General features: G+C 43.1%; 1 protein-coding gene across 9 annotated transcripts; it reads right to left on the reverse strand.

Annotated features, from left to right (window-relative positions):
- Positions 1 to 9,111: 9,111 nt before the first annotated feature.
- Positions 9,112 to 55,337, reverse strand: RELB (RELB proto-oncogene, NF-kB subunit). Of its 9 annotated transcripts, none has more exons than XM_029571115.1 (13): positions 54,979 to 55,331; positions 42,176 to 42,626; positions 38,066 to 38,119; positions 37,346 to 37,351; positions 36,364 to 36,866; positions 29,196 to 29,353; positions 26,999 to 27,090; positions 20,854 to 20,985; positions 20,540 to 20,644; positions 18,476 to 18,691; positions 15,940 to 16,008; positions 15,412 to 15,489; positions 9,112 to 11,038 (listed from the first exon to the last, which is right to left on the reverse strand). In XM_029571115.1, the coding sequence occupies exons 3-13, from the start codon at positions 38,100 to 38,102 to the stop codon at positions 10,653 to 10,655; spliced, it is 1,782 nt and encodes a 593-aa protein (XP_029426975.1). In that variant the 5' UTR covers positions 38,103 to 38,119; positions 42,176 to 42,626; positions 54,979 to 55,331; the 3' UTR covers positions 9,112 to 10,652. The 9 variants fall into 9 exon arrangements, with proteins under 9 accessions (XP_029426975.1, XP_029426973.1, XP_029426972.1 ...); XM_029571113.1 differs by having other exon boundaries at positions 37,346 to 37,354; XM_029571112.1 differs by lacking the exon at positions 42,176 to 42,626 and adding an exon at positions 54,240 to 54,369 and having other exon boundaries at positions 37,346 to 37,354.
- Between the last annotated feature and the right edge of the window lie 15,876 nt (positions 55,338 to 71,213).

Here is a 71,213-nt window from a genome sequence, read left to right on the forward strand (position 1 = left end):
CTTGAAGCAGCCAGGTCAGTGTTTTTTATTCAAATTACACTGGAGAGATAGGAAAACGAAAGAATGATGTAAGGCTACATTTTAGTAGTGACCTGGAAGGTTTGCCAGACCAAAGCTTTGTTGAAGGTTTCTCTGGGCCTCTGTGCTGCAGATGTGCATACCCTGCTGCATGTTCCTAACAGCAGGAACTACGAAATAAGCTTTAAAACAGCAGATCCTTTAGACTTATTCTGTAATAAGCCTGAATCGAAACATTTTCAGTCGATTTAAGACTCTCATCCAGAAATGGTGACTATGAATGTAATATCTGACAAGGAGACTGGAGTGGTAGAGGATATTTGTCTCTGGCTTTGGCATCAGTGTGATATTCTGGATGGCCCAGTCTGCTATTGTGACTCAGAAGGCTTTTGGGTGGTGGATATCACTTTAAAGTAAAACTTCTCCACATAAACCATGTCCCTATACACTCACCAAACTCTTCAGACTGGGAAAGACCATGGGGGAGATGCTTTTATAGAGAACAGCCCAAGAAGTGTTTAAAATGTGGCTCTGTAAGGCATACTAGCTCAGCATGAATTAAGTAAAATGCAGCATCACACTTCTACATGTCAACAAGGCATTGTGTGCAACCCGTGTTCTGAGACTGGACACTGTCTTACTGACTGCCCAGAAGCTGACCATAACCAACAAAATGATTTGAAGGCAGATAAAATGGGACAAACAGACAAAGGAAAGAATGGGACCAAGTCCCAGACAAGGAAAATGCTGCCCCCAGGAAGAAGAGTGGCTGAATTTACCTTCCGTGGCAAAGCTTATAATATCATTTCTAAATACTGGTGATTCACCTATGGAGATTCAGCCATCAAAATCTGGTCCTGATTCCGGAGAGGAGCCTCTGGAGGGAACAAGACTTGAGATCAGAGAGCCAGAGCTTGTCACCACAAGAGAGTAAAGCGCCATCGGGTTTATCTCCCAGTAGAGGAATGTCGAGACACAGGAAGAGTGGACCTGACCCCGCTGTTACAAATGGGGCCAATGAGGAAGATGGCTCTCAGGATCCACACAAGACGTGACCCTGCTGAGAAAAGTGAAACTCTCTTGCCGACAGGAACAGTGAATGGCAAAACAGAATGGGATAGGATGCTGACATTAAATTTAAAAAGTAGAGTGAGCCGCCTTCTTCAAGTGACCCTGAAAGTCTTAATAGGCTAACATTAGAAAACAGATTTGACTCGTTATCCGATGAATACTGGGCTAATATGATGGAACAATCAGATCTGGATCACTTCCAGCTCTCTAGCGAAGTGGTGATAACCCCAGACCTGCCCATAGATGTGGAAGTGTGTACACCATTTAATAAGAGAGCTTTATTTACCCTTAGTGTTACAGAAAGAAAATAAAAGTGTAAACCGAAGTAACATACAATACGAAGGTGTTACACACCTACTGATACCCCATGCCTCTCTCACCTGGGAGCGGCAACTCTTAACGTGAATGGCATTAAGTGAAAAAGAGCAAGAAAAGAAGCTTTTCTGGTTTTAAAAGATGTTCCAGGAGAAGCTTTTTTCTTGGAAGAAACCAGGTTTAATACATTGAATGATGTGTTATGTCAACTAGAGTGAAATTCTTGTCATCACTCTGGAAACTCCCCACATAGATTCAGATGGAAGTCAAGCTTTAAGCCCACTGACAGCTGTATCAGAGGTGCAGGAAGCTATTAAATCTTTGGGTAGAAAGACATCATCAGGGTCTGATGAGCTTACATCTGTATTTTCTTTTCAGATATGAGTCCAGTTCTAGCCAATGTATGCAATGCAATAATAAGTGGAGTGGGGCTCTCTCTTTCACAGTGCCCATCACTAACATTATTGTTACCTGAAATATTAAGAACAGACGACCTATAGCCTTGCTTAATACAGATTATAAAACAGTAGCTAAAATTCTGTGTTACTAGTTAGGATGTGTAGCAAAAGATATTATTGATAAACGTTCAATCCTGTGGACTAATGGGCAGAGACATTGGTCCTTCCCTAATTTGATCAGAGAAATATTTGGCAAGAAAAGAAGGGCTCATTGTCTGGCTATGTGGTTACTTTAGACAAGAGAAAACTTTTGATAGGATGAATCGTAACTATCCTTTTAGTGTATTACTAAAGTACAGTATTCTGGAGCAATTTGTTAACTGAATAAAGTTTTTTGTTTTTGTTTTTTTAACCAGAAAGCAGGGGGAGCCCTAGGGCAAATGGCACCCTGGGCAAAAATTGTTGATGGGCCCCACAACACCTTCTCTCCCCCTCCATCCTCCCTTTTTCCACCATCTATTCTCTCTCTTCAGGCACTTCTCTCCCTTCTTCCAATCATCCACCCCTTCTGTCCATTCTCACTCTTCTCACCCTCCAGCTAGGCATTTTTGCCCCCCCCCCCCCTCTCTTCCCTCCAGGCCTGGCTGCCCAGTTCCTCCTCCAGTCCAGGATCCAGGGCTGCTTTAGCCACTTATTGTGAAATTTAATTAATGCTTTGATGCTATTACAATTTGGTTTTTGAAGCATAAAAGTGAATCCCCAGAAGAATGAAGCCATCTGGTTCTCAAGCCAGAGGGAGAATATTTAGTTAGCCCCTGAACGAAAGGGGCTCACAAGGTCATTCATTAAAATGCGTTAGGATGTTATCGCGGGCGTTAGGGTCTTAATGCCTGCGATAGCACATGCATTATTTTTCACATCTCGCGATGCAAGGGCAAATTTTAAAAATTTAGTCAAAGGGGAGGAGTTTGGGCAGGGTTTATGAAAATGAGGGGTGTTTAACCTTGCGTGTGATAGTGTAACGCATATTATTGCATGTTTTAACGCCGGAAATCACTACATCTTTTTTCCTGGCGTCAAGCCATATGATATGCCCAAAACGGGATTCGTGATAACTATAGCACTCAGGTAGAGAGTACATCCAGCTAGGGTGAGAGTACATTGTAGAGATCTCATCTTTGTGTATCTTTCCTCACTCGAAATCACATCAAATCTTCACTGATGTGTACTGTGCTGTTCGTACGATTGACTGTGCATGTAAAATTGGCCCCCAAACCCTAGACCATCACCAAAGCCTCACCTTGAATTACTAGATGAACCTCCTATAGTTGTATAAATAGTTGACTAATATGAGAGCCTTATAAAGAGCCTCTCTCTCTCATGCCTGTCTGGGCACTTCACAAGCTGCGAAGCATATAGCAAAACGATGAATCTAGGCCTAAGTTAGCTGAACAAGAGCACATCTCAGGAAGTACAACAAGAAATCCATCTGCAAAACCATTCAGGGGTTGGAGTTGTTAGGGTTAATTTTAAATTATCCAAAATACTATCCTATTGGAATTTATAGAAACTCTGCTAGGCAAAACTCAGATTTTTGGAGGGCATAAATAAGCACGTGGATAAAGGTAAGACAGTTGATATGTGTACCCGGATTTCCAGAAGGCATTTGATAAAGTCCCTCATGAGCGACTGTCCTATTGTGAATTGGGAACTGGTTAAAAGATAGAAAACAGAGAGTAGGGCTAAATGGAAAATTTTCCCACTGGAGAATGGTGAATAGTGGAGTGCCAGAGATCTGATCTAGGACTACTACTTTTTAATATATTTATAAATAACTTGGAAATGGGGAGAACGAGTGAGGTGATCAAATTTGCCGATGACATCAAATTATTCAAAATTGTTAAATCACAAGAGGATTGTGAGAAATTGCATGTGCACGTCGCAAAACTGGGAGACTGGGCGTACAAATGGCAAATTAAATTTAATATGGAAAAGTGCAAAGTGATGCACCTCGGGAAGAGTAACTCAAATTATATCTACACAATGCAAGGTCCCACATTAGGAGTCACCACTTAGGAAAAGGATCTAGGCATTATCGTTGATAATACGTTAAATCTTCTGTTCAGCGTGCAGCAGCCAAGAAAGCAAATAATGCTAGTAATTAGCAGGTAAGAAGTAGAAAATAAAACAGACTATAATAATGCCTCTGTATCACTCCAAGGGGTGACCTCATCTTGAGAGTATTGTGTGCATTTCTGGTCACCACATCTTAAAAAAGAGATAGCAAAATTAGAAAAGGTACAGAGAAGGGCAACCAAAATGATAAAGGGAATGGAATGATTTCCCTATGAGTAAAAGCTGAAGAGGTTAAGATTCTTCAGCCTGGAGAAAGGAGATATGAAAAAGGTCTATAAATGAGTAGACTGGAATGAGTAAATATTAATTGGTTGTTTACTGTTTCAAAGAGTACAAAGACTAGGGCACACACAATGAGGTTACTAGTTGATCCATTTAAAACTAATAAGAGAAAATATTTTTTTTTTACGCAATGCATAATTAAGCTCTGGAATTCATTGCCAGAGGATGTGGTGAAAGCTATTAGTGTAGCTGTATTTAAAAAAGATTTGGATAAGTTCCTGGAGGAAAAGTCTATAAACTGTTATTATGGTAGAGTTGCAGAAATTCACTGCTTATTCTTGGGATAAGCAACTTGGAATCAATCTACCCCTTGGGCTTAATGGACCTTTTGTCTGACCCAGTATAACAAGTCTTATATGTACTTAGTTACTTAAGTTACCGCTAGAAAATGCAGTCACAGTGTTAGGCATTCAATTGAATTAATCTCTATATCTACCATTATGCACCATTTTGATGTGTAGAAAGACAGTCAATCAAATAAAATTACCATTATGGAGCTCTGAGCTAATTTTAGTGAAGGGGCCCCTTTTATATTTTCCAGATTGATCCTCTTACCCCCTCCCCCCACACACATTTATTTATTTGATATATATTCTACATATATACACAGTCAGCCCCATCTCACACTACCACTAATACTCCCAGTCAATCTAACACTCTGCATCCATTCGCCGAGTCCCCCCACCACTTCTTGCTTGGTCTCCACTTCCACCATTCCCAAGTTTCACCTCTCCCCCACTCCCAATCCCTGAATCCTTGCACACACCCTTCTTCCCTACCATAAGAGCATGCCATACTGGGTCAGACCAAGGGTCCATCAAGCCCAGCATCCTGTTTCCAACAGTGGCCAATCCAGGCCATAAGAACCTGGCAAGTACCCAAAAACTAAGTCTATTTCATGTTACTGTTGCTAGTAATAGCAGTGGCTATTTTCTAAGTCAACTTAATTAATAGCAGGTAATGGACTTCTCCTCCAAGAACTCATCCAAGCCATCCAAGAACTGTTGTCCCTCCACAGTCCCCTGCTGCCCCCTCCCATCTCTACTCTCCCCCACCCCACTTAGAGCTTCAAGCAAGCCTCTCTCCATAAAAATCCCAAAAGGAAGTTGAATTTTAATATTTTCTTCCCTTTCATGAAGAAATCTCTTTTAAAGAATTTATCTCACTTGGGAAATCTGTATGACTGAGGTCACGTTGGAAGTGGTTTGTTTGGCTAATCTTTGCAGATAGCTGGACAACCCTCCAAGATTTAACACATTTCTCTTGTTCCCTACTATGTTTTATCTGGGCAAATTGTTGCCTGGACATTTACCTGCACAAAAAAAAGGCATTGCTGGGAGTGTTGCTGGGACACAGTTTCACTTTGTCCAGGTAGTGCTCCCCGCATAAAGTTATTTGAGTTGTGTACATAGATACACAACAGAGCAAACCAAAACACCTTTGCAGCTAATTTGGACCCGGCAGTATATCCAGGGGCTATCTTCCCACCTGCTGCGTAACAAGCTTATGTATAGGCATAGGTGATAGCCAGGTATAATAATGGGCTCCACACTACCTACAGCAGGCAACAGTTTGGAAGACACCACCCCACTTCTGTGACCTGGCCGTCACTTTGAATGCAGCTGCTCCTTCCTCTGTGGTACCTGCACATCTTCTCTTTGTTCTGCAGCTGCTCTGCCAGTAAAGATAAGCATCCACGGCCGCCTTTTTAAAAGTGCGGAGGCGTGTACGCCAGTGGCAATTTCAATGCTGCCAATGTGGGATCATCTGTTCCTTTAAGGGGACAGACTCTCTGCAGCTAGCATTTGCCTGAGTTGCCTCTCCTGCACTAGGTTCACATCACTACCGCTGCCTGTCCAGACTAATGGGAGATTCCACAGGTGCCCCTTGACTCCCAGTGCCCTGGCCGAAAGTCAACCAATAGTTAATGGTTGGATGGGGATTTAGTCCTCTGGTGTATACATTTTCAACTGACCTCTTCTTTATATTCAAAGTTGGCATATACAGATGATGTCTGCTTATTTGGCCTCTGAAGAATCATGCTTCAATGTGTTTAGAGTATCTTATAAAATCACTAAAGTTCCTAATTCGCTATTGAACTACAAGAAATGCAAAACATTTTGCTTTGGATCAATAAATTGCAAATTCAGTTCTTCTGTCTTCAGAGTGTTTTATATGTTTTTCTTATTGCACTGCCACCCTGTGTCCTGTTGTAATATATTTTAGCTTAGATTTTCTGCAGGACATAAGATCTTTGCTCTGATATGTCATTATAGCTGCAGTTTGATTGTTTTGAACTTCCTGATTGGATGGCACCTGTTCTGTCTTTTCTCTGTGTGTTTCTCCCTTTTTAATTGGTCCCTTTGACCCAAAGCAACCTTATTGCTTGAGGAGGGGAGAAAAAAAAGAAATTCAACAAGCTAGCTGCTCCTTTATCCCCAAACTCCAGAGAAAGCCATAGTTTCTTACCATTTGCAGTTTGAACTCCAGCTTCTATCACAATTGCAGTTTGCTTCATGTAAACTCAACTAAAATATCAGAGAAACTCATCAGAGCTGTGACAGTTTCATAATGTGTGTATAGACTCCAGTTCTGCACAGTGTCTGGTAATTCATTGTTCTAACTAACCTTTTGGAAGTTAAGTACTGAGTCTGATTACCTGAAGCTGGATCAAAGGGTTAACTGGCTGAGGATGAAATCAAAATCTTAGGTGTAAAACTGAATAGTTTAGATTCTAATCTATTTAAATTGGGAAGAAAAAATAGAGATTTGTAAAAATATATTCTTGAGGCGGAAGAACTGGAAATTCTCTTTAGAAAAGAGTCAAGGTTATAAAAACACTTAATTCATATATTTGTATGCCTACATCAGTTGTTTTTCCTCAACCAGAGAAAGTCAGACCCTCACTAAAAAAAATTTTCAGTCATATGCTATTGCTCCATTTCTTTCTAAAATTGTTAACCATTCTCTGCAATCTGGTTATGTTCCTGATTGCCTTAAAAAAGCAGTTATTAAACCCCTTCTCAAAAAACCTAATCTGGATCCGACCGATTCTTCTCACTACCATCCAGTTTCATCTTTGCCATTCTTATCCAAAATTCTTGTCTCCTCTGTGCTCCGTCAACTCACCACCTCTATAGATGATAACGATATTCTAGACCCTCACCAATTTGGATTTAGACATTCAATGAACGCTGAATTATTGTTAGTATCTCTTGTAGACTCTATCAGAAGAGGTCTAGCCTCTGGCCAACAATTCCTCTTGGTCTCATTAGACATTTCATCAGCATTAGATACCATTGACCATGAAATTCTCTGCTTTCGATTATGTGAATGCAGCATTTCTGGAAATGTATTCAAATGTTTTTTTTACCTAACAACTGGGTGCAACAAGTTAAATATCATAATCAAATATCAGCACAGCATCATTTAAAATCTGGAGTTCCACAAGCATCTGCCTCGTCAGTAGTTCTTTTTAACATTTATTTAGCTTCAATAACTAAACTACTTGCCACAATCACTGATGGATACAAAATTTACGCAGACGATATTCAGTTTTACATTCGTCTGCAATCAAGTTGGGACAAAACCATACAACATCTTCATCTTTGTCTGTCCTCAATTAAAAAATGGCTCCATCAAAACAAATTTTCTTTCAATATTTCTAAGACTGAATTCCTTCTAGTTCATCGACCGCATTCTAACTATGGCCTAGATTTTCTAAGCTACTGCGGCTTCCTGATTCGCGCGGTACAGGGGGGCGGGCCTGTGATTGCTGCCGGCTTTCGCACCCAATAGCGCCATCATAAAAGGTGGTGCTATTGGGAGCGAAATCGGTAGTGAAAAGGGTTCTTACCTTTTCGCTGTCCGCCATGTCTTCGCGGTGTCCGCCCCGGTGCCACCCCAACTCCTCCTGTTCTGGTCTTGACGACGCCTCTTTTTAGTGATCGCGTGCGATCACTTTGAAAAAATGACCCCCTATGTTTGTCAAACCATTTCTTTTGAAAATATAACCTTTTCCAATGATGCACCAATCAAAAGTCTAGGTGTCTGGCTCGACTCTACTTTTTCATTCCGTCCACATATTAAATATTTCATTAAAAGCGGCTTCTACAAACTTCATCTTCTAGCTGGTTTATGTCATCTTCTGCACTATCACAACTTCCTTACAATTGTACGTGCAATCATTTCCCCACACATCGACTACTGTAATAGCCTTTTACTTGGTCTTTCATCTAATTCATTTCATGCTCTACAACTTCTGCTCAGTTCTGCTGCTAGACTCGTTACAGATACCAAACGGTATGAACATATCTCTCCCATTCTCGAAAAACTAAATTGGCTTCCAATTGGCCAAAGAATTCATTATAAAATTCTTATGACAATATTCAAACTGCTAAATTCACACTCTTATTTATGGTCCAACGCTTTATTAAAAATTTACAAACCTTCTAGAGAATTGAGATCTTCCCAACAAGGTTTCCTTGATGTTCCATCTCCTCGTCATGCCCGTTTGGCCATTACACGTGAGTTGGCCATTTCCATTGCTGTACCAACCCTCTGGAACACCCTACCAATTGATCTATGGTTAGAAGACCCCCTTAAAAAATTTAGAACTTTAAAAAATTATTTGCTGAAGCAAGCCTTCCTTTGATTTACATAGACTTCCTTAATGCAGTTGTTGTCTGTGATCTAAAAAGGTTTTGTTTGTTTTAACTGTATTTTATGTTTTTACTTTGTGAATGTTATAGCTGGAAATCGCTTAGACCGAATGTGTGTTAAGCGATTAATACATTTTAATAAAATGAAAATGTAAAAATGAAATGATTCAGTTAAATTTGGTAAGGCGAAATACAGAATTATTCTTTAAACTAATTTCTGTGACCTTTAATTTTTCTAAAGATTTTCTTCATGATAGCGTAGTATGGAGTACTTTTTTTTTTTTGTAACAAAATGGCTCATCCCAATATTCTCCAAATGGATGGATGGAGGCTACATTGGAAGAATAGGATTAATTTTTTATCATCCTACACCCTGCAGACTGCTAATATAATCACAAAATGTTTTTTTTCCAAAATAGAACAGAAATTTAAAGGAGAGAACTGTATTTCATTCTTTTAGGGAGGAAATATTCAAGCAGTGTGCAGAAAGTGATAAGGAAGAAGTTTGTTAAGGCCCCTCCAGGAGCCCTGACTACCATCTATAGCCAGAGATGGCACCAGCTTAGCATTTCATGGAAACCTTTGTGTGAGACAGAATTTAAAGTACACGTATACTGATGATGGAGACTGAGACCGAGGTATACCCGAGTTACAGAAACTATGGAGCATTTCATGATTGAATGTCCACTTCAGTTGGATTATGGGGAGACAAGGCCTATCTTCTAAAAGTTCCTGTAATTAAAAAAATAAAATTTAGACTTATGCTCAGGTAGGATAGGGCCTGTTCAATTTAACATGTCAGAACACTTTGATTATGTTATTACAGTTTATCATTTATGGAATGCGAGATTTCATGTCTCTAAAAAAATGTGAAATATCAGAACATAAAATTGCAATGCAAATAACAGGAGACAAAGTAATTTATAACAAAGAAACAAACAAAGGGAGAAAGTTATGGTAAGGAATTGTGGTCTTATGAAAATGCTTTTGTTTTTCTGTTCTAATTATATATATATATATATATATATATATATATATATGATTTTGTTTAATTTATGTACAAACATTCATATCAGTGATATTTCTATTTATCTATTTTGTATTTTTTTTTTGTCTTAAATTCAATTCCTCAATCACACACAGGAGCGCCACAGAACAGGTACAGCACAGGCAGCAGCACTGCAACGTCTCTCCTTCATACACACACTGGACCAGCACAGAACAGGTACAGTGCAAGCTTCCCCCTCCCCCCATACTCTCTCTCTCACATACTGCGCTACCACAGAACAAAGACAGTATGGGCGGTGGCAGTGCAAGTTACCCTCATCTACTGGTCCCCCCGAGCTTCCAATGCTTGAAGTGCCGGGTTCGGTATCCCTCTAACAAATCTCATTGTCCACTCAGATCCCTTGATAGGATCCTATCTCCAAGAGAAACCTTTACTTGGCAGAGTCCTTTACTGTCCATTTAGCACTCTGTAACAGCTACAGATGTCCAAAGGCTCTGGGCAGTTCATCTTGAGCTTCTAATCACAGGGAGGGGGCGGTGCCTCCAGACAATTCTCATTGCTTCATTGCTGGGGGGGCCAAGAAGCACTGTCTCGCCAGCACTCCTCATTGTGGAGGGTTAGGGTAGGCAGGAAAGGGCTTAAGTTTTCTCATTGCAGGGGGACAGGGCTGTGTCTCCAGGTGCTTCTCATTGCGGGGGAGGGGGGCTATATCTCACTTGAGAGTGAGTGGGGAGGAGGAAGCAAGCTGTCTTGCAGGCTGGGTTATGTTTGCTTCAGGTTACCTTCCTGCTCCAGCTGAGGCAGAAAGCCAGAAACTTCTTCACTTGCAAACAAGCTACTCTCCACCAACTGGGCAATGTTTGAGGGGTCGGTGGCACTTGAGCTCGGACAGTTCTCCTGCTCAGGCCCACAGTATCCGTACTCTTCCTGCATCCGGAAGTACCCCAGCTCCAAGTCCTCAGCCTGGGCACCATTTAGAGCTGGCACATTCATCTCTGGGGCGTGAGTGTCCATGAAAGGGGCATCAGAAAAGGAGTCATAACTTAGGAAAGAATTCTCACTCTGGGGAAGAGGAATGCCAGTTGCAGCGAGGAACTCCCAGGTGGCCTGGTATTCTGGGGTGAACAGCTGTGGGAAGTTTGGCACGACTGCATCCAGTTGGAGCAAAAAAAAAAAACCAAAAACAAGAAATGGACATGAACATCTGCTCTTCTGCGTTAATACACAGTAACATAGAACATTACAGCAAGAAAAGACTAGTTAGCCCAGTTATTCCTGTCCACACTGCAAAAATACATCCCAGCTGACAGCCATATAGCATGACCACCTGTAGGATAACCCTCCATATCCAGGACAGAGAGGCAATGAGGAAAATCCCCAAAAATCATCAACCTGGATAGAGCTGCATCCCATACCTAATCCAACCCCCAACCCCCTGCACCCCTTTCCCCCAACACACACGCAAACTTTGCAATAATAAAAACAACCCCCAAAATTAGTAATGAGGCTGTTGCCAGAACATCTGGCCTGCTAGATTCCCCTGGCCTTGCTGTCTACCACCAACCTGCTGGCACCGATACAGTGAGTTTCTATGGAGTTGTAGCCTGGTTACCTCATGATCTGCAATATCACTAGGTCTGGCTTCCTATCTCTGCCCTTTGCTCTATCCTTATCTTTCCCCTTGCGTTTGCTCTTGAGGAAGGGTGGTTTTCTCTCAATAACATAGCCTCTCAGCTCACTGCTGTAGAACATGACAGCAGATGAGGAGCATGCGATTCATCCAGTGCGCCAAATTTCCCTCCAGGTACGCTGCCATAGACTATCTGATCTCTAGCTTTCCCTTCATTTCTTCACTGCTAGGGATCCTCAATGCCTACCCCAAACTGTTTTGCATTATCTTATTGTTTTTGTCTCTGTCACTTCCACAGGTTAATTCCATATGTTCAACAATCTTTTTTGGATGTTGTTCCTAAGTCTACCCCCTAGAGCCTAATCCCAGAGCTTTCTCTCCCCTAAAAAAGGTTTACTTCTTGTACCTAATTTATACCTTTCAGCAACTGAATGTCTATCATATTTATTTATTATTTAATACTTTTATATTCTGCAAAATCATTCAACATATCTTATCTAGTCTCTCCTCTATATTTCCCTCACCAAAGCCCTTAAAAAAAAATCGACTTATCTGACACTGACTCCGCCCTCCTCACATGGAATAACATTACCAAAGACATCGCAGACAAAATATGCCCACTTACTACTAAAACTATAAACCCCTGGTATTCACCAGATTTGAAGAAACTCAAACGCGACTTAAGAAATAAAGAAAAGAAATGGCATAAAGACCCATCTCCCTCAACTCTTTCATCATATAAATCCACCCTACATGCCTATAGAACCTCTATCTTGAAGTCCAAACGCGACTTCTACGCACACAAAATTCATGACCTTCAATTTAACGCCAAAGCTCTCTTCTCTTTCGTATCTGAACTCACTAATACCTTCCCCTCTCCCCCTTCTCACGTTGAATCCAAAAACAGATGTGACGACCTAGCCCACTTTTTCACGAACAAAATATCAAAACTTATCTCAAACTTTCTCCCATATACCCCTCACCCTAACTCCCACGCTATACTCTCCTGTGCCCGCCTGGACCACCTTGAGACCACTTCATCATCAGAAATAGAATCCCTACTGAAAAAAAACTCAAACCTTCCTCATACCCAGACAATGCCATACCCACTAAATTCTTATTAACCATTCCGAACTTAATAGCCAAACCCTTAACTGACATCATTAACTGCTCCCTATCCTTTGGCAAAGTCCCCTCCATATTAAAACAAGCCATTGTTAAACCCATCCTCAAGAAAGCGAACCTCGACCCCTCCGAACTCTCTAACTTTCGACCGATATCTAACCTGCCTTTTTAGCCTAAATCATGGAAAAGGTAGTCAATATCAGTCTCTCTGAACACCTAGAGAAACACAAAATTCTTTACCCTTCTCAATTTGGCTTCTGTAAACACTTCAACACTGAAACACTTCTAATCTCACTCACAGACACCCTTCTCACAGGCATGGATAAAGGGAATTCTTACATCCTAGCTATGCTCGACATCTCATCTGCATTTGACACTATCAGCCACAAAATTATGTTAAACCAACTCTCCAACATTGGCATAACCGGTACCGCTTTATGCTGGCTCAAATCATACCTTGACAACAGACAATTCAAGATCAAGCTTAGAAACAGTGAATCTGATTCATTCAACTCACCTCGAGGCGTACCCCAAGGCTCCTCGCTATCCTCCACTCTATTCAACATCTATATGTTGCCTCTATGCCAACTCCTAACGGATCTAGGCCTCACTCATTTCATTTATGCGGACGATGTCCAAATTCTTATACCCATTACTGACTCACTATCAAACTCCTTAAAAATCTGGAACAACTGCCTCACATCCGTTAATACCCTCCTTACGAATCTAAACCTTGCCCTCAATACGGCCAAGACTGAACTCCTCATCATCTCACACAATCCTACCTCCAATACCCTCTCTTACACTGCCCCTACATCTCACCCAATCCCCTTCTCTCAGAGTGCTCGAAATCTGGGAGTTATCAGACAATCAGCTGAACTTAAAAAATTTCATAAACACTACCACTAAGGAATGCTTCTATAAACTCCATGTCCTAAAGAAAGTCAGACCACTTCTGCAGCTCAATGACTTCCGTACTGTTCTTCAGGCCCTCATTTCTCAAAAACTGATTACTGTAACTCCCTATTACTAGGCCTTCCCAACTCGACCATCAAACCCCTTCAAATATTACAGAACGCTGCCGCCAGAATCCTCACAAACACAGGTAAAATGGATCACATCACCCCCATCCTAAGAGACCTCCACTGGCTTCCCATCTCTTTCAGAATCCTCTACAAGAGTCTCTCAATTATTCACAAGACCTTACACAACCAGAATTTTCACTGGCTAAAAGATTCTCTCCACTCACTCATTGAACAGACCCATCAGATCTGCATACAAAGGAACTCTATACACACCCTCACCTAAAGCCACACACTTTACCTCCACAAGAGATCGTGCATTTTCCTTGGCTGGTCCCGCAATTTGGAACTCAATGCCCCCTGCTTTACGTATGGAATCATGCTCACAGAAGTTCAAAAAAAAATAAATTTAAAACCTGGCTTTTCCAACAGGCATTTAATTAATTGCTCTCCCCCTTGCCCTAACTGTTCCCTCCTCGCCCCCTCACCTGCCCCCTATCCTACTCCCCGCTCCCCACCCCCCCTCACCCTCTACCCCCTTTCATATACATAGTTATCGCATGCCGACCCTCTTTAACTTGTAAAATTTATTTATTTATTTAACAGTTTTTTATACCGACCTTCATAGTAAATAACCATATCAGATCGGTTTACATTTAACAAGGGTATAACTGGAGTAACAATTCAAGTGAACGAAAGCTAAACAATAGGTAGGAATAAGTCAAAGTTACAATCAACAGGGAAAGAGAACTCGGAAGCTTGCAACAAGCTGGAAAGAAGATAAGGCAGGAGATAAATATACAGTGTTACCATAGAGCGTACGGGTTGAAGCTTAAAAGGTGCTTTAACCTGGAAGTGTCTGAGTCCATTGTTCATGAGTATAAATGCCAGACCGGGTTAGGGTGAAGGACGACTAGTGATTGTCTGGTAAGGTAAAATTGTCTGGTAAGGTAAAATTCTTTACCTTACCCCATAGAAATACCATTTGCCTACGTTTTTATGCTCCTACATCTGTTCTTTAAGTTGTTACAATCTGCTTCATCTAAGCCCGCTGTTTTTATTTCCTTGTTATATATAAACCCATGTGATGTACCTACAAACGTCGGTATAAAAAAATACAAAAAAAAAACCAACCCAACTTTAAATAAATAAATAAATGCATACATACATATTTAGGTCCTTAAACCTCATCTCCTATGGCTTTTAGTGCAGATCTTGCATCATTTTTGTAATCTTTCTTTGGGCTGCATCCAGCCTCTCTATATCCTAAATGCATTTTCTCTTCGGAGTTTGCAAAATACAAACCTCAACCTCCTGCTGTTTCCCTCACCTCCTCCAATACCATATCTGGCCTGATCCCTCCTGCTCCAGCATCTTGTCCAACCTGATTCTTCTCTCACTTGTTCCTGGTTAGCTGTTCAGAGCTTTGATACGAAAAAAGTCTGTATAGGTAGTGTACTGCACTGGACTTGGTTATGAGCCATTTGTATAAGCAGGCCATGGCTCTGGGCTTGGTCATGAAGGAGGCTATAGGCAGTATACTACCTTGGGCCTGATCATGGAAAGTTGTGTAAGCAGCACACTGCTCTGGATTTGGTTATAGAGGACAATATACGCAGCATACTGCCCTGGGCCTGGTCAAGTAAGGCTTGGCTATGAGTAGTCTGTATAGGCAGTGTATTGCTCTGGATCATAGGTGTGGGGGGGGGGGGGGGGAGAATGTATAAGGAGTATATTACACTACCTGAAGCTGAGTCAGGGCTTAAGTGGTCTTTGTAATTCGGCTTCTTCATCCTCCTCTTGGCTTCAATGCCATGTGGATCTGAGAGTAAAAGGGATCACAGCATATTTCACAGCCACATGCACAGAATCCCTCAAATCTATTACTGTTTCCCCCCCTTAACGCCAGCATAAGAAGCACCTTGCATCATCAAAACAGGAAGGCTGAATACCAGAAGTACAGGGATGGGAAAACAAAATTAACAGCAACATTAAAATGGCATTAGTGAGCTTACCATTTCTATTTTTCCCCATGTCGACACTATGAACAAAATGCATATACATAAACAAGTACTAACATGGGCTGGCTCTCTCTTTACCGCTCTTGGTTATGCTAACCAGAGTCTGCTCAACTCTTGGGTCTAATACCTTCAATGGATTGTTTTCCTGCTCCAGCTGCCCCTCTCCCTCTTAATCCATCACTGAATCCGATATTAAACTTTTCCATGCTTTGTCCCCAGCGCTCCTTGCTGGGGTCCTCAAGGATACCCACCTGGGCCAGACAGCTCACCCATGACGTCAGGAAAACCTCGCTTCCGCTTCTGATCCACACCATATGTATCTGCAGGGCCGGGGAGGAGGGGGACAGAGAAAGAGAGAGAGAGTTATTGATGCTTTCAGAAAAAGTGCTGTCCTCAGACTGTAAACAGTGAGCACTGCTAAAGGCAAATTGCTTTTTCTTCAGACTGACTTTACAGAAGACCCACAAAATTAGACGGGATTCCAGGTCATCAAAGACTGGCTGAACCAGTTATGGCTTAACCCCGGTGCATCTATGGACTTAATTTGACACTTCTCTCTCAGTGATTACATATCCCATAAGGACAGATATAAACCAGCAGTCCAATAAGGGTTACAACATAAATCAAATATTAATCCCCAACCCACAATACAATGTAAAATCCAAATAAAGAAATAAAACATTATAATCTACAGCACAGACGATAATAACTACATTAAACATCGAAATAAAACAAAAAGATGGATAATCACCAGCACAGACATTGAACGCACGGTGATGATTCCACCTAAAAGAGATGAACTTCTTAGTCTCCAAACAAACTATCCCAACCTACCCCCCAAAAAGCCTTTATAGCTGCTCAAAGTATGGTTGTGAGCTTTTTGACAAATAATTAAGCTCGCATCTGAGTTCTGCCAGAATTTGATTCCGCATTTATGGAATTATTTATTCCTAATATCTGCTAATTTCAGCTACTTAACTGATGGGACTGCCAAGTTGGCACATTGGCTTGAACACAGCCGCTGACCACACAAGTCTCTCCTTAAAATAACCTGCACCTGCGCCCCTAATGGCTCGAAACGTCAAGCTCAAAATTTTCAACTAGATACGCAGTTTTACTAGTAACCAATCTAGTGTAATCAGCAAAAGGGTCACCCTGCCCCATCGTCTGCGGCCTATAACTATTTTTGCAGGCACATACAGAGTTATTTGCAGCTGTAACACCACTTTCTTGGGTACTAGGCTGGGGACTACAAGTTCCCTAGCTTTTACGTCCACAATGGGCTAGATGTTCTGTTTCATTTTTTGTAAGTGAAGGTGTGTTTTAATCATATATTGCTAGCTATGAATTTCATGTAACTCACCTACAGCACTGTAGTGCTTAGAAGAGAAAACCATATTTGACTTATATTTGCTTTTTGGCCCTTCAAAGCAGATTACATTCAGGTACTGTAGGTGTTTATCCCCAGAGGGCTTATGATCTAAGGGCCTCATTTTTCCCCTAGACACAGAGGGGAGAAAGCCTTTGTAAAATCAGGCCCTAAGTTTGTACCCGAGGCAACAGAGGCTAAAGCATCTTGCCCAAGGTCACGAGAAGCGGCAATGGAATTTGAACCTTGGCCTCCTTGGTTCATAGCCTGCTGCTCCTCCTCAACCCTACATGGGACAGAACACCACTTGCATTACAACCCTAAGGTCGGCCTTGCAAAAGTAAGTATGGTCTAATTTGCTTGACTAGCCTCAAGTTAAGGGAATTTTTTTTTTTTAAAGCTACAGCCAAAACTTGGGGTACCAGGGTCAGCAAGGAGTCCAGGATTACCTCTAAACTCCTGATCTGCTGTTGCAGGGTAATTAACACTCCCTGCAATGACTTGAATGTGGACACAAGAGAGGATGCCGCCCACAGCAGCTGTTATATTAGCAAGAAATTTTAATCTGCTGGCCTATACCCAGCTGCCTACCACCAGGAAAGATTGTTCCAGTAGTTAAGTGCACCCCAGCGAGTCCTCAATCGGCAAGAAAATCTGAATGTCAGCTGCATAAATACAGGGTGGCCCATGGAAAAGAAGCCCGCCTCCAATACCAGTGCCATGCAGGCAGGCTACTTTCCCATGGGCCACCCTGTATAAATATTTGAGGAACTACCTATCCCCTGCATGCACCGAGGGTAAAACCAGATCTGAATCAGCCTGCACCAGAATAAAGTAAACTACCCAGAAATGAGCATATTTGGGGAATCTCATTAAGATCTTCTGCCCATTATGTAATATGGGATCCTCCTGGGTAGCCTTCTCACCCCAGTTCAACTGAATAGGCGGATCCAGTCCTGATTTGCGAGTACTTCCCTAAGAAAATTAAAGAACTACAAATCTATGCATGCAATGGAGCAAAACCAGGACTAGATCAGCCTGTCTGCTTGTCCTGGAGGGGGGAGGAAATTCTAGATCCTACCCTTGCCAGTCCTAGTGCATTTCAGGATCCTCTCCTGCACTCCTAGTGGGTCTGTGGAGCCTCCCTTTGCCACTCCTCATTGTTCGCTGGATCCTTCTTTCCCCTGTCCCCCCTTGTACGGCTAGACATTTCCCCTGCCTCCCCTCATGTGCTGCTGGATCCATGCCTCCCCTCATCCTGGGCGATCCCCCCCTTGCCTTCCCCCTGTGCACTGGATCCTCCCTTCCTTCATCTGTGCCCCAGGATCATCCCACTGCCCCCCCCCCCTTTGTATCCTTCTTATCCTCTCCTTCCCTCAATGCAAACCCCAGGTGGAGGAAGGGCCGTGCCACATTACCATGGTCCTTGGGCAGGTAGGTGAAGACGCACGGCTCGCTGCAAACACTGTCTGTGAGTCGCTGCAGGTATACGCTCACCATCACCGGCTCCTCAATATCCAGGTCCTGGTACGGGGGGGTCTTGAAGACTATGGCAATCTGCCGGTGCACGTCTGCCTGCGAAAAATCCGCCCGAGCTTCCCAACACTCCCGGCTGAAGACCACAGCGATATCCTCTAGCAGGACAAATGAGAAAGGTGGAAAAGCAGAGCAGGGGAGAAGGAAGGAAATACAAGTGAGGAGTAATAGCGAAAGGGGTGGGAAGGGAGAAGAATGGCAGCAGGAAAGAGAGGGGGAGTGGAGGTCGAGGAGAGAGATTTGGAGGGAGGGTGGGAATAGGACGGGGGGGGGGGGGAATGAAGAGTCCAAGAGATATAGAGGGAGGTAGAGAGAAGTGAGTAGCAAGGCAGGAGAAAGCAGAGGAGAAAAAAAATGAGTTAAGGGGAGATCTAGCGCTGTCCCATCACCAAACACAGATATACAGCTGGCCCATCACAAAACACTTGTCACTAGATTGCCAGACCAGAGTCCAACTCCAAGTTGCTGAGAGGATAGACAACCATATTCACAGCTCACATATCTCCATCAAAAGCTCAGGCAGAGAGCACCAACACTGAGCAGCAGTTACAACCCTCAACAGAAAGCACGAGGGTAACCAGCACAGAGCAGAAAGCATGGGGTTAACCTGCTCAGAGCACAAATTACAACCCTAAACAGAAAGCACGAGAGTAACCAGCACAGAGCGGCAGTTACAATCCTAAACAGAAAGCATGGGGGTATCCGGCTCAGAGCACAAATTACAACCCTAAACCGAAAGCATGAGTGTTACAACCAGCCAGGGGTGCATTCAAGGGATCCATCTGAGCATATCTTACAGTTAATATATGGTTTAGCTACCTGGCTGTTTAACTTAACAAGGAATATATGAAATTGGGAGCGAGAGATCTGGCCATCACCTGCCTTTAAGGCTTGGCTGGATGCCCCTTACTCTTGGGGTAACATGCATAGAGAAGCAGTTACAATTCTAAACACCATGCTGGACAGACTGGATGGACCATCTTGGTCTTTATCTGCCCTCATTTACTATTTTACTACGTAACATCAGCAACTGCGAGAGTTCATCCTCCATCATGGCCCAAAGCAGATTACCCTAGCCAAAGCCCTCTGTCCGCACACCCTTCTGTAATCTCATAACACAACACACACACCCCCCATATAAACAGCACAATCATACACCATCCCTTCCAGCAAACCCCCTGTGTCTACCACTCATTCCCTTCTCTACCTCCCCCCCCCCCTCCAAATGCGCACACACAGGCCGATGCAATATCGTACGGCTCGTGTAAAACGGGTGCTCATGGTTGAGTGCCCGCTCTAACGCGCGCCCAGCCACCTCTCCTGGGCGTGCGATGCATTATTTAAATGAGGGGGTGGCACTAAAAAGGATGCGCCAAGGATAAATTGTGCATCCCTAGCGCGTCCATGGTATCGGGTGCCCAGGAGAAGTGGCCGTGTGCCGGTTAGGAAAACGGACACTCAATGAATGGGTGTCCGGTTCCCTAATCCGACTGCCGACAACATTTTTTTTTTTCATGCTGCTGATACTAAATAGGAGGAACCACAGAAAAAGCAGCATTTTGGGCTTTTTTGTGGCTTTGGTTTTTGTTTTTTAAGACTGCTTGGAGCATGCAAGACTTAACACCAGCCCTGGGGCTGGTGCTAAGTTTTCCATATTAAAACATGCGCATCGGGCTCACGGTGATTTTTTTGCATCAGGGGGTAATAGCTAATAGCCTCATCTACATGCATTTAACATGTGATGAAAGCTATTAGCTACGCCCTGGTTTGGACCCATGTTTTGCATGCATCGGATGTTAGCCTAGCTCATCCAAGACGCACGCCCAAGAGCTCGTTAGCCTGTGCGCTAAGCTCAGCGCAAGATATAGCATCGGCCTGACGGTGTCCTATCTTATCACACAGCTGATAAGCTCTCCTCCCCCACACACTGCATCGTCTCTTCTCACCTTTCTGTACCTTATCACACAGTAAGTAAACTTCCTCTCCTCCCACACATTGCCCCGTCTCCTTATTCATGCGGCAAATCTTCAGTTCTGACGTGTTGGTGGATTCTGTACACGAAGAAGGAAAATTAATTAAAAAAAAAAAAGTCAGAAGCATGCGGTAGAAACGAGGTGCACTGGCAGAGCTGTTCGTTTGCCTAGGTGATCTCGGTACTAGAATAGCAAGGGGGGCCGGCTGGAGGAGCATCGGAAGAGCAGCGTGTTCGAGTCTCACTGTAGGCTGTGCTATGTCCGTCACGTTTGCTCTGGACACTTACTTTTGTCATAGATGGGCTCCGACAGAACCGGACCCATGGTCTGAGCATTTCCGCTGGAGTCCTGGTAACACGCTTGGAAGCAGAGTCGCACCACATTCATATCCACCTCCTCGTGGTTTTTCCAGTGACCAGCTAGAAAGAAAGAGGAAAGGTTATTCCTCATACTATGCAGCGCCAGTCGTGGCCTACCTACCCGCTTCCCCTGACAAAGCCTCTCCAAAGCTCCCAAGTATTATGAAGGCAACACTGTAGGTAAATATGTCCAACAGCCTTTGGCACTGTACTCTGCCAATTTTGGTACAAAGAACTCATGGTGCACATCCTCCATGGCCGCCTCCGGTACGTTCTGTCAGAGGCTGCTGTGATGGGTGCCACGGTGCTGCAGGGAAAGGATGACTGCATGCTCCCCATTGGATGCCAAACGTTGCAGCACATCACCAAACTTTCTGTACTGTCGCTGTTAAGAGACCAGGACTGCCGGAGTGAAGAAAGCAGGCTTTTTACATCTGCCACCCTAAGGTCGTTTTCATACTTGAGACTCTCTCAGCCCTTCTGGCATCTCTGGTTTTATTTTTTCTTGTTTTGTTTTTTTTAATGGCAGGATGCATTACCAACCCTCAGCTCTTCTGCACAATCCTTGATGTATCAAATGCATAGGGCAAGATAAGCCAAAAATGAACGTGCAGTGTACATGCGTGCATACGTCTGTGCACCATACACGTCTATATTAATAGGAAAGCTGCTAGGAATCGGCGTGCACCTGGGAGCGGGAGGAAACAGGAACATACACCACGGGCAGGAGCGGCGAGAGCCACATGTCTGCTCGCTTTCGGTCTCTGCTTCCCTGATCACCGCTGGCTTGTTCTCAAGTCCCTTTGCGGACCCTTCCCTCCTTGGGAAGCGGAGGAAAAACCATCAGCTCAGGCATGGATTCCAACCACAGTGAAAGAAAAGAGAACCATGGCAGAGCAGTTAAATATCAGCTCTTCATAGCTGTCTGGGGATGACAGGGACCCAAGGAGGTGAGGGAAGACACATTTGACAGCATATCAATATCATGGGGGCAGTAATCAAAAAAAAGGTTTTCCCACAGGAAAACGCATTTACCCCATGTAAAAACAGGGTTTAATGATTGCCCCCATGAACGCAATGAATTCTGTATGTGGGATGTCACTGCAGGTACTTTAGCAGAACTGAAAGTGGGCAGCGCTGAGGCGGAGTAGGCATGGGAATTTCATTCTAAAATCCTGGTATGTACTTTCGGATGCTTACTTTGCATGGATACTTTGCACCTGTGGATGAGCGCTAGGCTTGCATTTTCAAAGGGAAAATCTGCAGCATTTAAAAGTTCACTTGCAGCCTGAGAGCATCCTCTGAAGTTCCAAAATTGCTTCTAATATAACAAGATTTCTATAATGTGTTTCCTTTTAAACCACTTAGTGAGATATTTTCAGCAGGGCACCTAACTGGCACTTTATGCACCTACTTTAGCCTGCGCAAATCCAGCTGATATTCAAACAGCAAGTTCCCACATAACTTTGTGTTTAAGTATCAACGTGTTATGCAGCAAACAAATCCAAGCATGTCTATACCATCTAAACAGCGACATCAAGATGATTCTGCTTGGCATTCACACAGCCACAAGTCAAACTCTGCCCTATCCTGCCATCAGTCAATCACAGCGTGACATGATGGAGGGAATCACAGCTGGATCGAGTCTGCGCTGAGCCCACTCAAGGCAGGGGCCAGTACGAGCAGCTCCGTGGAAAAAAAATTGGACCCCCCTCATCCCTACACCGCTGCTACGTGCACCCAGAACCTGACAGCACCTTTCCTCCTAGTCCCGCTCTGTTATTTTCTGAGGTACATCCCTCAGGGACAGCTCCCAGCATCTGCTTCTCGGTCCTTCTGGCCCCGCCTTACACTTTTGGAAGTCCAAGGAGCAGGAAGTAACTGCGGCTGATGTCAACAAAGCTGCAATAATCAGCAAAAACCAAAAGCAGCACAGAGATTCACATTCTAAACTAATAACTCCTTCTCCCAATGCCCGTCATAGCAGCGGCAGGTGCGTCCTTATTCAGGATCGATTACTACTTGGGTATTTTAAGTCCTGTTTTCCTGCTTACGTAGATGGTAGATGTCTGATTCTTTCAGCTTTCTTGGACAGACTCATTTGGTTTGAGCTTTGTGTTGTGAAAGTTTGATGTGCATCAAGTGTTCGATGCCATTTTGAAACAAAGCTGGAAAAACCTCTTGATGAAGCAGACAGGACTGAATCAATGAAGAGGGCAGTGAGAATTAGATCTAAAATTGCTCCCTCGCTCCTGAACCTATTGCTCCATAAAACTGTCATTTATTCCATCCAGGAACTTTCTTTCACTTAGCATGTCCTGATGTTACATTTACCCAGTCAATATTGGGGTAATTTAAGTCTCCCATTATTACTGCGCTACCAATTTGGTGAGCTTCCCTAATTTCTTTTAGCATTTCACTGTCCGTCTCACCATCTTGGCCAGGTGGACGGTAGTATACTTCTATTACTATACTCTTCCCTAACACACAAGGAATTTCTACCCATAAAGATTTGATTATGCATTTAGTCTCATGCAGTCGAAGACCTATGTAGCAGGGTAGAGAGTGTGCAGGCGGATTTTCTGAGCAGGCAGCTTCTGGACCCCAGAGAGTGGGAGTTGGCAGAAGAAGCATCAGGGCCATGTGGAGGAGTTCCCCAGTTTGCTTTGATGGCAAGAATCATTAGAAGGAGCAGGAATTGGAGAGTCTGGATGCCCTTTCCCGCTCATGGCCTCAAGGGCTTCTGCGTTACATCTTCCCTTCTTGGTCTGTGATAGGAAGAGTATTCAGATGCATACAGAGGCGTTGAGGAAGAGTGTGTCTGATTGCCCCGGGGTGGCCACGATGGCTGTGGTTTGCAGTTTTGGCAACTCTTGCAGTAGAAGGGCTCTTACTGTTCAGTCATGTTCCCGGTCTGTTAAGTCAGAGCCACATCTTTGTGGAACAGGTGAATCGCTGTTGTCTCATGCCTGGCTTTTGGAAAGGAGATTGAGGGTGAAGGGCTATTTGGAACATGTCCATACATCCTTGCTACAGGACAGTAAAACTTCAACTTCTCAGGCATATACGCTTATCTAGAAAGTGAGCCCTGATGCCAGGAGTCGGACGTTTTCATGCTTCAGGCCTCAATTCTGGTGATTTGGGATTTCTTGCAGAAAATTTGCAAAGGAATTTGGCCTTGGACTCTCAAGGTGCAGGTGGTAGTATTCTCTTTTTACAGAAGAAAGGCACATATTTCTTCTCTAACATCACATCCAGATATGGTAAGATTCTTACAAGGAGTTCAAAGTCTATGACCCCTTGTTTAGCAGGTAGTTCTACAGAGGAATCTTGTTGCTATTGATTGCCTTGTGTAAGTCTCCTTTTGAGCCAATCGGGAAGGCATTGGTGAAAGATCTGATGCTGGAAGCACTGTGTTCTCTTTTGGGGCTTTTAGTGCAGTGAGATATATTTCGGAATTGCAGGCTTTGTCAAGTAAGGAACTTTTTCTCCGAGTTTTGGAAGAAGGGGTTTCTATTCAAACATTTGCATCTTTTTGGCCAAAGGTGGCTTCTCCAGTCAATCATTGGACTGTCTGCGCTTCAGAAACCAAATTCTTTTTCTTTGATGCACTCTAGGGGACTTCTTGTTTGAGATGTGCATTGGACCCTTCCGAGATACGTAAAGGTCACTAATGCTTTACATAGATCAGACCATCTTTTTCTGTTTAGTATTCAGCATAAAGGCAAGATGTCATAGCATCTACTGCAGGATGGTTTAAGGAGGCCATTGCTTTGGCATACAGTTGCAAGGGTCTACAGGTTCCTGCAGGTTATAGAGCATACTCCACTCATGAGTAAGCAGCATCTTAGGCAGAGTGTCAGTTGGTGTTGGTATTTAAGTTATTGTACAAAACTTGCCGAAGAAATCCCACTTAATTAAATAAAGTGAACAGAAGGACCGTCATACTAAGCACTACCAGTCTCAGAGAAAATTGAAAAAATTTAGACTCTGAATTTTAATGGGACTGATGGGATTGCTATATGTGCCAAAAATAATACAAAGATAAGTGGACTCAATTTTATTTGCATAAAAATAACCAAAAAAATGTTTCCAATTTATTGGACTGATGATTATTTTAAAAGCAATGAAGATCAGAGACTGGTAGAGCTTAGTATGATGGTCCTTCTGTTCACTTTATTTAAGTGGGGTTTCTTTGGCATGTTTTGTGCTAGAGCGGTTTTTCCAGTGCCCTTTGTATTAATTACTTAAGTTATTGTGCCACCTGGTTGGTTTGCAGGGCGGTGACGTGGTCTTGTCGTCACATTTTTTCCAAATGTTATGTTGGTTGTCCGGGGTCCGAATGGTATTGGATTTGGGAAGGTTGCTGCCCAGTTTTGGGAAGCTTGGGTATATCCCAATCGTCTGGACTGGTCTTGAGAACGGTAAGGAAGGGAAAATTGGTTCTTACTTGCTAAGTCCCAGAGACCAGCCCAGAATCCCACCTTCTGTTTCTGTAAATGTACTCAGATTATTTTGTGTGAGAAGCATTCAAAGCCTCTCGTAGGAAGGGATTTCAAGTTCTCTTTGGTGTTTACAGCTTCTATGTTCTTTCCCCTGCTCGAAAATAGGGGATTTATGTCTTGTAGATTGGTTACAGAGTATACTGAGGAACTGCAGGTGGCACAATAACAAGTACCAACTGTACGGTAAAGTTTATCTGTCTCCATCCGCTGGTAGGAGAGAAAAAAAAACAAAACAATCGTCTGGATTGATCTGTGAGACTAAAGGAAAGAAAATTAGCAAGTAGGAACCAATTCTTCTTTTCTGCATATAAAAGGCATGCAAATCTTTGAAGATGTACCCCTTTATGTAATATTTTGGCAACACATTTACAAACTGTCATGTCAATACATTTTCCTGAATCTAATAAAAACGTTGTTATCACCGTTCACTCTACCTCTCCTTGGCTTATAAGAACATCTGTTTTATAGTGCCAGGCTGATGCTTGCTAGAGAAAATCCACTGTATTTAGAAAAAGAGAGAGATGCTCAAACCATCAGCTTCTTGAAAAGTGACTACACCCATATCCTCAGGGCTCCATATCAAATATGCTCTGATCAATGGGCCGAGTAAGAATTTTGCCATCCCTAGACACTATTGATGCTATTGCCTCATTGTGCCCCTCCCCCCTTCACAAACAAAAGACAACAAGCATAAGGCACCATCCTCTCTACTCTAGGTTCACCTCCTTCCCTTATGTCCCTGAATGACAGGAGGAAAGGGGCAGGATTATGGAGCAGAGTGACTTTTCTCGGCTCCCTGCTGTGCGCTCCTGCCTCCCCTCCCTCCTTCTAATTCCTGCACGGGGCAGGAAGGCAGGAGCTGGGATAGAGTGCAGCAGGTTTTCTTTGCTCTGTCTCTTCCAGCCTCTGCACTGGATAGGAAGGAGTTGAAGCAGGAACCGGAAGGCCTTTCTCTGCTGAGGGATAGCACATTTTCGGCTGCTCTGCTATCCCCCCACATTTTTTGACACTCTAGGCACAGGCCTAGTATACCTACTGGCAAATCCAGGCCTGACTCTAAGGTCAGGTCGCACCCCCGTCAATGACCCAGACAGGATGCGATCTAAACAAACAAACCCCACCCCCTTACCCTGGCAGGCTGGTGGCAACCACAAACCTTCACTGCCTCCTGGATCTGGCAATTTATTTTCACCAGCAAGCCAGTCAGTCCATAATAAGCTAAAATCCACAACCATTTCTTTCAGAAGACCTTTTTTTTTACCAGGCCAGGATGGGAAGGAAACCCATAGATCAAGCAGTCAGAACCTCTTGCTGCTCCTGCCTTAAACACCATTCTGTACTCGATCTTTAAGGGTATAAGAGAAGTGTCTCATCCACTTAGTGGGACTTGTGTCATTACAAGCAGAATATAAGCATTTTAAAATAAATAGCTAAAAACGTGTGCCTCATCTGAGAGAACATAGCGGCACAGCAATGTGCATCCAAATGTCAGAATAGCACTAATGCTCACTGTGCCTTTAATTCCAGGCAGATGGGAAAGTAATGGGAGTTTCCTCTTTCATACTCACCACTAAATGGATCAATCCCCAGCTTCAACTTCTTCTCCACTGCCTCCTCAATCTCTTTTTTCCGCACACACTGGATTCCCAGGTTATGAAAGCTATCAGGAAGGGGTTTAGGGGAGAGAAAAACAAAAATCAGAAGGGAAAGGTATCAGTCCCTTACAAGATGAGGCCTTCACTGGCGTCTATTTTCAAATTTTAATTTTTTCAGAATGTCTGCATTTCACTAGGCCCTATAACATTATGGCCTATAGTTCTTGTAGGATACACCCAACAATGTTGAGGCCTCCCCATGGAAGAGAAAGCATTTTTATTTCAAAATTAAATTATTAAGCCACCAGCAGTTTGTGGTGAAGAGGACAGTAGCTAAAAACCAGTATTTGGTCCCCAAATAAACTGGCTCTGAAGGATAAGGTTGGTGCAGGCCACAGGTAAGGATGTTCCATGGTTCAGTTGAGGGCATGTAATTAACACAGACCTGCAAGCTGTGAGGATATGTACTGAGTGACACCGAGGTGTATGGTATGAATGTGTGTGATGGGTGCCACTGGACTGCAAGGAGTGTGGCCTGCAATACTCAGAGGAGAACTGCAGGGAAATATAACTGGCGGAGGGGATCCCCTTTGAAGATAAGGATGCCAGGTGAAGACTCTCTCCAAGAATATGCCACACCCATGATAAAAGTCACTCTCTCATATCTCCTGGTGGCTCACAAGCACCAGTATCTTTAAGGGGGCCTATCCACCGAGGCCTGAATTGATACCCAATAGTTCAATCCACTCCTTGTAGTACTGCAGTATGAGGCAAGCAATCGGTGACACTGGAGTGTAGGGTGCGAGGGGGCATGATTAGTGGCCATGGAGTTTAGTGTGTGAAGACGTAGAATTGGTAACTCTGGAGAGTATGTAATTGGCAAGTATGGAATGGGTGAAGAAGGTGGCTAAATAAACCAGTTCCAAATGGAGAGCGACTCTCCTATGTACTCGCTGTACTGTAGCCACGCTCTCTTTTTGCACCCGACACGGCTAGCGTTTCAGGCTCAGAACTGAACTCTCTCCTCCAGCACTAACTGTGTCTCTCCAGCCTCTGAAGCAGGAGGTGCTTCCGCCGAAACGCTGGCAGTGTCGGGCGCAAAAAGAGAGCGTGGCTACAGTACAGCGAGTACATAGGAGAGTCGCTCTCCATTTGGAACTGGTTTATTTAGCCACCTTCTTCTTAAGCTCACAGAGACTGAGTAAAATCATTTGAGACATTGGATATTACAGTTTAACTAAAAGGAACTGAAGTAATCACTTGCTGGATTAAATAAAAAGACAAAAAGAATAAAATGGTGTAGTGTTAATTTAGCGAAAGTGTAACACTGCTACCGGACATATACACACACACACACCAGTGAGTTAATATAGTTCCTCTTAATATAGTGACTACGCAAGTATGGAATGGTATCTGTGGTGAAGGCTTGTGATGGGTGACACTGGAGTGCAGGGGTATGAGGATCAGCGATAGGTGAAACTCGGGGGCAGACTGATGGCGAGGTTCTTGTTCAAGGATGAGGGATCAGGGGAGGAGATATCATCCCACATCAAGGATGTGCAATACCCACAATGAAAGGGTGTTCTCCTCATCATCTGGTGGCTAGCAAGTGCCAGTGCCTTTAATGGGACCTGTCCACAGAGGCCTGACTAGTTCATCAAGATATGCTGGAATGCCCAATAGCCCAATTTGCTCCAGTAATACTGCAGTGTAGGATGGAAAGGCATGCGATTGGCAAAACTGCAGTGTAGAGCGTGAGGACACGCAACTGGCGACATTGGAATGTAGGGCATAAGGGTGTGGGATTAGTAACAATGGCATTTAGTATGTGAAAGTGTACAATGGAATACAGTGGCAATACTGTGGCCTGTATGAGGCTTGGAGGATGGGCGATTGGTGGGAATGGAATGTGGTATGTCAGAGCAGGGACTGTTGGGTAGGGTGTGAGGATGTGCGATAGGTGACTGGAGTGTGGAGTGCAAGGATATGTGATTGTTGATACCAAAAGTGTAGGGTATTAGGGCATATGTCAACTCAGTAGGACAGCTGGCACCCATTTATAGACCAGTTGTGGGTCACAGACTGATATTTTCCAAGCACCAGTAATATGTTGACGTTTTTCAATTGTATGACTTTTGTATTCAACTAGAGACCATCGCATAGGCCTCACCTGTGTGTTCTTTTCAACCTGGGCTTCATTGTGACCTCACAGATTCCATCATTGCAGTCTTTACCCACAAGGCCGTGTGGGTGCACCCGATAGGGACTGTCCTTCCACACTAGGCAGGCCAGGACCTTCACCTCCTTCAAGTTATCACAGTTCAACAACTGACAGATACACAAAAGAGTCAAAATGTCATGGAAAATAAAGAGGAAGAGACCCCTCCCCCCCCCCCAAACCCTGCTCCATTCCCCCTCTCCTGCCAGCTCCAGAAGTCTAAGGCCAGGCCTGCTCCTTTGTGACCAGTGCTGAAAGGCTTCGCTGCATTCTTTTCCTAATGCTCTCTCTGCTACCAGCAATGGCTGCTTCCCTCTCTTTTCATCTCCCCACCTCTGCCACCATCAGCTCCCGTTTAGCTTTACAAATGGCAAGGAAAACCAAGCTGGTTAGAAGGGCCAGCAGCGATTCCTTGTCTTTCTGCTACATCAGTCCAGAACGATTGGGTTTGTCCCTGTTCCAGCTGAAGGCGGCAGAGCATTAGGTTTTGTTTTTTAAATGATATCACAACTACTACTAATGTTAAGTGCGGAACAGGACAAGCTAGCATTCTCTGCCTCCAGCAGATGGAAGAACTTTTGATGGTGCAGCGGCCTTTTCTTATTTTCTTAAGAGAGGCCCATGATTTAAATATAAAGAGAACGGGAAAAGGAGATAGAGAAGCTAAAGCTCCCTTGGGCCACGCTCCTACCTGTTGATAGTGCAGAGAGCCTTAATTTATTAAGCCTCCTTCCTCATAGCAAAGATTTTGGTTGAGCCAATTTGTGTAATGAAATTTGCCTGACATAATAAAGAGGATTCCCTGAGCAATTTCCTAACTCTACTTATGAGCTGTTGCCTGTTTTTAAGCTAAAGAAAATCTTAAAAACAAAAAACAAAGCACAAAAAACAAAGCAAACACAAAAAACAAATTTTAAAGGAAAAAAAAGCCTAAAGGAGTTCATAAAATCCCTTCTCTTTTCACAGAAGATTTTTTTTTATCTTAAACTGGTGGCTACATGGAAGCTTTGATTTTAAAGCATGCATCCTCAATTAGAGCAGCTCATGTCTGAAAAGAGCTGCTGTTAAGCTGCTTGCAATAGTATTTAAAGAAAACTCCCGATAGCTGAAAATCAGAAACTGTCAAAATACACAACAATCCAGCTATGTGTAGAACTCAATGGAAACCACTTACAATGCAACCGTCATACGTAGCCGCAGTAGGATAATGGCTTATATTGTCAAGCCCTTGTGACTCTGGGCTTGAATAATCATAGGTTGCTGTAAGTGTTTAAGATGCAAACATTGTGTGAACACTACTAATGTTTGCTATCAACGCTTTCCACCAGTTTGGAAAATGATATCTTACGTCCTGAAGTGCTCGCTCCAACACAGCAGTGTTTCGGAGTGTAGACTCCTTCCTCAGGGAACTTCAGGGAGGTAGTTTACTGGTACAATTCTGTGTGGAAATACAATATATCAGAGTTCTGAAAAAATGCCAAAAGGCTATTAATATAACAAATGGCTGGGATTTGGAAGCAACCCACTAACTTACTGTGAGATGAAAATTATGGTCAGTCGTGGTGCCCTTCACTCGGTATTCATTTTACAATTTTTGCTTTTTCAAAATGGCCACCGCATGACGTCATTGCCCATATAAGGACTTTAGCTGGGCTAGTATTCCCCATACACGTCACTTAACAAATATGGGCATCGCCAAATTTGGATTCTCGTACGTCACTTCCTGCCTGCACTCATTTCAGTCGACAGGTCCCCTTTAAAACCGGCGTTTTTGCCCGCGGTTCGCTGTCATCTCAGCGGTAAGAATCTCGGCAAGGCTGCTCACTTCTGGGGCACGTAAGTTTTTTCTTTGGAATCGCATTGACAACATTCAGTAACCTTAAAATCTATTAAAGATGTGTATTTTAAACGCATAAGTCTATTTAGACGGGAGGTTTCCCTGCACTCCAATTGCGCTGTTTTTTATGTTTTTCTAGCGATTCCAGCCAGTGTTTTTCACCGCTATTTCGACTGACCATAATTTTCATCTCACAGTAAGTTAGTGGGTTGCTTCCAAATCCCAGCCATTTGTTATATTAATAGCCTTTTGGCATTTTTTCAGAACTCTGATATATTGTATTTCCACACAGAATTGTACCAGTAAACTACCTCCCTGAAGTTCCCTGAGAAAGGAGTCTACACTCTGAAACACTGCTGTGTTGGAGCAAGCACTTCAGGACGTAAGTTTACTGTACACCCCTGTTATATGTAAACCGGCATGATGTGTTTGCAACATGAATGCCGGTATATAAAAATTTTAAATAAATAAATAATAAAAATATCATTTTCCAAACTGGTGGAAAGCGTTGATAGCAAACATTAGTAGTGTTCACACAATGTTTGCATCTTAAACACTTACAGCAACCTATGATTATTCAAGCCCAGAGTCACAAGGGCTTGACAATATAAGCCATTATCCTACTGCGGCTACGTATGACGGTTGCATTGTAAGTGGTTTCCATTGAGTTCTACACATAGCTGGATTGTTGTGTATGTTAAGCTGCTTGCAGCAGCAAATGCATTTCCTCAGACACCAGCTCATGCTGCTCTGTCCCCGCGGTGACAAAAGTACATGTGAACTTGAAAAAGCTGGGCTGACTGCAAAATTAATTTCAAGAGAGACTGTTTCACGCTCCAAAACTCAAAATGCACAAATTTCAAGTTACCTAGACAATGAGGAGATGTTGAATTTGACAGCTGAAACGGGCACAGTAGCCATGGTGAAAATTAATTGAACCTTTCGTACTGCAGCAGTCACATTTGATGGAAAAAAAAAAAAAAAAGATCCTCTAACTGTATTTCCTGATCTGGGCACTCAGAGGGGAGGTTTCTAGGACTCAAATTTACCTTCCTCACATAGCTATTCTCCCAAGTTCTTTCACTTCTCCATCAAGCATTTTGTGCTTTGCAAAAGCAAAGTGATGCAGAAGGAGCCTTTATGATAAATACAAAAATGCAGTCTGATCCTTTCAGCTAAGCAAAGAAAGAAGTGAAAGATCAGACTGCAGTTTGAAAGTTCAATAATTTCTACTGATCCAGCCAACGAGGACTTTGCAGAATTCTTAAGGGGACGTAACTATGAGTCCCTGGAAAAAGGGGAAGATGACTCTATAAAATTAATCTGTTCCATATGGATGAAATTACTGTGCTAATTTCACAACTGAATACTGCACCAAGTCTTTCTGAAAATAAGATTGATTATTGGATCCCAGTCTGGGGTCTAATCCTATTTATTTATGTAAAATTATTTACATACCGTTTTTACTAAGTAATACGTAAGCCTTCAACTTCCTTTCCCCTCCATTCATAAACTGAGAATATGGTATTATCTGAATGGGAATCTCCAGAATTCAGCACATGAACATTTTCTCAAGCTTGTACCCTCTTCCACTGGATGTTCAAGAGTGCTTATTTCAAATGCCAAGAGTAGATGCATTGGTCTCTGCAGTACCAGAAAAAGGGCTATTCCAACTGAAGGCGATGCATCTCTCAAGGACCCACGGGATCAAGCATGTTTTTTGATCAAATACCATCTCTCTACAGGAGGCGGTTTGCTTAAGTTGTGTATCTAAAGCTCTGTTACACTGGATCTTTATTTAACCATCCCAATCTATAGAATTTTTGGAAGATCACTTCAAAACCAAGGAGGGATGTATATATCTAACTGATGTATAGAAAAGATTATTGTACAAGTGAAGAAATGTATCAGGTTAGAAGCCCCAAGAGCATTGGATTACCTTCAATTATTGGGTTGAATGGCAGCAGCCATAAATGTAGTGCCTTGGGCAAGAGTGCATACGAGACCTCTCTCCTATCACACTGGAGACCCAGGCAACAAAATTAAGAATATTGTTTCCTCCTCCCACTATTGGAAGAGTCTCCTTTGGTAGTCAAAGAAAACAAACCTAGAAAAAGGAGTATTACTAGATTCATCTTCATGGATAACAGTTACAACAAATGGAAGCTGAATGGGTTGGGGCCCAGGACAATGAACTCAGACTGAAGCCTCATGGTTGATCAGCGGATTAGAGACCAGAGTGATTTATTTTGCATTACCTCGCTTCTCCATTTTATGTTACAACATGGCTCTTGAGAGGACAAAATTAGATATTCTCCCTCAGCAAGTTCTGCTTTACTAAAAGGTGAGAAAACATTCAGCCGCCTTAACATACATTCGTCTGTGGCACTGTTTTGAAGTGTTTTATAAAGACACAGCAATCCTACCTTGGCGTTCATAGATATCAGATATATTAGCCTTTTTACAAAAGGGGGTTAGACAAAGGTTTAGCACATAACTCTGTAAAAGTCCAATTAGCAGCCAAATTCTGTTACAGGGGAAGAGTCAAAGGGCTATGGGTGGCATCTCATCCTGATGTTACACAACATTTAAAAGGAGTTCAGAAAATACATCCTCCCTTCAAAGCAGTCACACCTCATGGAATCTAACTTGAGTACTATCACCTCCATTTCAGCCCTTAATACATGCCACTATCAAAGATCTGCGCAAACTGAGAGCAACATTATTCCAGTTTTCACACGCGCCATAAATATTATATTAATGTAAGATACGGGCGTCAGCAAGTCAAAACACGAAAGGCATCAAAAGGTCACCAGTGGCCTTCTCAATCATGCACCCAACAGTATATTTTTCAGTCTTTTTTCATTGCAGATGTAACCCCTGGCTGCACACCGATGGGGCCGTTAGGGGCTGGATCACTCAGGCTAGCTCTTTCATACAAGTCTCTTTCCCCCAGGCTCTGGATCCTTTGTTGGTAGGGAGAAAAGAAACCTCCTTTCGGGGGCCCAGAGTGACAGGGGTGCCATTAACTTTCTTTTCCCTGGCAGAGCTAACGTTTTCTGTTCTACTGTGAGTGCCAATTAAAAACCTCAGAGGCTTTGGTTTAATGTCCAAAAATAACGTCTTGGCTGATGGCTAATCAGGTACAATAACGGCACAATTAACACAGACCTCAGCACCCCAGCAAATCTCAGGTTACAGTCTGATTTCCTCAATCTGTGCATGGGTCTCTGCTACCAGCCCTGGGGAGACACTCGCCTTCCAGGGCTTGGATTTAGTGAGGCTCCCAGCTGGGCAGGAAAACTCTTCCAACACTGATAAAAGGGTAAAACAGAGTCTAAAATCCTCTCCCCCCAGGGGCTGAAGACTCAGCGTGGGTGTCCTTTAGGTCTCAATTTGTTCTTACTCACAGTTCTCCTGAAAATCTGGATCTTCCTTTTTCCATTAGCCAAATCCCAGGATGGAAAGGGATCTAACTGGAACATGCAACTCTTGATGTTCCTTGAAAGGGCAGAAAGAGGGGGTAGAAAAAAAAAAGTCTTCCTCCCAGGTCTGCTTCCCAAACCTGAGGCAAACCCCAGAAGGTCCTGATATCGGGTCACCACCTATCCCCTGTCCTCACTGAGGTGGCAGAGGGGCAGATCTTACCTAGCCTGGATCTCCCAAAAAAAGAGGGCTCCCCATGCCCTCCCCTCAGGCAGCGCCCAGGGGTCTCATCAGGCTCCTTACAAATAAGTCTGTGCCAAAAACCCAGAAAAGCACCCGGGATGCAGTCCCTACCCATCAGGGAGTGGATGGGCAGAGCAGATCCCCTCCTGTCTCACAGACCCCCAGGCAGAGTTTGCCTGAGTCCTACAGAGAAGGCCTCAGAAATCCAGCTCAGGAAAAGCTCCAACACCTCCTATAACTTCCGGAATCAACTACACTTCCCCCAGAGCTCCCAGGAGAGAGCTGCTTATGGGGTGGCCATTCTAGCACCCTCAATGGGATGGACTGCAAATGAATGGACCCTCTCCCTAATTACTAACCTCACTGTCCCTAGTAAAGGAGTAAACCAGAGCACAAATAAAATACATCGCCCTCTTGTGATGTTCACAGTCATCTAAGCCAAACGCTGTAACTACAGAATCAACCCGTCGTCATCAGCCGATGTTTCATAAGCACAAACTGCTCCAGGGGCCACAAGTAGTAAAGGTTACTTAGCTTAAATGGTGTTTGATGCCAATGCTGGCATCTCACCCATTAAAAGACTGTTTTTAGTGTCCATCGTTTTTGCTAGACAAATATCTGAAAGTTCAGGCCTTATGTCGAGACCCGTTTTAAAAATTCAACACAGATTCAGTTAACTATTTCCTTCTTTTTTGACAAAAGTAATTTCAGCCATTCATCTAAATCAATCCATTATATTACCAGCATTTTCAAAGAAAGAATGTCCAGAGAAAGATAAATCGTTACAATTTCTAGCTGGTCACTAAATTTTAATAAAATATTTAGAAGTTACAAATGAATTTCATAAGACAGATAAGTTGTTTGTGTTATTTGGGGGACAACGCAAAGAGGAAGAAGCATCGAAAGCTACAATAACAAAGGTGGCTTAAAGAGAGAAATTCTTCAGCATATACGATGAAAGGCAAACAAGCTCCAAAAATAATCAGAGCCCACTCAGTAACGGCACAATCATCTTCCTAGGCAAAATTAATGCTGTAAACTCATTACATACATTTACAAAAAACACTATAGGTTTGATGTTCTGACAAGGAGATGATGTGTACAGAGTGAGCGTCCTAAAAATGGGTTTAACATCCTCCCATCCAGAATAGTTCCCAATTGCTCTGGACTGCTGTAGCAGAAAGACAAGGAAGAAAAAATTAAATCTCACCTAATACTTTTTCTCACTTTCCTTGATTTTTGCTACTCCAGTCCAGAAACCCCACACCGGAATCAAATAAAAAAAAAAAAAAAGTTTTATTAAAAGAGTTTGTTCAATGGACATGTTCAAAGAGAAAACGTCTTTACCAAATTGTTAAAGTTAGGCTTTTTAACCTATCCAAAGTTTTTTTTTAAATAATCTTTGTTTTAGGAAACCTGGTTTAATCTGTTCAGCATGTAACATTAGTAGTGATGTCATTAAAAAAAAAAAAAAAAAAACGCTAGTGCTCTGCCTCCATCAGCTGGAATAGGGACAAATCCAAATGTGCTTGTCTAGTGTAGCAGAAACAAAAGCAAATCATCAAGTAAGATTTCATGTTTTCCTAAGTGAATGCCTGTGAATATGTGCCTTACCTCAATAGCAGGCATTATCTTGCTCTGGTCTGTGCTGTTCTCCCCGAGGATGCTTCCGGCTGACCTTCCCTCACACTCGTACCGGAATCGCATTCCCCGCTGCTTGGGCTGCTCTGTTATCTTCAGCTCTGGTTTGGGCAGCAGCAGAGCCTCAAGTTCATCACTTCCAGGTGGGGCGTTACCAGACAGGGGTGGGTACGAGCAGCAGCCCAGTGGCTGATATGCTGGGAAGGCCGGCTTCTTGCACCATGCATCCGGCGTCAGATCGTCCTTGGGTGGTGCCACGTGGACTCCCAAGGTCACACTCTGCATCCTCTCTGAAGGGCCAGGCTCAGCCTGGCTGCAGGAAGGCAGCTCTTTGGGTTTTAGGTCGTTGAATAGGACCCTGTGTGGGGTGGGAGGCTCGGGATTTGTACTCCTGGGAACTAACTTGGGGGTCCCAGCAAGCATCTGGCTCAGTGGGTCTTCCGTTTCTTTCTCCTTAATATACTCATCTATTAATTCTGTAACATGAGGAAAGAAGGGACAACCATATTATAAGGCACACCCATCCAGCACCACCCAGTCTTCAGCTTCCTCAATACGAGTTCTTCTATCGAACCCCCTCCCCCCACCATATTAAACTTTCACTCTTTAGTATATTTCTACCCTCACTCCCTCCCCTCCCACTCCCACTTTCCTGGGTATAAGGCTCTTTGCTCTCCCTCTCCCTATTCTAAATGCCCTTACTGAGTCAGGATCTCTCTCCTAATCGGCTGGAATATTAGCTGCTGCTGATAGCCTGCTCGCACGCCCAACATCCAGGATGGCAAGGAAGAATTATGGCAGTTCCTCGTTGCGTTCCTTCCTCATCGCAGCTGAATCTTCACGACAGTCAGCAGAGCGTGAAACGTGTGGCAAGGCTGAGCAGCTGGCGACTTAGCCAGCAGGAGAGCTGGCAACGAAGACCCCCCAGAGAAACCATCTCAGAGAGTGTACTCACCTAAGTCTTCTCCAGAGGGGGCGAGAAGGGGTGCAAGGGGGGAGTGGACGAGATGAAAGAAGTGAAGATAAAGGGAGGGGAGAAAAAAAAACAGAGAAGAGAGAGAAAATGAGTCTGTCTTCCTAGAGATTATAGTTGCAGCTACAGTAGATGCACAGCTTCATGCGGACAGTACGTGCTCCGAGCTTTCCATGGCCGGCATGAACTTTGGGGCATTCATCTGAACTATGATATGCCAGCAATATCAGGACTAAAATGGGAGATAAAGGCGGTCTTTTGTCAATATTTGATGCATGTATTTTGTAATCCGCGTTTGAACACCGAGAGAACACGCAGAATATACATTTTTGATAAATAAAAATATTTCATATGAATTCCCTTAGCTTGGTGTCACCACATGATACATGAGCTTCAAAATCCCTAAAAGGTAGTGAGCATGTGGGGGGATCAAAGAGGGGAGACATTAGGCTCCTTGCAGATTGAAGATTACACAAATGGACTCAAACAGAAGTTGGTGAGCCCTCCTGGAGCCAGGTCTAAGGGTGCTAGAGAGAGGCCGAGTCGGGCCTGATTTTATCCCCATTGGTGCATGGATTTGTAGTCTCGTTTCTCTTAGGAAAATCAGAACCGCATGCAGTACAGCAAAACCAGCATGTCCTGGAAAGAGAGTCAGTTGATGACCCTCCTTCAAACCCCGGCTTGCAAGCCTGGAGCACTTACCATAGAGGCGCATCGGATCCCTCATCTCATGAGCCATGGCGGGGACATCAGCAACTGTGAAAGAGAAAGAGACACAAATCCAATGGTTTTCCAAAGGTCACACCGAGACGCTCCATTCATGCTTCACCACTCAGGAGCAGCCCACAGATTTAGCATCCATCTCCACTGCAAGCAGGATTACAGGTTGCTTCCCCTCAGGATGAGTCCACCATTCCCCCTAGGATTCAGGGCAACTCTTACCAGGCTGATCTAGTCCTGGTTTTGCCCATTGCAAAGACAGGAAACTACAAGCCCACAGATGCACCGGGCTAAACCCAGACCTCAGCCCTGCATCATGGGTGGCTTTAGGGGGCATTCTTCCCCCAGTTTCCCTCCTATGGCCCCTCCTTCCCCCTTCTCTCTAGCTTCTCGCCCACATGATGAGTTTCCTTGCAGTCGGGTCCCTGATTTGGCAACAGCATTGCCAAGGCCTTTCAGGAGCAGCAGAACGTGGGTACAGATAAGGACCTGCAGCAAAGAAACGATTATGGGGGGTATTAAAGTAGAAAGGAGACGCTTAAAAAGAGAAGTCCTCCAGTTTGTTAGATGCTTCCTTCTCCCATGACTGCAGCTGGCAAAAGGAAGAGAAGGAAGTCAGTGGATGAAAGAGCTCTCCCTTTGCCAAGGTGAACTTAACCTCGCTCCCTAAGCCTCAGGAACAGTAGAGTTCCCAACCAGACAAGTAGAGACAAAGCAAGTCAACGCTGCTTATTTGACATATAGTAAATGCAAAGTGATTTAAAAAGTAAGCGCTGCTGGTTCTTTCTGTGTGTGGCCGCCAGAACCTGATGTACTTTTGCGTTGAAAGACTTCCGCTGTGGGAGGGAGGGAAGGCAGCAGAAACATGGCAGAGAGGAGGAAGCATGTTTGAGGAAGAAAAGCATGTGCAAAAGGAAAGGAAGGAAAAAGATAGGGCAGGACAAAAGGAGAGGAGAAAAAAAAAGAAGACAGAACAGAAATAGAAAATAAAACAGCATAGAGAAAAAAAAAGGCAGAAGTGGAACAGAGGATGAAATAAAGATGAGTAAAAAACAAAAAAATACATCATTTATAGTGGGTAAAACTGAATTAACTGGAAACAATCTAAGGGAGTTCGTTCTAACAGATACATAGGTTTGTATTTTTTTTTTTTTAAATTTCCTAGGAATTTATCAGTGTTTATTATGACAAGAACAAAAACAGGAGAAAATCAGTGGAAAAATGTGGTTCGTTATTTTTCTGAGTAAATATCAGAGTTTGTTTTGGTGGACAGAAACCAGGACAATAAAATAAGTAGATTCTCCACTTACCAGCACCCCTATCTCTACCCCCTTTCCCTGCCTAGCATGTCCCTTTCTCTCCCCACTCCCTCAACAAGAATCCCTCTCTTTCCTCCATCCCCCATTGCAGTATCGTTCCTCCTTACCAGTGGTAGCACCAGGTTTCTCCTCTCTCATTCGGCAGCAGCTCACTGAGGCTCCTACACTCTGCAGCACTGCACTTCTTTCTTGCAGGGCCAGGGAGCCTGATAGGAAGAACTTCTGGTGGACCTACTCTGCTTCAAATGCTGCATTAGGGGCACCAAGCAGCAGGCACTTTGACTGGCTGGGGAGAGGGGGAGGGGGGACTTAAAACCCCAAAATCTGCAGCACTGGAGGGCTAGCATTTTCACTGGTGGGGGGCAGGACTTGAAATGCTGTGGGTGCTTGGGCCTGCATGGGCTTCCAGCATTACTGGAGGCCTTGAGACTCAGCTCGGGAACTGCTCTTTAATCAGTCTAAAATTAAAGGTGAAAATTGGTTTAGACACATTGTTGCTTTTGGAAAATTCCAGGAATTTATGGGTAAAAAATGTTTAAACTGAAAAGGAAGGACCCTACAGATACACAACTAACTTGAGACCTCTGTGACAGCAAACACTTTATTGCTATAGGACATAGTCAAGGCAACTAGAATACAGAGGTTTAAAAGAGTTTGGACAAGTTCCTGGAGGAAAAGTTCATTATTAGCCGGTTAGACTAAAGAAAGCTACTGCTATCCCTAGGAGAAACAAGAAAGATCTACTTTATGGGATCACCGGATACTTGCTGTTGACTGGTCACTGTCAGGATGCTGGGCTCGATAGACCATGGTGTAACTCAGCATGGCATTTAATGTTATCATCTCATTGCAATGATCTTGCTTTTTTTTTTTTTTTTTTTAAATCAAGATCACTGACCTGTGTGCTTCTTTTACAAAGAAAGAGAAGACACAAATAACCCAATCAAACCAAAAAATAATATAAACAAAAGAAAGGAGTTACAATAAATTGCTTCCTGGTATCATATTGCATGCACTACAGGCAATATGTACGGCTAAAGCACAAGAGATCTAATCATGTACCCATCCAGTTTTATGTATATTTTCTTTGCACTTAAAAAAAATATTTTTTCTTAATGTCCATCAGCAATAATAAGGACAAAAGCAATAAAAATGTACTCTTCCATTTTAAGTAAAATGAAGCCACTTAATTTAAAGACTTCATATACAGTGGTCCCTTGACTTACAAACTCAATTGGTTCCAGAGGGCTGGTTGTAACCCAAGTTGGTTGTAAGTCAAGACTATTTTTTCCATAGGAAATAATGGGAAACCCAATAATGCGTTCCAAACCTCCCAAAAGCACCCCTTACCTAACCATTTCTAAAATAAAAAATGGTTGTATAAGGTCATTAATTACCAGAAACACCAATAATTTCCTAGTGTACTCACCAAAAAGTTATAAAATGTGCCTAGCCTACCAGAAACAACAATTTCACCTCCTCCACCAGTTCCTTTACGATATCTGCATATGGAGTCTCTAACTGTGTAACATCAAGTTAGGTTGAGAGAACATTGCATAAATCTCATCTTTGGCTAAGTTTCCTCACTCCGAAGGTCATCAAATCTTCACAAGAGAGCACTGTTCTGTTTGTACGTCTCACTCTGAATATTAAAGTGGCCCCTAACCCCTACACTAATACCTCACCTCGATTTACTAGGTGGGCCTCCCATAGAGATATAAATGCCTGTCTAGCGTGAGGGTATTGTAGTTAGTGTCTCTCTCCCCCCCCACACCGGTGGAATTTTTGGTTGTAACTGGAGATCTGTTCGTAAATCAAAACCAGGATTTCGGTCGTAACTCAAAATTTGTTCGTAACCTGAAACCTTAAATGTTGGTCGTAACCCAAGCCATTTGTAACCAGAGGGCCCACTGTATTATCCATGGCATTTTTTTCATCCATAAAATGGACCTGGTTTCGCCTTGGGAACAGCTGCCAGACACTGTCAGTGTTTCGAGTTATATATTGTCTGCTTCAGGGTTGATAATTAGGACTCTATGTAAAATATAGCATTAAGCTGTTATACTTTGTACCAGCAAGATATAAAGTTAATAATTTAGTATAAGCCATACTCTGTAAAAAAAAAAAAAAAAAAAGAAAAGAAAAGGCATCTGTCGTCATAACAACCAATGATTTAAAGGGACCGAAATCAATCAAATTACAGACATGAATAACATCGCTTAACCAAGTTTAGTAGAATGCTGCCCACTCAATTTCCTTATTCAGTCTATTAGGAATTAGTGTTCCTATTGCAAATAAAGTTTTAATGCAACAGGAACAACATTTTATTAAAATCTCCTCCCCTTCTATTTGGATAAACTAGATGTAAAACTGAAAATCATAAATCATCCAGTATATGTGCTACTAGCAGTGCTTCAAGGCACCCACATCAAATACAATTTAGGTGTTCCTGACTACGAACGTTTACTGTACAGATAGTTTTTCCTATGTATAACAGGAAGCATGGGCATCAAATTACATATATTACTCCCTTAGAATTGCAAATTGTATATTGTCATAAAACATATGGCTGACATGATGGAAACAAAAGAACTTCTCTTCAAAAGATAGCGAACAGATGCTGCAATTTGAACAAGGAAAATGACTGTGCAACACTTTCAATCTTCTTATTGTCAGGGAATTCATCTGCGTAATGTACTGAAGATACCAAGCGATCTCAGAGACTGCAAGATCTTTTCAGAACAAACACAAGTTATTGAAAAATCAAACATACACTAATCACATCCATATTTTCCGATCTCTGCCGTATTAAATTAGGTCTGACAGGTGTATGATAAGACGCAGACTAATCTTGATTCCGGTGTTTTAAGGAGAAAGAAGTCACTCGTTCAAGTCCAACGGGCTCTCTTGAAAAGTCCTTTGAATAACACAAAAGGGATAATCCTGTTATAAAAACCTTTTCTTCATGTTATGCACTTGATGGAGAAATTCTTTATTAGTGGAGCACAAACATTTCAATTGAAAAAATTGCCCCATCAGTAAATTCTCTTGCGAATGCTTCGGATGGCGACTGGAGAAATGCAGTAATGTGTTTCTATCTTTAGGATTTTGAAAAACAAAAAAACGAAAACCATCTTTAGACATGGAGATGGTAATATCTAAATAAGATATTTGGTCTGTAATCCATGTATAAGTGAATTGCAGGTTTTTATCTCGCAGCAAACCTAAGGAGAAAAGATGGAAAGCTATGACCACAGATGCTCTCTTGCCCATATATTGTCCTGCCCCAGCTTGTACCTAGTTCTAGTCCTTGTCTGTATCTATGTTCAGTCCCAGCCCCAGCGCTGTATCCTGTTCCCATACCCATTACTATGGCTCCAGGCTACCCAGCCTATCCTGGCCTTGCTCTCACCTGCATAGACTCACCAAGACCTACTGGTCCCCAGAACCCAAGGGCTAAACCTGTGGGGGAGGGGGCTGGCTAGGCGGAAGACCAGCCCTAGTCCTGTCCCGCATCCAGCTGTGCAGTCCTGTACCGCTCTTGGGGTGATGTACCTCCAGAAATCTTGACACCTTCTTTTCAGAACATTCTAGATACATTACAAAGCTTTGATATTTTTGTGCTATGACTATTGCATTGTTGAGTAAATTTTATTGTAAATTTAGGTGTTTAGAATATAATAACATAAGATTTGCTATATAGGATCAGACCAAAAGTCCAACAAGCCCAATATCCTGTTTCCAGCAGTGGCAAATCCAAGTCCCAAGCACCTGGCAGGATCCCAAAAAGGTAGATATATTCCATGCTGCTTATCCCAGGAGCAAGCTGTGAATTTCTCTAAATCCAGATTAATAATGGTCTATGGATTTTTCATCACCAATGTGGCAAGTTTAAATCAATGGATTACAAAATTAGTCTGAACATCAACACAAAGGCATTCACAAAATATCATTTGTTTTCAACAAAATTATTCATCAACAGTTAGTTATTAACAATGAACAGGGACCATCATACCACCCACGTACTGCAGGACATGTCCATGTTTTTAATACTACTAGTCACCACTAATCAATTGGTCCACTGTTCTCACTTTTTTCTATTTTATAATGCATATAATAATTTATATGCATTATATATAATAATAATATATAATATAATGCGAATTTGCAGTTTCAATGTAAACCGGTGTGATTTGTATTTTGTACAGGAACGTTGGTATAAAAAAGTTAAACATAAATAAATAAAAATTATTTAAAAGGGGAACTTTCTATAAATCGGCCTGGCGCTTCTACTGAGAAGGATGAATGCTATTAGCAATGCAGTGGGGATGGGGAGATTCTTGGCTGAAGGTGGGGAGAGAGGGACATGCTAGGCAGGAGATGGAGAGAGAGATGGGGATGCTGCTAAGGGGATGGATGGGAGAATCTGCTTAATATTGTTTTATTGTTCTGGCTTCTATCCAGCAAAATAAACTCAGATATTTACCGTAAAAATTATTTTCTCCCGTTTTTGTTCTTGTCATAATAAACCCTGAAAAATTATCTGGCAATATAAACAACAATAAAAACCAAAAATGAAAGTCCCTATTCATCCCTTACAAATAGTGAATTAGAGATGTGCATTCATTTGAAACTAATGAGTAAAACACCATGAACAGTAAAATTGTCCTTACCTGATCATTTTCTTTCCTTGAGTCCTGCTAGACCAGGGATTCTCCCTGCTCCTCAGCTGTCGGAAACAAATGGCACACCTCCTTAATGACTTCACTCTTTGTCATAAAGGGGGAGAGACCATCAAGTCCTTTCTAGGTACCTACCCCTTTTCTCATGTAGCACAAGTTTTAAGAAATGTTTTCTTTCACTATCGTCATTCATGGTTTCCCCCCTCCTGAGGAAGGGCTAAGAGAGAAAGAGAGAGGGCCAGATAACCTCAGGCATCTCTGCTCGTGGCCCTTGTATCCCTGGGTAGACCCTGGACTGGTCTAGCAGGACTTAGAGAAGAAAGTTATCAAGTGAGGACAATTTTACTTTTCACCTGCTAGACACTTGTGAAATACAAAAGCTACCCTTGTAGCTGGGTGGGAGGAAGATTGGGCTGCCTTGAGGAACGCAGATCCAAAAACCAACTTCGCCTTCGTTTTTATATCCAGCCCAAAGTGCCTGGCAAATGAGAGCAGGGGTGACTAGGTGGCAGCCCTGCAGATCTCACCTGGGGAGACCGATGGTGCTTCTGCCCTGGATGCTGACTGCATCCTCGTAGAGTCAGAACAGAGTGCCCCTGGCACTTGTCTGCCATTAAGTAGGCTGAGGTGATTGCTTCTTTCACCCTCTTCGATACTGTGGCCTTTTCCCTTTCATGGTCCCCTGAGCAGCATGAACAGTCTATCAGATTTCCTGAAGGGCTTCATCACTTTCAAATACAGTGTGAGGCACATCCAGGAGGTGCAGTCTTTCGTCTTTACCTTTGCAATCCTTTCTTCAAACAGCTGGCAGTAACACCATCTGGTTCATGTGGAAGGGGATACTATCTTGGGCAGAAATAAGGGTACCGGCCTGAAGGTGACTGAATGTGGAGAAGTCAGCAAGTATGGCTCGCTGCTGGAAAGTGCCTCTAACTCCGAAATGCGTCTGGTGGAGCAAATTGCAATCAAAAAGGTAATCTTTAAGATCAGATCTTACAAGGCACTTGCCTTAAAGGCTCAAAGTGTGCCCCTACTACAGATGCAGGATATCTGGAGGTTTTCACTCAGAGTGGATGGTATATCATTTTTATTATAACAAGCTTTGTCAAGATGGTGTTTGATGTTCATATTTTTTCCCATAAATGTGCAGGGCACAGCTATACCAGTCAGTCAAATGTACATGGGTGCTTCAATTTATCAAAAAACAAAATGCTGGTGTTGCGTTTCTGCAGGAGATGTGTATGTCAAAAAAAGAGCATGGAAATATGTGTAGGAGGCTGGGCTGCTCGTGTTTATGCTGCCTCCTACACGTCTCGTAGTAGAGTAGATGTGGATTTTAATTCACAAACATTTACCCTCTTAAAGTGCTTAAAACATTGTGATCTGAATGGAAGAGTCATAGTTGTGGAGGGCAGTGTACATGATCAGCCCATTAAGCTTGTAAATGTCTATCGGCCTAATGTTGGTCAAAGCACATTCTACCAAACATTGTGTGCTATTCTGCAGCAATTTAATACACAGGGTTTGTGTTTGGAGGGAGATTGGAATTTATGACCTGATAACAGAATTCACAGATCTGGAGGGAATAATGCTAGGCGGGAGGTGGTGCTGAGGTTTCAAAATTTGATCTCTTCTTATGTTCTTAAGGAGGTTTGGAGAGAATGGTATCTCTCCAGTAGAGATTACACTTTTTTCTCACCTCGTCATAGATCTTATAGTAGAATTGATTTCTTTTCTTATGTGATTCCTACTTGAGTACAATCTAGTGTTGTGATATTTTGCCCTGTACTTTGTCGGGGGCAAATGATGGGCTTCGATCTGTAAGACCATGGAGGTTTAATAAATCTCTTCTGGGGAAGAAAGCATTTCGGGACCTGATAGCTGACACATACACTGAGTTTAATGAAACAAATCCAGTGGGGGATTATAAGCCAACACTGAGATGGGACGTTTTTAAATATGTACTCAAGGGGAAAATTATTTCGTTTGCAAGTTATCTTAATAGGGAACAAAAGGCTAAACAATTAGAACTGGAACATACTATTAAAAAAAAAAAAAAAAGAGGATCATCAAATTTCTATAAGAAATTACTTCTAGCTAGGGATGAATTTAAAACCTTTACAAAGTGATGTTATTGAAAGATCTCTCAGGTATACAAAACAATACTACGAGCTTGAAAAAAGGCAGGTGCTTTGCTTGCTAGAGCGGTTAAAGAACGGATAAGAGATTCTATAATATTTGGGATACAGGAATCAGATGGGGCGATAAACTATCGCCCTACAGATATTAATATAATTGTTTGTTAGGCATTTTTAGACTTTATCTACTGCTCAGCCTGACCCTACGCCTGTGGAGATTAACCGGTTTGTTGATCCTCTAGGACTTCCTAAAGTACCTGAAGAATATTTGGGATGTTTAACAGCTCCCATTATGCCAGAAGAGGTTATTAGTGCAATTCAGAAATTGGCTTTAGATAAAAACCCTGGCCCAGATAGGTTTTAACTAGCCTATAGTTGCCATCTGGATCAAGTGACACTGGCATACTCCCACCGAAAGGTCTGAGTATGTGCAAGAAACTATTTGAAGAATAACTTTTGGGAAGCTCTTAAAGTTTAAAAAAAAGCTTTAAAAAGTAGGCTTTGGCACTCGTAAAGGGCTTTTTCTGAGTTTCCTTGCTGCAGTCAGTAGTTTCTGTGAAAGAAACAGAGAGACAGTGGCACTGCTTTCTGTGTTCACTGGGGGCAGGGTAGGAGTGGAGTAGAAATTGAAGCAGTGCCAGTGATTGTTCTGTCTCTGACAAAATAATAGTAGTATGGTTATTTGCAGGCAGATTGAAGAAAAGCACAACCTTGCCAGTCTTCTTGGTTCTATTTCTAATGTTTTTGGGGGGGGTTTTCGTGGTGCATACATATACCCTGTATGTGTGTGACAGACATTTTTCCACATACTAAAATGGTACTATTTTTCTTCTAAGCATCCCTGCCTCTCACTTGCAAACCATGGCTCCTTCTCTCTCCTGAGCTCCTCTTGGTTCTCACCACATCCGGGGAACACTGACACGGGCAGAGTTCTTAAGACAAGAGAGAGGGAGGGAGCCAGAGGGAGAGAGAGAATGAAAGACCTTGAGTCTCTCTTATTTTTTTTTTTTTTTAAAGTAGGGCCAGGTCCTCTAGGATTCTCTATTCCCTTAGAGATTCCCCTAGGATGGATCGTCAGTCTCTAAGGAAACAGGGATCCACACCTAGGTGCCTACAACCAGGATCCTGTCTGGAAGCAGCTCCACTAGAGAAAGCAACCCTGAGAGGTTGTTGTCCCAGGGGCTAATAAGGCTGTACCAGGCCATACCTGGCTCTGGGAGGATCTGAAGAGTCCATCTATTTGAAAAAGTCTTATATTTTGCATCTTCCAAGAAAAAATTCTGTCCAGTGTGGATTACAAATTTACATTCATGAAATCAAGTTATAAACATAAAATAAAATTATAACTATGAAACAAAAATACACAAAACAATTAAAACAATAAGACGTTAAAAATAAACATCCATACGCCTCTTTAAAAAATATTGTCTTAAGATGCTTTCTGAAGGCCTTCCAACCCTTCTCATTCCTCAACGCTGCTGGTAAAGAATTCCATAAAATTGGGGAAACAAAAGAAAAGGCCCTTAAACAAGTCTGTATCAATTTCTAATCTCTTGTACTAGGGTAGCTGCAAAAGTCTTGCTCCAGCCGACTGCAATGTGTGTGAAGGAACATACCATTCAACCATTTTTCTAACTGAACAGTAATTATCAGAATTCAGTAATTTAGGCAGAATCACCAGCAATCTAAATGTACACCTCCACTTAATGGGAAGCCAATGCAGATTACATAGGGTAGGAGTTATGTGGTCTCGACGCGTCAGACCTTTTAAAAACTGGGCAGCAACATGCTGAACTAATTGTAGTTCATGTATGAGTTTTTCAGGAAGGCCTACACACAGACTGAAGCAGTAATCAAGCTGCCCTAAAACCAGAGTCAGCAGCACAGTTTAAACAGATCAGCAGGGAACAAAAGCTTTAAAAGGTTTCAATAGCTTTAATCTATAAAAAGCCAATTTTGCTAAATGACGAATAATGTGGCTTTAATAGTAAACGAGAATCTAGAAAACACCCTTAGACTGCACTGCGCACTGCTGTTAAACTAGGTAGCTGAGCACCCTTGTATTGGATAAACTCATTTCTAGCACTTAAGGGGCTTTTGGATGTTCAGAGACAATCTATTCTTAGCTAGCCAACACCAAATCTGTCATATAGACACAGAAACGTTTCTGGGGAAGCTCACCACATCCAGCACAAGGAAGATAAAACTGAATATCATCCACGTGTACAAAATATTTCACATCCATTGCCTGAAGGATTTGCTTCAATGGGAAAAGGTAAAGATTAAAAAGAACCAAACAGCGCAGAATCCTGGGAAACCCCCCGCCCGATATCAAACTACACCAAGAAGAACATTGTGTGCTGAATTGAATCCGCAGTCTTCTGCCCTGGAGAAAGGACTGAAAGCAGCTCAATGCAACCCCTGTAATGCCAGTACTGTACAGGCGGGAGATTAAAATATCATGCCACCCCAGAAGCGACAGATTTAGATGCCAATTTATCATATAGTGTATCTTCAATGTCATAGCCGACTCCAAACGGGCCATTTCCTGGCTTTCTGGCCATCTAACCCAACGCAGGGCTGCTCGAGCTACATAGCCGCAGCAAACTGAGGCTTGGATTGCCGTGGCCCTCGTGGAGAAGCCTTGCTTTAGCACCGCTTCAATTTTCCTGCCATGAGGGTCCTTCAGAGCCGAGCCGCCTTTAACAGAGATGGTGGTCTTGTGCGCTACTGCTGAAACACGTGGCGAAGCCTCCGTGGCAATTTGTTCTTATCCAGTGGGAGAGAGTAGAGCTTACCCAAGACCCTGCCCCCTTTTAAACCACCCTGAGGAGAGTCCCACTTTGCTAAAAGCATCTGCCTCAGGGCCTTATGCACTGCTGTTGGGGGGGGGGGGCTGAAAGAGGAAGAGGACTTGGTGTTGCGATGTCTACAGTCAGGGGAAGATGGCAGGGGAGTCCCACGTCACTCAGAAGGAGCCAGAGAAACCCACAGATAGAGAAAAGGTACTGTCAGGTGTATATCTCAGTGCACAGCTGGATCCCCAGCGGCTGATAGGCACTACAGAGGCTTATCCTTCCCTCAGCTTCAGATCATGCCCTTCGGCTGAAAACACTGAAATGTCTATTTGCAGTTTCTTTATAAAGGGGTATTGAAGTCGGGGCAGATTTTATAGAAACAGTCTTCTCTATTTGAGTAATGTTTAAGTGAGATCCATACTCAACAGGACTAGTGCAGAGGGCACAAATGTTTAGTGGTTGAATATCCAATCAAATATTGCGATCAGGACTGGAATTTCTTTTGGCTAAAATAGCCTCTTTCATCTCACCTTTTAACCATGTCAGCAGTCATCTGGCCTTCCTTCCACTTTTTTTTAATGCGTGGAATACATCTAGACTGGGCTTCCAAGATGGTATTTTTAAGCAATGTCCATGCCTAATGTAAACTCTTAAGCTTTGTAACTCCACCTTGCAGTTTTTCCTAACTATTTTTCTTATTTTATCAAAGTATCTCTTTTGAAAGTTTAATTCTAGAGCTATAGATTTACTTAATATCCTCTCAGTTATTAAGTCAAATTTGATCGCACTAAGGGGGGCGTTCATCAAATTGCGCTAGGGTCCTAATGCCCGCAATAACGTGATAAATAACACATCATGAGATGCGTATTCAAATTTTAAAAATTTAGTCAAATGGGAGTTTGGGCGGAGTTTATGAAAATGAGGGGTGCTTATTTCTGCTTAATACTGCGTGCGATAGCGTAACACACGCTATCTTATTTTATTTATTTAAACATTTTTATATACCGGCGTTAGTTGTGGACATCATGTCGGTTTACAGTAAACAGGTTAAGTTTGGAAATTACATTTTAACAGGGAAGTCAAAATTGGGAGAGGGGGTAACGATAGGCAGCTAAGAAAAGATAGGGTAAACAAACAAGATACCTCGCGGAGAGGAGATGGAGTAAAACAAACATAGTTCCTCAATATGAGAAATAGGGAGTAGATGTATTGTGGTCTACATTAGCACGGATTGATGACTTTTTAATCTGGGTAAGCTTGGTTGAACAACCATGTTTTCAATTTCTTTTTGAAGTTGTTCATACAGGGTTCGAGGCGTTTTAATATAAATTAAATCTTGAGATTTAATGCCGGAAATAACTACTACACCTTTTTTCCTGGCGTTATGCTGTGTGTTATGCGTGAATCAGGATTTACGATAAATATCGCAAATCCTGTTTCGGGCAGGGAGGAGGAGGGGATGGGGGAGAGAGAGAGTGCCTCTGAAGAAGCACACATATTAGGAAACTTTTTATGCCACTGTAAGAAGGGTCATTCTCAACTCCGGGTAAGGTTTTGCTGGTGGGCTAGGTTTTGCGGGGTAGTTTTACATGCACAGTCAGAGGTATGAACGGCACAATAGACATCAGTGAAGATTTTATGTGATTTGGAGTGATGAAAGGTACACAAACATGAGATTTGTACAATGTACTCTCGACCTAGCTTGATGCACTCTCTATCTAGCTGGTAACTGTGGCTTAGTTTCTGGAGGGAGGTTTGGGTAAGTGGGTAAGAGGAGTTTGACTAGGAATTGGTATGGTGGCCCGGATTAGTTTATGGTATGAACAGGAGATGGGAACCACCGATATGGTTGAAGAATGAAAAATTAGGGCAAGAAAGTGCCTGTACTTGTGTGTGGGAACCTGGATTAATTGATTGAGGCTAAGGTCATCCAAGTTTAGCTGGAAAGTTGCAGCCTACAGGTGGTGGGAGGAGGCAGCAATATCACATAGGAATTCAGATAGTTTGAGAAAGGAGTCATGGTGATTCTCCAGACAATAGATGAGATTGAGTTTTGGACCTTCATTGCCTTGAAATTTAATTACTGGGCAGTCAATAATTGGCAGTAACCAAATCAAAGGGCCAGTGTGTTTTTGATGATAGTCACCACTCTTCCTCCTCGTCCCATAAGATAGGGTGTAAGGGGATTTAGGTCCTTAGGTGGGTATAGCTGTGACAGTGTCACTCTCTCCTATCCAGGTCTCAGTAAGGCATAGCATATGGATCTTGAATTATTCAATGAAGTCCAGTATGTGATGGGACTTGCTGTCTGCAGCACGTGAATTGAGAAGGCTAAGTTGGAGGGAAAGACAGGCTATTTGTTTGGTTTAGGTGGAAGTCAAAGGTTGTAGCGGGGTAGGGTGAAGGAGCCCTGTGCAGGTTGGTTTGAGTGGCTGGGAGTATCTCCTCCCCCAAATCACCTGTACAGGTGGCATGGACTTGTTGAAGCACATTGTGATAATATAAATTGTGGTCAATACTCCCTCTCTTTTTGTTAAAGGATTAGAGAGCTAGGGAAAGTAGAGACAGAGGCTTTTTTTTTTTTTTAATGTATATCCCCCCCTCTTTTGTCTACTTTTTCTGATTCTATCCCCCTCTACAGGGATTTGTTCACATTCAAGGTAACTATAAAGTGGCCATAAGAAAAGAGTGAACAGCTGAAAAGTGAATTGGCTGGAGAGAGACACGATATTCATGATGCTAGTTACAGGTGGGATGAGAGGGATAGGTAATTCAGGGGGTAACCAGCACTCAAAGAAATCCCATAGTTCTAGATAATAAAATAATAAAATAATATATAATAATAATATGGATAGATAGGCTACTTACAATTGATGAAGGGTTGCTGATGAAAAGAGTAATTAATCCAACAAATGATGTGTATATATTTTGAGGGCACTGAGATTTGGCATGGCTCTTCATGCTCAAAGGGCACTTTCATGCCAGGCCAACCGGTTGAAGAACTCACCTCTGGGCCTTCCTCCTGCTCTGATATTGGCAGTGGATGGGCCTAGGGAAACCCTGCGGTGGAGGAGCTGGCATCAGGGGGATTCGGTGGCTATGGGAGGAGGGGAATAGGGAGTACCTCGAGAACAAAGATGGGGTCTTCCTTCCCTCATCTCTTGCTGCTGCAGACTGGGCAGCAGAGCACCCTGTCCTTCAGTCTTCTGGAGTGGATAAGTTTTTGCTGGCATCTAGAAAATTCTCAATAAAATCTTGTAATTTCAAATAAAAAAGGTTCACTATCTGGGGCTCAAATTTCCAGCAACATGTTCTGCATTTTTTAATATAAGGCACCTTGGAAGATTTTGTTCTTATATACTCCTCATGCTGGCAGTTCAGCTGAAATACGGCCATGATGGGTTTTTAATTGTGCCTTGATTTTGATTTTAATGTATTCTTTGGTTATGATCTTATGTCATGGTGCCTACCAATAAATTCTATCTCCTTATACATGTTGGGTGCTGCCCCTATCTGTTTTGATTAGTTTTAATTTGATCATCTTTTAATATGATTTATTTATTTTTACTGATACTGTTTTTATTATTATTTTTATCAATATTATTCTTATTTATATTTCACTATTCGTAGGTTCATTAGTATAACACCTGCCATCCTTTAAATAATATTATAGTTGGCTCTCTCTTTGATGTGGTTTCTCAGCCTCTCCTTTCTTTCTGCTCTGGAAAACAAACTCTGTCAGAGTTCATGTCAGTGCCACATCAGTATACCCTGAAACTTTCGAAGGCCTTCCGAGATCCCATCAATCTATAAATTGCCGCATTCATAAAAGGCCTAAATCACCTGAAACTCCCGATTATTTTTTATTTAGATTTTTATATTCTGCTTTTTGGCACTTCACAGTGTACATCAAAGCAGATTACATTCAGGTACTGTAGGTATTTCCCTATCCTCACAGGGTTTATAATCTAAGTTTGTACCTGAGATAATGGAGGGTAAAATGACTTGCCCAAGGTCACAAGGAGTGACAGCGGGATTTGAACCTTAGAGATCATTCTATACTTAGGGATCTGAATCTAGCACTGGCTCAACTCATGGAATCACTATGCAAACCTTCAGCGACCCTAAAAATAAAAATCCTTTCTTGGAAAGTTGTTTTTTGTTTTAAATACCATTTGCATCTGTCAAGAATAAGTGGTCTACAAGCCTTACTATCCCACTCTCCTTATACTCAAATTTTCCATAACAGCAGTTGTGAAAATTCATCCTAATCTTCTACCAAAAGTGGTCTCCCAGCTTCATCTAAGCCAATCCATTGTTTGGAGTACATTTGTTTCCTAAGGCAAACAGGCTCTTCATTAAATTTGGATTGCGGAAGAGCTTTAATCATATTATTTGTAAGGAACAAAATCTTACCGAAAGTCTCCAACTATCTGTTGCCAAAAGCCCGATCAGTAAGAAAGAGAACTCTCGGATATCCGATTGTAAATCTTACTGTGATGCCTGCAGTGGCAGTTACAACTCTAAACAGAGCAGCACTTCACAATCCTAAACACCTTGCTGAATAAACTGGCCATTTGGGTCTTTTTCTGCCTTCCTTTACTATGTATGCTGGGGGGGTTTTTTTTGTCTGTCTACATCTGTACACACGTTTTGTGGACCCACATTTTAGCCAGACAATGGGTTTTTAACTGGTTAAATTTAAGCTATTAGCCATGTAAATCTTTTGAATATTGACCCCGATGTTTCTCGGTTTCAAAAGAGTTCTTTCGAAGGGTGCGAGGATTAGGGGAAGGAAGGAGCTTCAGTCTCTGGGACATTGGATCATGAGCAGGCTATCATCATTCTGTCATTGTATATGGAAAAAGCATAATGGCAGGAGCATGAATTGTACTTGGCATCGTAGGAGGACTGCCGTCTTCCTCTGCTCTCCAACAGTAGTCAGTTTAGCGGTTCAAACAGATATGATTTATTTTGTTTAAAAAGATTTGTAGCCTGCATACTTCAAAAGAAGTTAACAGTGGTTCACAAATTGTACGTGCATAAAAAAATATAAAGTCACCCCCCCTTCCAAATTACACATCATGAGACCAACTGAAACACCTCCTTGGCACATGGATGCCCAAAATTAGCTTTCCACTGATGCCAAAAAATATGTCTAAGGCACCCTCATAACCCTCCAGACAAAAGATCACACCAGAGGGCACTGGGTCGCTTACCTCTACCCTACTCCTCATGGATGGATGGATTTTAAAGTCCAGAGCGTCAATAAGATGCAGTATCTTCCCACGTTGGTATCCTGTTAGTAGAGATGCTTGGCTCGCTATTGTTCAGGCCTGCCTGCCCACCCTGGCAGTAGATAGATTAGCCTAACGGTTAGAGCACTGGACTGAAAAGCAGGGAAGCTAGGGCTCAAATCCTACATGGCCTTAGGCAAGTCACTTCACCATAAATTGTAAGCTCTCTGGGACAGGGATCTACCAACTGTACCTAAATGTAACTGGCCTTCCAAAGGTAAATAAATCCAAATACGTCTACCACACACACCTCTGCCAAGTTTATAACCAACCCAGAAGAGACCAGAATTAAGCAGCCAAACCACGAACATTTTAATCCAGTCGAGCAGATCAAACAAGTACCAACATCCCCATTTTCCTTCCGATTTTTATTTCCTTGCCGAAGAGATATTAAAGTGTTTGAAAGTTCCTCCTACCCAGCAGCTCCCACCAGGGTAGCAGCTGTGCTAATGGTCATCAGAGCCCCCATACAGGCGTCACACATTGATACGAGTAAAGCAGGAATAGAGCACGGAGAAGAGAAGACCGGATTTTCCTTTCCATGGAAAAGTTGTTTGTTTGTTTTTTAATAGGAGAATGTGAGACACGCCGGCCACCCCAGCCCTGACGGACATACAGAGGGCTCCTGCCACGCTGTGCGGCTGCTCCCGGATTGCCTTACCTGCGCTGGGGCAGTTGACCCCTGGAGAGCATCGGGCCCCAGGCTCCCCCTTCCCGGTCCGCGGATCTCTCATGGCTCTGCCTCCGGTCCCGGTGTCACTACCCGGGCTCCGGCCCTGGCCCCTGCCCCTCTCCAGTGCCCCGGCCTGGGCTGACTCCGTCCACCCTGCCCACGCGCTCTATGCCGGTATCACTTTCCCCGGTCTCTGCGCGCCAGTCTCGTTCTGAGTCTCGCCCAGCACCGCCGACTTGGTCCTGATTCTCTTTTCCCAGGCGTGGGTCTATATTCTCCTGCTCGCTTGCTCCAGCCGCGGAATTCCCCGGCTCCCCTCCTTGTTCGCTAATTGGCTGCGGCGGGAGGTGACCTCACGCCACGGACCGGGAATTCCCCGATCACGTGGCCAGCCGTGGGCGGAGAGAGGTAGTGGAGTCGCCCGGGGCTTCCTTTTGTCTTTATTAACGGGCCTGGTGTGCGAAGTGAGTCTTTGCCCGCGGATCGAGGATAGGAGAAAGGGCAGCTTTCTTAAGACCTTTTTTTCTAAAGCGAAAAGGGTCGCCAGGGATAAGCCCTTCATGGAGCCGGGCTTTCTCGGCTATGAAAATCCTTCTGAGGTGCAGCTGCGATTCCCCTCTGCCGCCTGTTCCCTAATTTCTGTTAAGGCTTCTACATAAACACAGCAGCTACCCCCTCCTCTCCCAACCTACCTCAGCCCAGATAGCCCAGGAGTAGGTAATTCCAGCCCTGGAATGCCACAAATGAATTGTTTTCAGGATATTCATAATAAATATGCATGAGATAGATTGGCATAGAAGAGTGATAACACATGCACATTTCTCTCATGCATATTCATTATGGATATCCTAAAAAGCAGACTTGTTTGTTGCACTGCAGGATTGGAGTTGCCAATGCCTGCCCTGCCCCCTCCATTTCTATCCCATATACTTCTACCTCCAGCCATTCTATCTCACTCTTTCTACCCCAGCACTCTTATCCCACACCTACTCCCAGGCCCCCAGGGGGACTGGCTCCAGTCCTGAATAGCTACAGTCAGGCCTGATTTTCAGGATAATTGTAATGAATATGCCTAAGAAACATTTGCATACAATGGGGCAACACATGAAAATTATCTCATGCATATTCATTCTGAAAATCAGGCCTATTTGTGGATATTCAGGACCAGAGATAGCCAGCCCTAGGCCTCATCATCCTTCCACCAGTATCCCTCCTCTTAGTCTATCTCAAGGTTTCTCACTCCTGCCCTAGGGACCCCCATATCCAGTCAGGATTTCAGGATATCCACAATGAATATCCTGAAAACCGGACTGGGTGTTGGGGCCCCAGGACAGATTTGGGAAGCCCTGCTCTGCCCCTTCACACTTATCCCAATCCTTCTATTCTAACACATAACCCAATTTTCTAGTCACCATTCTAGCTCCTCTAGCCCAGCTGCGTTCTTGCTGTTCTACCCAGAGCCTTCAACCCTCAACTCTTCTACTCTACCTGCTTTTTCTACCCATCTACTCCAGTAATTCAACTTTCTAGTCTTTGTTCTCCAGCCACTGTCCTATTCATCTACCCCAAGCCAGGCTCCTGTCCTGTCTACTCTGAGCCTTCAACCCTCTAACCTAGCTTGGGCACTTTCTTACCTATCTAGTCTAGCTACTTTCCTATCCCTCTGTCTGAAGCCTTCAACCCAAGCCCATCTTTTGTATGTTTTCTCTGCCTCGTATGCCATTATGTCATGGTCAAGATTCCTGTACCTCATCCACTGTAACCTAGACCTCCCTCTCACCTAAGGCCCCTGGCCACTCACTGTAGTTCCCTCTCCCCAAAGCATTCCCACAGTCCCATAGGTTGGCTAAATCAAATATTTGTGATTGGTAGCAAGGAATTCCTTTGTACAGGTGACTGTTTTTGGTTGGTTTGGGTTTGGGTTTTTTTTGTAACAATTTTTTATAGAATTTTCTCTTAACATGCAAGTGCTTCTCAATACAATATCATCGTTATCATTCCTCTTTTTTTTTTTTACTACTTCCCAAGGAGTAGCTGGTTTGACTCCCTAAAGACATTAGCAATTATTCACACCTCATAAAAGTATGTTGAGGCAGTTTCACTAATCTTATCTTCCCCCCCCCCAAAAAAAAAAAGCTCAAAGGTCCATAGTATGAAATGATTTTATCATTAAATAATAGATGAAGCTATGGACCCTGAAAAAAAGTTTATACTGCATAGCTGGTAACTGCTGTGTTGTGGTGACGTTGAGATTGCTATTAATTGACAGGAGGAAGAGGAGATGTACATCAACTTTTTTACTTTCATTCTCTCCCCCCCCCTTCCCCATCTCTATGACCATAGTAATCTGCTCTCTCTCCCTCCCCCCTCCAAGAAAGACGCCAGCCCTCTTCTTCCCCCAGCCCCTATAAATCATTTGCAGCTCCCTCAGCTGAGTTTACAGTAAGGCTGTCAGAAGAGGCAGTTGTTGGGCAGCTGCCCAGGGTGCCTCATTTTTATCATTTCAATGACAGCAGAACTCATCTGCAGAAAAACAGCAAATACAGTAAAACAGGAACAAGATTTTTTTTTTTAGATATGTTAATGATAGAGTGCAAAAGTGACATTTTCTGGCAACAGATGGACTCCGGTCCAGTGGGTTCATGCTCCCCCTGCCAGCAGATGGAGCAGAGCAAGCTAACGTCACAGTATATATAGCCCTGCAGAGAGCCCAGACTACCACTATTCTCCGTCTCCAGCAGATGGGGGATGTGCATCTCCCTATGGGAATTGCTTCAAGCATTTTGGAAGGAGAAATATGACATTCTAAATTCAGGAAAAGAGAGCCCCACGCTCCTGAAGTGATAAGTAAAGGTCCCTCCCCCAGTTGAGAATTCCTGAGGTGATTTCCGTGGTCCCTCAGAGGTGTGCCTTGGTCCAGTAGCTGGGGTTCCCAGGGTGGATTTAGCTGCTAGTTCAGCTGAAAGGAGGCAGGTGCAGGAGGCCAAGCGCGGCAGTGACAGCAGATGCCCTCTCGCCTGCAGCCGGAGGCCATCTCTGTTCTCAGCTGGTAAGCACTGAGCTCAGGTAAGGTTTAAAAACAGAAAAGTTTTACCAAGAATCAGAAACAGTTAGAGGGGTTTCAGGACTTTCTCCGGTCTCCATGCTCAATGCACCATACCGACTTTTGTTCCTGCTCCCATTGGGGTTGGGGAGCTGGGCAGCCTGGCGGGTTGAGCGGCCCCCAATGGGCAAGGCCCTGCACTTAGGCATTTTATTTATTTATTTTATTTAACAGCTTTTAATATACCGACGTTCGTAAGGCACATCACGCCGGTTTACAAATAACTCGAAGAAGGAGGAATTACAATGAACAGGGGGCAAGGGATGGGAGCAGGCAAGAAAGAGGGGAAGGGGAGATAGGAGAGGAAAGAGAGAAATGCAGGTAGCGTGAGAGAGAGAAAAAACAACCGTAAATACAGAAGGAACTTATTTACAGCATTTACAACTTATTTACTACATTTCGAAATATTGCTACAGATTAAAGGGAAAAATTAGGGTGGTAGGCCAGGGTGGCCATTTTCACGCGCACTTGTGCATGTGCTACTGCCTTTTACAGGCTGTTGGTGGATGCAGTGTGCAGATTTGCGATAACTCCTGGTAGAGGCTCCCCTTCATCTTCTGCCACACATGGATCTGTTACAGCAGCAACTGATTCTTCATGAGGATCCAAGTTGATTCTGCTTTACGGTTTGGTCCTTGAGAGGGCTTGCCTATTGGTTATTCCTCTGCGATGATTGCCACTTTACTCTGTGTTCGCAAGTTCTCCACTTCCTTGGCTTATGAGTGGGTTTGGAGAGTTTTTGAGGCCTGGTGTGAGGAGCAGGGTGTTCTTCCTCATTCAGTTAAGATTTCTCTCATTCTGAATTTTTTGCAGGATGGATTGAATAAAGGCTTGGCCCTTAATTCCTCGAAGGTGCAAGTTGTGACTCTTGCCTGTTTCGGAGACCTGGTGAATGGTGTTTCATTGTCGTCTCATCCTGATGTGGCCCATTTTTGGAAGGGAGTGAAGCAGCTTAGACCTCCCTTGAAGTTACCGGTTCCATTGTGGAGTCTTAATTTGGTGCTGCATTTTTCGGCAGGCCCTATGTTCCAACCTCTACGCAGCCTTTCCTTACGGTTGTTGGCTTTGAAGATTGTGGCTGTATTTCTGCGCATCAGGCCTTGTCTTGCTGGGAGTCATCCTTTGGGTGACTTCAGGGGTGTTACAGCTGCGTACTGTTCCATCCTTCTTGCCCACGGTAGTCTCAGACTTTCATTTGAATCAGTCCATCTCCTTGCCATCCTTGGATAAGGTCAGGGATGTGGAGGAGTTTCACCTCTTGCGCTCCTTGGATGTCAAGCAACTTGTGTGCTATCTGGAGGTTTCCGAGTCTTTTCGAAAGACAGATCGCCTATTTGTTCTCCATGGCGGGAGTAAGCAGGGTGCTCCAGCTTCACGGGCTATCATAGCTCAGTGAATTAAGGAGGTAGTCACAGCTGCATATGTGGATGCTGGTAAGCCCTTGCCTATTCAGGTTAGGGCTCATTCCACTAGGGCTCAGGCAGGGTTCATGGGTGGAGGTTAGTCTGTTGTCTCCCGTCAATATCTGCCGAGCTGCAACGTGGTCCTCCTTACACAGTTTTTCCAGCCTCCCACCCGGTTGGGGACTTGCTTTGATACATCCCACTGGTGCTGAGTCCATCTGCCTACAGGCTAGGAAATGGAGAAATTACTTACCTGATAATTTTGTTTTCCTTAATGAAAACAGATGGATTCAGCTTCCTGCTCTTGGCTGCTGCATGAGTGTGTCAATAGTCCTCCTGCTGGGCTATGGGTCCCCAGGGATTACTGGTAAGTGTTTATCCAGTCCCTAGCTTGGGGTACCTAGAATCTTAGGTGAGTCAGCATTGATGGTTGGTTAAGTACAGTTCCAGTTACCTATTTTTAATCATGTTTTTTGCTAGTCTGTCCACAGTTGCTTTTGAAGAGAATACGGGCAGGCTCGGGTCACTGCAGGGCTATATATACTGTGGCAGCAGCTTGCTCCGTCTCTATCTGCTGGCAGGGGAGCATAAACCCACTGGTCCTGAGTCCATCTGACTACACTAAGGAAAACAAAATTATCAGTTAAGTAATTTCTCCAAAGTGATACTCAAAGGTGAAGAGGAGGAATATGTAGAGGCTGATGAGGAAAAAGCAAAATTGCTTACAAATATTTGTGGACAAAGTAAAGAATCGAAGGCAAATGTTCTTGGTGTTTGGGGAAGAATTATGGGATTCTGCCCCTAAGGAGGTTCGGCAGGAGCTTGACTATATTGCTTTCAGGAAGGTGAAAACGTGGCTCCTTAAATAAAGTGCAAAATAGAGGTTTTTGAAATACAATGTAAAATAGTGCTTTCAGGAAGAAGGGGAAAAGGTAGCTTTTAAATAAAGAGATGATAGGCAGTGCAGGACTACAAGGAATGCTGTTTTATTTGTGGGTGGTGGTATTATAAATGGATTATTAAAAGGCAGGTCTGAAATTTTAATTTGTTTTTATGAGTTTTAAAATAATTATTTTTGTATTAGATTGTTGTGAACCACCTTGATCAGCTATATAAGTATGGTAGGTGTGGTATATAAATAATAAATGACATAAAACCTCAATCGATCTTCAGAACAGTGTGTTTGTGAGGAGCTAACCAAACTTAAAGTAGATAAGGCAATGGTGCCGGATGGGATACATGCGAGGGTACTAAGGGAACTTAGAGATGTCCTGGCAGTTTCACTGGCTAACTTTTTCAATGCTTCCTTAGATTCTGGGAACTACAGGTCAGTTAGTCTGAACTCTGTGGTGAGCAAACTAATTAAATCACTACTAAAACAGAGGATTGTGCAGTTTTTAGAATCCAATGGATTGCAAGATCCAAGATCCAGAAGTAAATCTAGTCAGACAAAGCTGATCAATTTCTTTGATTGGGTGCCCAGTTTTATGCTTTAATGCTCAGTAATGGGATTGTTGCAAATCACTGTATTTCCCGACAGCTCTGCACTTTGCTCTTTTCACATCACGGTTTTATTGCTGCTTCCCCCCCCTTACCCACTAATGTGCAGGGTTATCAGGCATTGGCTGCCTTACTTATGCTACTTGTCAGGTGAACTCCTTCCTTCCCTTGGTAACATAACAGAGGCAAGAAAGGCTGGGTATCCCCTTGGCAGATAAGCAGCATCTGCCCTCGGAAACCCCCTACACTCTCTGTAGTGAAAGCCTCCTTACGTTACCCAGAGGTGAGCCCTGCTGCACAGGATGTCAATGCGATAGCTGGAAAGTTCAGGAAACACCCATTCTCACGGGGGCTTTCAGTTTACCGTTATGGTTAGCAACTCTAAACATCTGTGCTGCTATTACAGTTTTAATATTCAATCTTTCACAATCACATATTTTCTGAGCTTATGCAGAATGCCAAAGTATTAGTTCTCTGTCTCCTTTCATTGCACACGGCCGATGCCCTGCTCTTTCCTGCCAGGCATACAGCAGCCTAAAGCCCTGCCATACATTAAGAGAAATGTAGCTTGGGCACAGATAATGGCACCAAGCCACAAAAAGCAGGCATGGGCAAAGGAGATGGGATAGCCCTGACATGCTTTGGAGAAGCACACATATGTTGTGCATTTGCCTTTAAAATTTGCAGGGAAATGTTTGACTACCATTGGAGGACTGGTGGAGAATATTTGCTGGACTCAAGGGGAGGGTTTTGATGCAGATGGGGGATGGCTGGTTGAAGCTGATCTGTTTTACCCTCTGTGGTTCAGGTACAACATTTAAAAAAAATAGTAGAAATTTAAGTTTGACTTCATGCCCATCATCCATGCTGACATCAGCAACCACGGAACACTAAATAAGATTTTCTAGCAGCAGCTCCGATTATCTGGCACAGGCGAATGCAGTCCTGGTTTAACTCCACCCCTCAAACTGCATCTCTGGACTTGCAGTTTCAGTCTTTTGGGGTGGTTTTTTTTAAATCATGTTTATTGATTTTCAGAAACAACAAGACAGAATTCCAACTGTAACATTAGTTTGTGCCTCTATTATAAATACTTCCAAACATATATTCTATTTGTGATTCGCTGTTCCAACTTTTTATCTCTACACTTTAATGGATTCCAGAACATTATACTGATAAAACAACAAATAAAAAGATACAATAAAATAAAAATATATTAAAGTATGCCAAATGTAAAAAATAAAGTACAAGACAACTTTCATAGGTTAAGAATAGTATTTTTCACCATGTGGGGGAGTGAATCTATATATTTTTGCCATGTCTGTAACATCTTGTCTAGGCTTTTTTCTGATGACATTTTCCTCATTAAATAATAAAAAATCAGAAGCTGTGTCATTCTCATTTTCCAGTGTGGAAGGGTAGAGCCTTCCACTGCTACCCATTTAAATAAAATAGTTTTCTTCGCTACCAAAATGGCTTTATCTAAGAAAAAGTTTTGTTTTGCCTCTATATTGGGTGTACAGCTTTCGTAACTACCAAAAAGCCAGATGTTAGGTTCAAGAGGTATATGTCAGTTTAAGAAGAAAGACGATGCAAGCCTGCAAATTTAGACCACAATTTGTGAATGATGTGACATGGCCAAAATCCATGTACATAACTGCTTGTATCACGAGCACATTTCTGGCATATAGGAGTGTCACATAATGCTTGAAATGCTTACACCTTTTGTACTCCATACGTCAAGGTTATCTATGCCAGGTTCAAAGTGTGGATTGCCTTGTATTGAAATTAATGAAGACACCCTGTCTCTCTGGCCCGTCAATTTACAAAGAAAGGACCAAGCATTATGGCATGATGAGACAATCAGATGGTCTTTCACCGCCCCGGGTACCTCCCTTTCTGCGATCTGAATCAAGGAGTTTAAAGGGAAAGAGCCCAGCCAGATTTGTAACAAATGCGAGGGAGAAAGTCTAGAAGTCGCAAACAGCCAGTCAGAAATATGCGGTAACATGCATGCTAGATTATAGAACTGCATGTTCGGGCGTTTTATTTAAAGACATTTATTACCTGCCCTTCCCATGTTCAGAGCGGGGAATAGTAAGATCAAACATAATTAGACATAAAAGGGTAACATGACAGTACATATATCATCCAGGTATAACATCAGTCTATACAATAGTGTAAGATCCTAAGGGAGGAGGAGGGGGAGGGTAGAAGAACTAAAACGTCGGAAGGGACGTGCATACAAATCTGTGCAGGTCCTAAGGGAGGGGGGGGGGGGGGGGGAGAACTAAAATGTCTGAAGAGAAGTTCATATATTCAAGAAGGCTGAATTCTGTCCTTGCTTCTGGCCCTAACTGGTCTCCCCTGCGGGGGTGCATGTTGGGAAGAGATTATCATCATCATTTAAGCTTGAGAAAGCTTTTTTGAAAAGGAAGGTTCTGTTTTGGAGGCATCATAGTTCTTTGGGTAGGGTGTTCCAAAGGAGAGGTCCTACTGAGACGAAGGCTCTGTCTCTGCTTTTCTCTAAGGGAGTGAGCTTAGCAGATGAGACATCTAAAAGACCTCCCTGTGTCATGGGTATCATCAATGAGAGTAACGGGATTCTCGCTATCCTCCTTTTCCATAGAAAGAGTCTATCTTGTCTATTTCCTCAAGATCTTTCCGACATAACAATATTGGGAGCATTTGCAGCATATATAACGCATTTAGGGACCTCCATCATTTTCACTAGGTGTATTCTTCCTATTAAAGAAAGAGGTAATTCTCACCAGTTCCATAAACATTTTACCATGTTCTTCAATATAGGATTGACATTAGCTTCCTAAAGGTTGCTTATGTCAATTGGAATTTTTATTCATAAATATCTCATCTCTTTCTCTATCCAACGCAATGAAAAATCTTCACCCCATGATCCTTTGAGGGTTACCAGAATGACCAATACCTCAGACTTTTCCTGATTCATTTTTATCCCTGCAAATTCCCCAAAATCTTTTTGGTGTTTTAAGACTCTGGGAATATACGATTCCTTCTGTTTCATGAGGAATACCAATACATCATCTGCAAACACAGTCACTTTTAAAGGAGTGAATTAATTCACTCCATCCATGAATTAAATTATCACCATCAGTAATGGATCTATAAACAGAATATACAATAAAGGGGAGAAAGGACACTCTTGTCTCACCCCTCTCTGTATATAAAAATCCTCCCATGTATGCCCATTTGCAATACTATTAGAAACTGGAGCAGTGTAGAGAAGTGATAGATACTGTAAACCTTTTCCAGAGACTCCATATCTCTGTAAAACTGAGAACATATACAACCAAGACACTGTCAAAGGCCTTTTCAGAATCAAAAACCAATCACCACAGACTGTATGTTATTGGCCTTACAGGTGGAGACAGCTGTAGTTAATTTTACTATGTGCGAGCAGGCCACTCTCCCCTTTACAAATCGCACTGGATTACTGGATATTATAGAATAAGTTTAATACCATATATCTGCTAAAACTTTGCAGAGACATTTCAGATCACAGTTCAGAAGAGAAATGGGGCTGTATGAAGCCGGGCAAAGCAAATCTTCCTGGTTTAGCCAGCACTGTGATGTATGATCTATTAAACCCTGAGGGAGAAACATTATTAACTAGAGCCCCCTCTAAAGAATTCACACATAGGACCCACAATTAGTTGACTTAGGGTCTTGTAATAGTCATAAGAAAACACATCAGGCCCAGCAACCTTGCAGGGTTTACTAGACTTTATGATCTGTAAAATTTCATAAGTCTATACAGGCCTGTTTAAGAATTCCAGTTGCTGCTTAAAGATATTAGGCAGATCTAGGCCCTGAAAAAACCTCTCTTCCTCTTTCTGTCTGCCTGGGCTTATCCTCTGAATATAATTTGTAATAGAAATGCCTCAATACTGCGCCGATGTCCGCACTCTTGGGAACAGCGTTAGCCAGATTGTTTTTAAAACTCCTCAGTAAATGATTTCCCCCTCCCTATCCTTACTGCATTAGCTAGGAGCTTCCCCGTTTTCTTTCCAAAACAGAGGTGGTTATGATCCTTCTCTGCGACCTGCGATGAAGAATCAGATGCAAACTCTCTAAAACAGTCTTGCATTCTTATTTTTTTTGTCCCTGCCTTGCCAATTTTTCTTTTGCCTGTTTCAGCTTCTCCTCTAACTGTAGTATTGATTTATTAATTCTCTTCTCCCAACTAATCAGATCTGAAATTATATCCCCCTTAAATCACAGCCTTACTGGTTTCTCAGAAAAGAGGGATTGTGTGGCTGTTTGTGTTGCTGTCCACAGAGAACACCTGTTACAGGTGAGCAATTTCATTTTCTTCATGGACAGGCACTACAATAGAGCTACACAAGTGGGGCTCCCTAGCTTAGAGTTGCTATTGGTTAGTTCATTTTGGTGTTTCAATCCTCCTTTGATTGCAAAAAGCTGCTACGCCTATCCAACCATGTTCAAAATATTGATCTTCCAAAGTCGCTGTCTTTACAAACATCTTGTTCAAGACAGTAATGTTTAATAAAGGTTTCTCTGGAAAACCAGGTTGCTGCCTTGCAAATTTCTGTGATTGGGACCCAATTTTGATGTACTGCAGAAGTCACTACTACTCAAATCTGATGTGCTTGTATTGATTGTGGAACATAATTATCTTATACACAAGCATCTTGCTGTATAGCAGTATCCAATGCATTGACTTAATCATTTCAAAAGCATTTGTTTCACAACTTTTTGTCCTTTGTATTTTCAACAAATGAAATGAACAAGTGGCTTGTTTTCCTGAACTCTTGTTTTGTGCAGGTAATATAGAATTGCCCCTCTACAATCCAAGGTGTGTAATTGTTGCTCCATCTGATCTTCATGTGCCAATTTTCAGCATAAATCTTGGATGCATTCTTAGCAATATTCTGTCTTCTTGGAATATTGTATATGATGGGAAGGTGAAGAATGCTTGCAACTCACTGACTCATGAAGTTAAAGCTACTAGGAAAAGTACTTTCACCTAAGGTATTACAACTGTACCACAGCTAGAGGTTCAAAGGGTAGTTTGATTAGTTGCTGTAGAATGATGGTGAGGTCCCATGAGGCATAGGTAGATACACTGGTGAATTCAAATTATTTAGCCCCTTTAGAAATCTCTGGTCTATTGGTTCTTTAGAAATAGGTTTGTCTGCTATATTGCTACGATAACCTTAGTGCAATTGCAGCCTAATTGGATTGTTCTTTAACCCTTCTTTTGCTAGGTGTAGTAAATATGATAATAGGGTTGAAATGGAGCATTTTCATGTATCTGTCGTTTTGAGTGCACCATATTGAAAACCGTTTCCATTTACAGGCATAGAATTTTCTTAATGCTGATAAAACTTTAACGATGTCCTGAATTAAGTTCAGATTTATACAGGTGTTTATCTCAATAGCCATGCTGTCAGAATGAAGATTTGAAGATTGGGATGCAGCATCATTTCTTGGAATTATATGATAAGGTCTGGAGTTAATGATAAGTGGCGTGGCAAGTATTTCGCTAATCTACAAAGCCATGGGAACCATGCTGGTCTTGGCTAATATGGAGCTACGAGGATCATTTGTGCTTCTTTCTTTAACGTTGGGAGTGTGTGAGAGATTAGAGGGACTGGAGGATATATGTACATTAGTGCCCAATTCCACTAAAGTGCATCTTGCACAATTGCTTGTGGTGATGGTCTTAAACACAGCCTCTCTGTTCCTGTTCTTAGCATCCTTGAGAGTAGAGCCCCCTTCCACAGGAAGAGTGGTCTTCCTAATGACAGCATAAATGAATGCATCCATTTGGGGAAATGCAGGCTTTTTATTCTCCTGAGCCAGGAAGGGGGATACAAACTTGCCATAGTCTTACCCACTTTAAAATTTAACTCTGGGGCAGCTCATTACACAGAGCTCAAATGTTTAAGCCACGGAAACACTTTGAATAGTTTGTTTAAACTCAACATTATAAGGTCCTCTGCTGAGTTAACAGACTATCATCCCTTTTTTAAAATTTATTTATTTATTTTTGCTATGTCCAATATTCTTAGGGACTGTGAAACAATGAGAGAAGAGTTGCTCTTTGTGGAACAAACCATAGCTGACTTATTCTTGTGCCTAGGGGAACATTCCTCCTCACTGCCACTTTCTCTTAAAACCTTAAAGGTCCACAAGTGACAAATCCAAAAGTGCAGGACTTTCTTCCCCCTTGCAATCCTCTTCTACTTTTCTCATTTTTTTTTGCTCTGGATTTCCAGAAGCTCCCAGAGGAGGTCCTGCAGGAGAGAAACCTGAGCTATTCTGCCCTATATAAAACAGCCTGATGCAAACACTTCAGACTCTGTGAAAAGAGAGACCCAGGAAAAGGAAGGAATCACATCTCCACCTGAAGAAAGGGGAGCTGCTCCTCTTAGAACTGCACCCAGCGGAGCCGCGGACCAGATTGCTGCAATGTCTGGAGACAGCTGGAACCAGCTTCGGAGGCCCCTGCTCTGAGCTGCTCCCTTCTCATGGTTCCAAGCAGCAAACACACCGGCAGAAACAGCCTGCAGACAACCCTGTCGATGTGGCCCTCCCAGCGCAGAAGATTGCACAAATTTTACAGAAGCTTCTCCCTAACACTCAGGTCTATCCAGTAAAGTGCGGCCGCGTTTACCCCGCGTTCTACTCACTTTCCGGCCGCGTTAGCTCTTCCTGCGATCCCCTATAACCTACTCCTATCGCATCCTAAAATCCCCGGGGACCCCCTTCCGCACGCGGCATGTATATTGCATGTAAATGATCGAATTAGCTATTCCCTACCATCCAGTAACGTGCGCCCCGACTATCGCTAATTTACCCTGCCGTTTTGTCGCACGTTTAACCTGTTAATTTACCGCCTACCTTTTACCTGGCGTTAGTGTGGCATTCGATCAGCTTCGTACCGGACAGCGCCATGGACAACCTGTATGTTATTGCTCTGGTGCTAATTTTCGTTCGGTCGTGTAGGAGAAGGAGATATGCTCGACTGAGAAACGCAGGAAATGATCGGCAGATTGGAGAGGTGAACCCAGCTGCAAGACCGGAGGAGGTACGTGATCTGTTTTTGTTTAGCAGTAAAGAACGGCGTCCGTGTCTTCTGGCGCCTCTACCGACCCCTGACGACGGGCATCCGTAAAGGCGTCTCTACCGACGCCGGAGGATGGGCACCCAGAGAGATAGGTACCCGTGAACATCGTCCGTAAGGCGGAGGCGGAGATGAGAAGCCGCCACGGATGCAGAGAGATGGGCGCCATCTTCGGGCGTCCGTAAAGGCATCTCTACGGGCGCCTCTACCGACGCCGGAGGATGGGTGCCCAGAGAGATGGGTACCCGTGAACATCGTCCGTAAAGGCGTCTCTATGGGCGCCTCTACCGACGCCGGAGGATGGGCGCCCATCTCTCTGGGCGCCCAGAGAGATGGGTGCCCGTGAACATCGTCCATAAGGCGGAGGCGGAGATGAGAAGCCTCTATGGATGCAGCGAGATGGGCACCCATCTTCCGGTGTCCGTAAAGGCGTCTCTACCGACGCCGGAAGATGGGCGCCCAGAGATGGGTTGTCTATAACAGTGTTGCTGATCCATGTCCATGCTTCGTTTTTTCTTGCTGATCTACACCCAATGCAAACTACTGAGAGTTTCCCACGTTCTGATTATGTCTATTTCCTCTGTATAAGCCTTATACCATTTCCTTTCTGCCTTCCTTAATATCCGTCACAGCACCAACAACTCTTAATAAACCAAGGGGCGGTTTTCCCACTTTCATGTGTTAACAGCAATTTAGACGGCACAATGCTATCAAATTCTGGATAGGCTCTTATTCCAACACTCAACCAAACTACTCATGTTATATTTCTCCCCACTTAAGCCCTTTAATTCCTCCTTCCAGGAGTTCAAAAATGACTCAAGTGGCACACTTGGTCTAATACATGTTTTTAAATGCTTTGCTTTATATTTAACGCTCGCAGCAGTTCCAACAAACATGATCAGATGATCTGACCACAAAATGGGGCAGATATGTAGATCTATTATTGAATGCACCTGCTTCTCTGTGCAAAACAATTAGTCAAGAATATTATCCCCTTCATGTGTAGCTTTTGTGATCAGCTGATTAAAATTTGCTGCTCTCATTAATAGTTTCAACTCATTTCCATACAGAGAAATATTATCCTCTATATGTATATTAAAATACCTGATTATTAAAATATTGAATATCCATTTGAAATTTCCAAATAAGTATTTGAATAATCATATGACCAAGAGGGAAATATAGTACACAAACGAGCCTATTCCAAATTTTAAATACTAGTAGGAGGCAGCAGAATCTCCAGTTGCCTAATTGATAACAGATGTCTATATATAATTAATATCCCACCGCCCTCTTTTTACTGAACGCACATATTGAAAATGCCGGTAACCTGGAGGGTAAATTTAGTTCAAATAAAATGCATCATATTCCTTAATCCATAATTCAGTTATCCGTAAGCTATCCAAATCAGACTAGTTAATAACACTGAAAATAACACTTTTCCCCTTACAGACCTGGTGTTGATATAACAGACTTTGAAATACTCCACCTCCCTACCAGCGTGGGTCCCATAAAAACTTGGACCTCTGCTTGGGATAGTAGCAAAACACCCATATTGGGGTTGCACGCAACTCTCCATATCTCCCTGGTTCAAAACCGCTGGAATATTAGTAAACATAACCCATATTGGAACCCGAAAACACCCTTCCTCTTTTTCAATAAAAACAAAAATACAGTAGTGCCCATAGAATTTTTAAACATATCCTAATCTTGGGTCCAGGGGCACACAAACAGGCCAGCCCTTTGGCGGGCCCTTAGACAGTGGGCTGCTTAAAGGGCCGTCCCTTTATCTGGGCACCACTAGATGAAGTCACTGCAGGGACGTGGATAGACTGAGGCCAGCAGCAGGAACAACAAGCAAGTAAAGTGCAGCCTGCAATGTCCAGCAAGTGAAGCAACCACCTCCGGGGTTCAGGAAGGAAGCTCATAAGGCAGTGATAAAAGCTAGAAGGTTGCTTGGGAAGAGAAATAGCTAACAGGAAAAAGGATGCAATATTGCCTCTGTATAAGTCTCTAGTGAGACCTCATTTAATGTAATCCACTTTGAAGTGGTTGAAAGGCAGAAAATAAATAAATAGTATACTTCTGGAGTCGACACCTTCAAAAGGATATAAACTGGATGGAGTTGGTTCAGAGGGAACTACTAAAACAATCAATAGTCTTCATCATAAAACATGAGGACAGATTTAAACGTGTATCCTAATGGAAAGGAGAAAAAGGGGAGATACGAGAGATATTTAAATCTAAGGAACAAATGCACAGAAAGCAGGTTTCTTTCAGCAGCAAAGGGGTTCTAGAACAAGGGGGTCATGGGATGAGTGCGAAAAGGGGTAGGCACATGGAATAGGCTCTCCCTGGAGGTGGTGGATATAAGGACAGTATCAGAATTTAAGAAAGCATGGGCCAAGCACAGATGATCTCTGAGGGAAAGGAAGGAATTATAAAGCTGATCAGGAGATGTACAGTAGATTGGCAGACTGGATGAGCTGGTATGTGGGGGGTGACTGGTGAGAGGGGGATTGAGGTGACAGGTGGGAGAGAGACTGCTTGGGGTGCTGACTGGTGAGGTAGCTTGTGTGTATGGTAGTGTCTAGGGTGACGTGGGAGAGGCAACCTGGTGTCTGTGTGTGTTTGGAAGGGGTGTCTCTCCCCCCCCCCCCCCCCCCCCACACATACACACCAGGCTGCCTCTCTCTCTCTCCAGTCACCACCCCAACCAGTCTCTCTCTCACCTGTCACCCCATACATTCACCCATCACTTCCCCTCTCACCAGTCACTCCATCACACAAACACACTAAGGGAATTCAAAGTATGCATATCCCAAAATGCCAGGGTCCCTTTCCTAAAATACAAATCAACTGGCGAATTCTAAATATGCATTTGCATTACATGCTTTTGCTGACTAGAACTTGATGCTATTATTATATCACTTGTTTGTTTACACTTACCACCAGGCACTGGTCATCCCTACAAACACCTCCTTGCAATCATGGCAACACAAACAAGTAACTAAGGAGGCAGCAAAATGGGAATGCAGAACCATACCTCTAGCTAATGAATTGCTCCCCAATTGACACTTCTTAATTGATT

This window comes from Rhinatrema bivittatum, chromosome 11 (assembly GCF_901001135.1).
Source record: "Rhinatrema bivittatum chromosome 11, aRhiBiv1.1, whole genome shotgun sequence".
Classification (NCBI taxonomy): domain Eukaryota; kingdom Metazoa; phylum Chordata; class Amphibia; order Gymnophiona; family Rhinatrematidae; genus Rhinatrema; species Rhinatrema bivittatum.

Bases quoted from the DNA above. Each gene is read 5' to 3' on its own strand.
- RELB (XM_029571109.1), bottom strand. From the start codon at position 55,051: ATGAGAGATCCGCGGACCGGGAAGGGGGAGCCTGGGGCCCGATGCTCT. The intron at 29,354-36,363 runs GTAAGGCACATA...TGTATCTGTCAG, and splicing joins AGATAATGCCTGCTATTGAG to TTGTTGAACTGTGATAACTT. The intron at 11,039-15,411 runs GTAGTGTAATAT...AACTGGATGCAG, and splicing joins AAGCCCTGACTCAGCTTCAG to TCGTGCCAAACTTCCCACAG.